This window comes from Phocoena sinus, chromosome 1, assembly GCF_008692025.1.
Source record: "Phocoena sinus isolate mPhoSin1 chromosome 1, mPhoSin1.pri, whole genome shotgun sequence".
Lineage (NCBI taxonomy): Eukaryota > Metazoa > Chordata > Mammalia > Artiodactyla > Phocoenidae > Phocoena > Phocoena sinus.
This window is the reverse complement of record NC_045763.1, coordinates 26,298,947-26,354,021: the sequence shown is the minus strand read 5'-3', so window position 1 is coordinate 26,354,021 and position 55,075 is coordinate 26,298,947. Positions and strand designations below refer to the sequence as shown.

The following is a 55,075-nucleotide window of genomic DNA, read 5'->3' as shown; positions in this document are numbered from 1 at the left end:
CAAGGGTTGGTAGTCAGAGCAGAAAAACCTGTCTCCTGGACTGGATACAAATAAGCTGTGGATTTATCTTTTTCCCTACTGGGTATGTGATGTCACTGAAACTCCATTACAACCCTATGTCATAGGGCTATAATTATCCCCATTTTACAGATAAGGAATCTGAGATTCAGAGAAGTTCAGTACCTTACCCAGGGTCACACAGCAAGTAAGGGTGGAGCTCAGATTTAAACCCATCTGGCCTGACCCTTAACCTTCATGCTTAACTGCCAACCAGTAGCTGAGCATTCAGGCCCCAGCTCAAAAAAAGTCATCCTGTTGGCATCCAGCCCAAAGTCTGGTGGCCCCTCTCCTGCTGGTCTCTCATGCCACCGTTATCGATGGATGCCATGCAGAGCCCTCAAAAACATGTTGCTGAAGCAGGACAAAGAGCCTTTGTTCTTTGACCAGGATCATATCCATCAATTTCAACCTATTCTTTTTTTTTTTTTTTTTTTTTTTTTTTGCGTTATGCGGGCCTCTCACTGTTGTGGCCTCTCCCGTTGCGGAGCACAGGCTCCGGACACACAGACTCAGTGGCCATGGCTCATGGGCCCAGCCGCTCCACGGCATGTGGGATCTTCCCGGACCGGGGCACAAACCGTGTCCCCTGCATGGGCAGGCAGACTCTCAACCACTGTGCCACCAGGGAAGCCCCAACCTATTCTTAAATTAATCATAAGTGTAGTCACAAACACTGCAATAACAAAAATGCCTTACGTGTGCATAGAACTGGAGAGTTTGTAAAATACTTTCCTGTTCATCATTTATTTGGGCTTCACAGTACTTTGTAAGATTGGATATCTGTTAAATTTAGGTTTGGCTGAGGAAAACAGAAAAGTCAAAAGTAATAGAGCCATAAACAAACAGGTTTACTCTGCTATGTATGTAGTATAACACTGGAGGGAGGCTTTCCAAATCTGGTATGGCAGCTCCACAAGGTCATCAGGAACCAGGGTGCCTCCTCTCTTTCAACTCTGCCATCCTCACTGACTGGCTTCTAGCCTCATAGTCCAAAATGGCTGCAAGAGCTCCAGCCACATTCCTGGGGCTAATATTTAACCAGTACACACAAGTGTGACCAGAAAAATTGTTCACGGCCAGTGTCCTTTCTGATTGATCAGTGCCCATCTTCATACTGATTGCTAAATATTTTAAACACCAACCCTGCACATTCCAGGGAAGAGAAAGCAGCCACCCCCAAATTCCACACGTGTTAATTTCCCAGGGCTGCCATAACAAAGTACCAAACACTGGGTGGCTTAAAATAATATATTGTCTCACAGTGCTGGAGGCTAGAATTCCAAAATCAAGGTGTTGGCAGTGCCATGCTCTCTCTGATAATTCTAGGGGAGAATCCTTCCTTGCCCCTTCTAGCTTCTGGTGTCCACTGGCAATCCTTGACATTCCTTGGCTTGTAGATGTATCATTCCGGTCGCGTGGCCATCTTCTTCTCCCTGTGTCTTCACATCATCTTCTATGTATACATGTCGGTCTCTGTGACCAAATTACCCCTTTTAAGAAGGACTTCAGTCGTATTGGATTAGGGCCCACCCGAATGACCTCATTTTAACTAGATTACTTGCATAAAGACCTTATTTCCAAATAGAGTCATATTCTGTGATACTGGGGGTTAGAACTTCAACTCATATTTTGGGGGGACACAAGTCACACCATACCAGCACCCGATACTTCCTTTCATATCATTGGCCAAAACATAGATACATGGCGCCACCTAGCTGCAAAGGAGACAGGAAGATGTCTTTAGTCTGGTACATTGTTGCTTCCTCCCACCCCCAATAAAGTCAAAATGGTAAAGAAGAAAGTAAAGAAACCAGTTCAGAAGGATTATGGGATTTACTCCATAGGGAGAGGTGACAGAGAAGTAAACAAACATTTTTTGACCACCCACTGTATGACAGGCATCATGCTGAATGCATGATTGCAATTAATCTTTAGACAACCCTGCAAGATAGGCATTATTAGTCCCATTCTACAGATGAGAAAATTGTGATTAAATCCTTTGTCTGGTGAGTAACAGAGCTGGGACTTAACTAACGTCTGACTGACATTATGCTTGTGAGATGGGTCCCAGGAAGAGGGCATGACTCCAGAACAAAGAATGCTGAGATTGATCTCAGAGAGGCAGCAGTGAGTGGTGGCATGAAGTAAGATCTTAATTCCCTGCCCAGGAATGGAACCTGGGTAGCCTGGATGAAAACCAGGAATCCTAGCCACCACACCTCATGGCTCTTGCACCCAGTGAAAAATGCAATTCTCACAGAGACAAAAACTGTAAAAACAGGTACAAAGTTTATCATTAGACACATAGCGCAACAACAAGTGGGAGAGCACAGTTTAGTTAGGACAGAAGCAAGGCAGAGATGCACACCCAGAGAGCAAGGGTGTGGGCGTTCTCCCTAATGAGGAGGAGTGCAGTAAAGAGGCGGTGAAGTCTTTTATATAGGGCAGATCTTCTGGGTCTTTGTTTACCTTTGGCCAATTATCTGGTTTCATTTTCCACACCTGACCTGCCTTAGGACCCTCTCCAACATGTGTGCGCAGCTTTTTTCCAAGATGGATTACAGCCCAGAGGCCTATGGGATGGCCTTAGCGTCACATGTTATGAGGTGGTGCCCCCTCCTTTTTGACCCCCAAGGAGCCTTTCTGCGTATGTGCAATGTTTCCCTTGGCCCAAGGGTGGGAAATGTATGACCTGTTGATCTTTTAACAGGGTTTAGTCCCACTCTGTCCCTGCCATAAAAATGTCCAACGTCTGGTTGTTTACCCTATTTCTGTGGCTAGTTTTTATATCGAGGTGCAGATCTTGAAATATAGACACGAGTCCGGTCATAAATATGTAGTCCTGGAGCCCGTTTGTCTCTTGCTTCAGGAAACGTAAACAGGGGGCTGGTAATGAATGTCTAGCCTGGAGCCCATCTTCTTCTCATCCCAGGTAGTGTGAACAGGAGGCCAGTTGTAAATATCTAGCCTGGAGCCCATCTACCTCCTTCCTCAAGATCAAGCCAAGTGCAAACAGCAGGAAGACCTGAGAGAGGCTGGAATTCAGAGTCAGACACAAGATGGATTGGCAGAAAAGGCACCAACCCCAAGTCAGCACTGCAAACTCCCTGAAGGCCTCAGTGAGATGGAGACCCTGAAGTAACCAGAAACCGGAAGCTGAAAGCAGCATTAGGCACTGTTAGGTCAGACCTGTCTTCACATTAAGATGGAAACTAAGCACTAACAGCAGCCACCATTTACTGAGCATCTACTGTGCTCCAGGCACTGTATTGTGTGCTTAATAATAACAATAGCAGCTAACATTGCCAGAGTATTTACTATTCTGCAGCCTTGATTTATATAACCTTTAACCTCACAACAACCCTATGAGGTTCGTGCTATTGGTGTTACAGAGCAGGAAGCAAGCTAGAGAGATTAACAAACCTGCTCAAGGTTACACAGCTAGTGAGTGGCACCATTACGCTACATACATTTCCTCCATCCTCACAGCAAGCCTGCAAGGTGGGAATTATTACTCTCATCTCACAGTGGAAGAACCTGAGGCCCAGGGAGGCTGAGTGATTTGCCCAAGGTCACACAGCTGGTAGGTGGTAGAGCCTAGACCCAAACTCAGGGCTGTGCGCGGGTGAGGAACTTGAAATGCTGCAGTCCAGAGTCGTGTTGGAGCAGACCCTGAGCCACAGCCCTTGGAACCCCCCAATTCTAGTTATTAGTGAGGTGTCTGTGTCCCCTGACACAAAAGCAGGCAGGACAGAGGCCCAGTCTGTGCCTCAGAGCCCAGCCTGGGACCGGGCACCAAGGAGGCAAAGCTTGAGTGTGTCGACTGAGTGTGGAATTATAGTTGCAACCCTTCCCTAGACAGACAGGATGCTAAGATACTGAATTTGGTACTTTGGATGTCTTTATGTTTATTTTCACTCTCTTTTAGGCTGAACACATGTGTGAAAAAATAATAATAAGGTGTGACAATTAAAGAATTCACACACTATCTCTCGCCAACCCTGAGTCATCTCTGACAAATGTGTTGAGAAAACAACAACAACAACAACCGAATAAAAAAATAAAAAATACTCGAATAAAAATTCTCACTTTGGCCAGCTGCTGTCGCCAGAGCCACCTGGGAGTAGAATGGAAAAGCGTGTTGATCTTCTGCATTCTCCAATGATTCTCAGATAAGTGTGCATCAGAAGCACCTGGAAGGCTTGCTAAATGACAGATTTCTGGACCCCACCCTAGAGTTTCTGATTCAGTAAGTCTGGGTGGGCCTGAGAATATGCATTCTGACAAGTTCCCAGGTGATGCTGATGCTCTGGCCCAGGAACCCCACTTTGAGAACCCTTGCCCTAAACGAACTTGAAGCACAGCAGGTAAAGAGGTCAAAGCTGTGTACCCTTGAAAAAGGGCATCAGGCTCTTACCCCCATCCCCTCTCTGGCAGGGAAGTAGGGTGGGGCAAAAACCAACCTGGGCTAGCCAAATGGCTGTACGGTTTCTAGATAACAAGAGAACAAATTTCATGGGTATATAAGCTTTACTCCATCTTCTGGGGCCACACTCACTGGCTGTGTGACCTTGGCAAAGTTACTTATCTTGTGTGAGCCTCACTTTATTCATCTGTAAAATGGACATAATAAGAGTACCTACTTTCTAGAATTGGCGTAAGGAATTCATGAGCATGTAAAAGCTCTTGCCTAGTGCCTGGCACATAACATTAGTAAATGCATTCTAAGTAGTAGCTGCTAGTATTATGACCCTGAGGTGGGGGTGCAGGGGCCCAGAGGAGAAAATTCAGAAATGTGTCAGAGTGATACTGCTGGGACAGGATGGGAGAAGCAGCCCCACAGGGAGGTTTTGGGACCTGAGCTGAGGAACACCCAGCAGGAGGCAGAGGCTCAGGAAGAGAGTCCGTGCAGTGTGAGGGGATGGGTGGTGGAATTCCATTCCAACCCCATGGGATGTCACGGGGGCAGAGCCAGTGTGCTGAGCACTGAGTCGTGGAAGCCTGCCTCAAGCTGGGCCTCTTTCTAAACTGCTGTAGTGTCATGTTCTCCCTTTGAAAACTGCTCACTCACCCCAGGGTGGAGTGGAGACAGGCAGCCATGTCTGTACCTCAGGGATCCTGCTCCCCTGCCCCACTGCCAATAGAACCACACAACATCCATATGCCTCCAGTTAACTGACCAGTCAGAGACACAGAGACTGTGGTCAGGTGACAGGTCAGAGCCAGGGTCAGTGGAATCTTCTCCAGAGGGAGCCAGAGAGTGTTTGCCTCTGTCTCTGAGGGTTCCTGCCCTGCCTGGTGTCCATGAGAGGCCCTGTGTCCTTTGGCTAAACCCCTTCACAGAGACCACATAGCAGAGTCCTCTATAGCATGGACACCAGACCTCCTGCCTTTGAAAGGCACAGTGTCACTTCCTCTGCATTCTACTGGTCAAAGTGGGTCACAGAGCTGTCCCAGATTCAATGTGGGATGAGACTACACAAGGCATGACTATTGGGAGGCACGGTTCATTGGGGACATCTTTGGGGCCTAGAACCACAAAATCCAACCAATCTCTGTATAGCCATAGCCCCACTCTAAATCGTCATCATCTCTAGCCTGGAGGTCTGCAGTAATTTGCTAAGGGATCCCCCTGCGTTACTTTTACCTCCTGCCAATCTAGTCCCGCACTGCCACCAGTGTTCTTATTAAAATACAAACAATGCCAAATGCAACTTAAGTCAATCCCCATTTTAAACTCTGCAATAGTTTCCCATGGCTCTTGGGAGAACGTCCCAGATCCTTAATAAAACCTGTGAGACCCTCCATCAGGGACCAAGTTCCAGGTTCCTAACTCTACCTGCCACCACCATCTGGACCTTTCTGCAGCTCCTCAAACCTTCACCGCCCTTTCCTTTCCTGGGGCCTTTGCATTTACCGGTTCCTCTTCCTGGAATGCTTTCCCTGCCTCTTCATCTGACCAACTGCTGCTCATACTTCAGGTCTCTGCCTAAATGTCCATTCCTCAGAGAGGCTGGCCCTAACACTTGGGATCAGTCAACACGTTTTTTGTTGCTAGAGAAAATCCAACTCAAACTGGCTCAAGCAAAAAGGGAATTTGTTGCCTCGTGTAACTAAGCCACCAAGGGATAAAAGTTCAGACACTGACTTTGCTTCAAGTCTCAGCTGGGCCTTCCATGGAGTTGGCTTCCTCCTCAGGCAGGCTCTCACCACATCCGCCAGCCCTGGACCCCGGGACTCTGTCTCCTTGGCCCTGTTGCTTGATGTGCACATCTCTGATCGGCCAGACCTGTACCTCCAGCCAAGCTGGGAGATGGGATGAGTACGGAAGGAGAGTGGGGAAGGGGAAGTTCCTCAAAGGAAAAGTGGGCGTTGTTACCTGAAGAACGAGGATGCATTCTAGGCAGGTAATAAACACTGATGCATTCCCTTTACAGCTCTTCCTCAACTTAGGATGGGTTACATTCCAATAAACCCATCATAAGTTGAAAGTGCATTTAATACACCCAACCCACCAAACATCATAGTTTAGCCCAGCCTACCTTAAACATGCTCAGAACACTGACATTAGCCTACAGTTGGGCAAAACCATCTAACACAAGTGTTGAATACCTCATGTAATTTATTGAACACTGTACTGAAAGTGAAAAACAGAATGATTGTGTGGGTACAGAATGGCTGTAAGTGTATGTATGGTTTACCCTTGGGACCGCGTGGCTGACCTGGAGCTGCAGCTGCCACTGCCCAGCATCACAAGAGAGTATTGTACCGCATATTGATAGCCTGGGAAAAGATCAAAATTCAAAGTACCGTTGCTACTGAATGCGTATTGCTTTCACACCACCATAAAGTTGAAAAATTGTAAGTCGAACCGTCATAAGTTGGGTTCCATCTGTATTTCCTTTGCCAGTGCCCTGAGTGTCTCCTTCACAAACCAGGCACCCTCTCATCTAAGGGTCTTTTTTGTTTGTTTGTTTGTGTGTGTTTTTTTTGCTGTACGCGGGCCTCTCACTGTTGTGGCCTCTCCCGTTGCGGAGCACAGGCTCCAGACACACAGGCTCAGCGGCCATGGCTCACGGACCCAGCCGCTCCGTGGCATGTGGGATCTTCCCAGACCGGGACACGAACCTGTGTCCCCTACATTGGCAGGTGGACTCTCAACCACTGCGCCACCAGGGAAGCCCTCGTCTAAGGATCTTTGCACAAGCTGCTCCCTCTGCCTGGAATGCTTTTTTTCCCTCTTTAAATAATATAAATCTTTTTAAAAAATATTTTATTGTGGAATTTCATACAGAAAATTTCTAAAAATTGTATATCCTCTTCACCCAGATTCCCCAAATGTTAACATTTTAACACTGCTTTATCATTCTTTTTCTCTAAATACAACTATATTTACATATGTAAATACACACATACATATTATATATCTATTTCTATCTATCCATATAATTTATTTTCTTGGAACTGTCTTAAGTTGCAGACATGATTCCCCTTCACCCCAAATACATCAGGGTGTATTTCGCCTGGAATGTGTTTCCTCCCGATATCCAGATGGTTCACTCTGCGTATGGCACACCCTCACCCCCTTCAAGTTTTTGAAAGTTCAGATGAAGCCTTCTCAAGGAGGCCTCCCTGATCACCCTTTTAAAGATTTCACCCCACCCCCTCCACACACACTGTTGTCACTCTTGGTCCTCTTACCCCTCCTTACTTTTTCTTCTTTTACACACCTTTCACTTTCTAGAATATACTTTAGAATTTATATATTAAATCTGTGTACTTTAAGCTTCATAAGGGCAAGGATCTTGTGTTCACTGAAATATCCCAAGCTCCTAAAACAGAACTTAGCCCAAAGCAGATAGTCGATAAATATTTATTGAATGGATGAATGAGGCGACTCAGGGTCACAGCAAATGATGGTGCAGTGCTTTTCATCAGGTGCTGCCACGGGCCAGGCCCTGTTCTTGGAGCTTTTCTGTGATGTCCTCACGGGCTGCCTAGGCTTTCAATGAGTCCATCTGTGATACTGGTTAATGTAGACCCTAGCCACGGTGGGGATGACCCAAGACAAAATTATGACATCTCCATTTTGTTGTTGTTACCTTGGCTTCCCTTTTTCTCTCCTTCCCCCACCCCAAAGCTACCCTTTACCTCAATGTGCTTCCCCCATGTGGCAACCATTCCCCTCCTGTGTGGCAGGGACAGGGCAGTTTGGTGCAAAGAGCACTGGGCAGCGGGTTTCCCTGGTGGTGCAGTGGTTAAGAATCTGCCTGCCAATGCAGGGGACACAGGTTCAAGCCCTGGTCCGGGAAGATCCCACATGCCGCAGAGTGACTAAGCCTGTGCACCACAACCACTGAGCCTGTGCTCTAGGGCCTGTGTGCCACAACTACTGAGCCCACGTGCCACAATTACTGAAGCCCACGCGCCTAGAGCCCGTGCTCCACAACAAGAGAAGCCTCCTCAGTGAGAAGCCCGGGCACCGCAACGAAGACTAGCTCCCGCTCGCCACAACTAGAGAAAGCCTGAGGGCAGCAACAAAGACCCATCGCAGGCAAAATAAATAAATAAAATAAATTTATTTTTTTTAAAAAAAGAGCACTGGGCAGGAGCCCTTGGAAAAGTCACTTTCCTCTCTGGGTCTCCATTCCCTCCTCTGTGACTCCCACGACCTCTGAGACTCTTGGTGACTCAGATATCCTCGCAGTCTCTTGACATCATTGCCCTGGGGAATCTGGGTTGAGATTGTGCCCTTTTGTCTGATGGAAGAATGTGTGGCTTGTTCTTACAGGCAATAGATGAGAAAAGTATTTTCAGGTGGGGGCTGCTGCTTTCCCGCCTCCCAGTTTGGGAACTAGACAAATCTGGACTTAAATCTAGAGCTGCCACACCCTAGTAGCTCTATGACCCTGGTAATTTGCTTGAGTGTTCTGAACCTCCGTTTTCTCCACTGTAAAATAGGTTTAGTAATATCTTCTTCAGATGGTTGTTGGGAAGAGTAAGTTAAAAGATGCACACAAAATGCTTTGCATATCACCTGACACATAGGAAGTGTTCTAAAAATTGCAGCTGTTATTAGCTTCTGAGCCCCGAGTGGATTCCTGCAGGTAGGTGCACATCGGCGCGGTGCGGGGAGCATTTCTGGAGTCCTCTCTGCTCTGCATGTGTGGGCCTGGGCGCTGTGTGCAGCTGGCTCCTGCTGTGGGCATGGGTGGAGGCTGTGGCTATTTCAGAGACACCAGTTCCTGACGTCTAGACAGAGCTCAGCCCTCTCATTTCCCCATCGTGGAGATGGAGCCCAGAAGTCTGAGTCACAGAAACACTTGAAGGTCTCTGGGAAAGCCATCTGGGTCAGGCGCCCTTAGAAGATGTTTTCCCCACGCTTAGTTTATCAAAATATTGTATTTGTCATTTACAGCTGCAAAACAAAAAACTCCCAAAACATAATGGTTTCAAACAATAAGCATTTATTATTTCACACAGTTTCTGAGGGTCAGGAATCAGGAGGCAGACTAACTAGGTGGCCTGGCTCAGGGTCTTTCATGAGTTTGTGGTCAGCCAAGGCTGCAGATATCTGAAGGCTTTAACCAAGGCTGAAAGATCCACTCACAGAGCCAGGAAGCTTTGGTTCCTTGCCTTGTGCATTTCTCCACAGGGATGCTCAACACTTGGCAGATTAAGTGATTTGAGGGACAGAGCCCCAAACAGAATCTTAGCATCTTTTGTAATGTAATCTCAAAAGTGGCACGCCATCATTTCTGCCATATTCTATTCGCCACACAGACCAACCTGCTACAATGTGGCAGGTTGTGTGCATACCCAAGGTGGGGGTCACTGGGAGCTATTTTGAAGGCTGCTCATCACAGGTATAATTTCCATATAATGAAACTCACAGGCCTTAGGTTTGATCCGTTTTAATAATCGAATATTCTCATGAAACTCACACTCCTATCAAGGTATAAAACATTTCCATCACCGCACATTGCCCCTCATCCTCATTCCTCGTCCTCAGAACATTCCTCAGAACAGCCATCACCCCATACCTCGTCCCAGTCGATCCCCCCTGCACGCAAGCAACTGCTGATCTTATTTCTATCGACACATAACCCACAGTTGTGTCTGGTCTAGAACTTCCTGACACGGAATCGGACAGTCTGTACTCTGTGTCTGGCTTCTTGTGTTCCACGTGATGACTGTGCGATGCATCCCCGTTGTGTGTATCAATATTTCGTTCCTTTTTATTGCTGAGTGAAGCACTCTCACCTCGGTATGAGTCTTACCCTTCTTCAGCGTGCCCTGTAAACTGTGTGGACAAAGAATGTCACCTGCCATTTCAATAAACAAAGGATGTTGTGGCCATCAAGCCATCGGCCACTACAACTGCCCCAACCACGTACCCTGAGGGGATTCAGGATGGAGAAAAACAGGATCCTGGCCCTGGATAGCTAAGATACATATCCAGAGAATGATGCCAATCAGCCCAGACTCTTGCCTCTTCCCATGCAGAGAAAAGTATTAAATTCATTAACTCGAGATGTCTGGTTTTTCTTCAATTAACAGTAATCTTGGGACTTCCCTGGTGGTCCAGGGGCTAAGACTCCATGCTCCCAATGCAGCGTGCCGGGGTTCGATCCCCGGTCAGGTAACTAGATCCCACATGCTGCAACTAAGACCCGGCACAGCCAAATAAATAAATAAATATTAAAAAAAAAAAAAAAAAAAGAACAGTAATCTTTTGACGTTCTGACTACCTGGGTTTTTTTTTTTTTTTTCAAAACTCCTATATATCTTGTCTCCTCCCTTACTTCTTCAAAACAGTCCCTCAGGGCTGTCTGAGAGGCTGTCTCCTGGGCTTTAGTCCTCATTATGTCCACTGAATAAAACATAGTTCTCAATTTTTAGGTTGTGCTTTGTTTTTCAGCTGACACCTGACATCTGCCAGTTAACTCTGCATGTCTCTCCTTCTACTGGACTCTGACCTGTCCAAGGACGGAAGCTGTATCTCATTTATCTTTGGGTCCCCAACGTGAGCTCAGTGCCTGGCAGGCAGTAAGTGCGGGGAACTGTCACATCCGGGGACTTGGAAGTGGGGCATAATGGGAAGTAGGGGTCGGCAGGGAGCAAAGTGGCAGGGTAGGGCAGGTCAGACACTGGCGGGAGACCTGTTCACCGAGGCCAGAAATCACTCCAAGATCCAGAATCCACAGGCCCCATGAGCTCAGAAGGATCTCCACCCAGAGGTTCCAGGACAGAGAGGGGCTTCTTGTCCAACAAACACAGAGGGGTCTTAGGCCAGGGCTGCCACCTCTGGCCACTAAAAAGCTCACTGGCTGAGGACAGGCCCAAGAAGAAAGTAAAAGCCGATTCTCCTTCTCTCTTTTCCTCCCTTTTCATCCAAACAGTGCACCTGACAACTAGCCCCCACGCTCAGGCAGGGGTTTGAAGCCAAGTCTCTCTGAACACCTCCCGGCAACCCTTCCGTCTCACACCGCGCACACCTGCCTCATCCTTGGCAGGGCCCTGAGGAGCCCAGGGCTAAGGCCCCAACACCCAGTAAGCTTTTTGGAATCCCAGGGTCCCTAGAGCAGGGACTTAGGGATCAGGGTGCTGAGTCCCTGCTCTACCACCCTCCGGCTACATGACCTTGGCCAGATGAATCCCTCCTCTGTAAAATGCGGTCATAGCTAGTAGGATGAGTGTGGGGTAGACTGAGGCAAAATGCTAAGTGCAGGGACTTCCCTGGTGGTCCAGTGGCTAAGACTCCATGCTCCCAATGCAGCGGGCCGGGGTTCAATCCCTGGTCAAGGAACTAGATCCCACATGACTCAAGTAAAAAAAAAAAAAATCCTGCATGCCGCAACTAAGACCCTGTGCAGCCAAATAAATGAATATTTTTTTAAAAATGCTAATTACAGTGGCTGGCAAAGAAAGGGTAGTGCAACTTGGTGGGACAAGGTGCCAGGTGGGACCTTCTCTGTTTATCCAGAAAGATAGAATTAACACCAGAATCCAGAGATGAGAACAAAAGGCTGGAAGTACTCCACCTTCCAAGCTCAGAGGATTGCTGGCTCCCTTCAGGGCTCGGTAGGAAGCGCCTTTTAAGCAGAGCCAGCACTACTCACAGGACACAGGCTGTGTCTCTCTCTCCCTGAGGGTCAGAGCAGGGATCGATGGATTGTTTCGTCTCGGGCTGCTATGTCCAGCTATGGCCACCATAGTATCCGTTGTCCCACTTGGTCTTCTGCAGTGTAATCTGATCACTCCTCCATCAGGAGGACCAGTCACATCGCCTCCCCTTGAATGTGGGCTGGTCTTGGTGACTCACTTGTAACAACAGAATGCAGCAGAAGGTGACCCATGTGACTTCTGAGACAAGGCCAAAAAGAATCTTGCAACTTCTTCCATAGTCTCTTAGAAAGCTCACTCTGTAGACTCTTCCTCTTGAGACATTCTCTCTCGGAGCCCAGCTACTTTGCTGTGAGAAGCCAAGCCATGTGGACAGACCACATGTCGGCCCTCCAGGTGACAGTGCCAGCTGAGCCTTCAAGTCATCCCAGCTCAGGCACCAGCCCGTGAATGAAGCAGCCTTCACGTGATTCCAGCCCACAGCTATTTGAGTCTTCCCAGCTAAGGGCCCAGACATCATGGAGCAATGTATTAGTTATCTATCACTGTATAACAAATTACCCCCAGAGTGTAACAGCTTAAAACAACAAACATTTATCATCTCACACAGTTTCTGACAGTTAGGAATCCGAGAGCAGCCCCTCTGGGCGGCTCTGACTCAGGGTCTCTCATGAAGTTGCAGTCCAGCGGTCTGCCTAGGACTGCAGTCATCTAAGTCTTCCTCTGGGGCTAGCCGGAGGCCTCAGTTCCTCTCCAGATGGGCCTCTCCATATATGAGTGTCGTCACAACGTGGCAGCTGGCTTCCCCCAGAGTGAGTGATCCAAAAGAGAGGCCGAGCCTCAGAGTGTTTTCAACACTATTACCAGGTTTCCCCAGGGAGAAAAGTGTGCCAAGTTCAAAGTAATTTCTGTTGGCCTTATTGGGATGTGCTGGGAAATGCTCTGTATTATAATTCATTGGGGGAAATAGTATGATTTTTACTTGAGATTTTTAAATCTGGGAAAAGGTCAATCAAAATTTTTTAAAAAAGAGAGAGAGAGGGAGGGAGGGAGTGGAGGAGGGAGGGAGAGAGAGGGAGAGAGGGGCAGAGAGGGAGAGAGAGGGAGAGAGAGGGAGAGAGAGGGAGAGAGGGAGAGGGAGGGAGAGGGAGGGAGAGGGAGAGAGAGGGAGAGAGAGAGGGGGAGAGAGGGGGAGAGAGGGAGAGAGAGGGAGAGAGGGAGGGAGAGGGAGAGAGAGGGAGAGAGAGGGAGAGGGAGAGGGAGAGAGAGGGAGAGAGAGAGAGAGAGAGAGAGAGAGAGAGAGAGAGAGAGAGAGAGAGAGAGAGAGAGAGAGAGATGCGGGGGACACGGGTTCAAGCCCTGGTCCGGGAAGATCCCACATGCCGCGGAGCAACTAAGCCCATGTGGCACAACCATTGAGCCTGAGCTCTAGAGCCGGCAAGCCACAGCTACTGAAGCCTGTGCACCTGGAGCCTGTGCTCCGCAACAAGAGAAGCCACCGCAATGAGAAGCCCGCGCACCGCAACGAAGAGTAGCCCCCGCTCGACGCAACTAGAGAAAATCGGCGCACAGCAACGAAGACCCAACGCGGCTAAAGATAAAAAATAAATTTAATTAATTAATTTAAAAGAGAGAGAGAGAGGCAGAAACCACATTATCTTTTATAACCTAGATTCCAAAGTGACATACTATCACTTCTGCCATATGCTATTGGGCACACAGACCAACCGGATGCAAAGTGGGAGGGGACTGCACAACGGTTTGCAGACCCAGAGGCAGGGGTCATTGGGAATCATCTTGGAGGCTGCCTATAGCAAGCAGAGCCCAAGCATTTCCCCCCGCACCCCAGGTGCCCTGTTAAATTCCTGACCCACAGTATCCGTGAGCATGATCAAGTGCTGATTGCTTATGCCGTGAAGTTTGGGGTGCTTTATTACACAGTGGTAGATAATGAGAACAGAGCCAAGGGAATTATTCATCCGTTTCGGAGTGCCACCAGAGGGCGCCTCACCGCTCATTCCCCGTGGTTGTCAGCTCAGCCCCGCACCTGCCGACCCGCCCTGGTGCTACCGAGATAGGGGAAAGGGCACTGGAGAGACAAGGCCAAGGAGGTGACCGGGTGGCAACTGGGCAAGAAGAGGAAGACTGATTCTGCGCATGTCCACGGGCCCCGGGATTGGGGCTGCAGAGAGTAGAAGCTCCGCGGGCAGCAGGCCGGCGGGGGCTACGAGGTGAGCCGTGAGGCGGGAGCCCGAGGCTGCCGGCAGAGAAAGCTGTTTGACACAGAGCCCTTTAGCAGCATGGCTTGGCCTTAAGCAGCCACAGAGGGGTCAGCCAGGGCCAGCTGGGGGCACCAAAGGAAACAAGTCTTTTCTTCCTTCTTGTTCCTCCACCGGAGGGCAGGGAGGAAGAGAACACAGCACGCCCATCTCCTCTCTCGCCACCAGTCCTGCCTGCTGCGACTTTGAATCCAACAGAGATTGACCTTTGAAAAAGGAAAAACCAAGTTAATGCCCCCAAACAAGAGACTGCACTAAAAACTAGGAAATTCCCTGGCGCTCCAGTGGTTAGGACTCGCAGGGGGCGCGGGTTCGATCCCAGGTTGGAGGACTGGGATCCCGCATGCCGTGAGGATCCCAAAAAAAAGAGGGGAAAAAAAGAGAGAGAGAAAAACTGCACTAAAAACTAAAAATGACTGAAAGTTTTGGAACCAGCTGGAGACATCACGGTGGGGGGGCGGAGTGCCCATCAGGAAAGGGCAGTGACAGATTCCAACTGGTATGTTATTTTTTAAACTGTTTGATATTTACCTTTAAGTATTGATATTCCTCAAACTAGTTCCTGAAGCCATTATTATTACTGTTGTTCTTGACTCCTCCTATTTCACCTCATTCATTCACTCCCCTTTCACCTCATATAGTCATTCACTCATAAGCACTTACTGTGTGCCAGGCACTGTGCTAGGCACAGTACTATCTTAAGTACAGTAAATTAAAAGTATAGTCAACTGGTCACCAGATCCTGTCCATTCAACTTCCAAATATCTCCTAGGCCTTTTTTGTCCACCTCCCACACCCCAGATGTCTGCCTTGGTTCAAGCCTCAGTAGCTACCATTTGGATTATACACTTGGCTCTGACCTCTTACCATCTAGTCCATTCTCCACCCATGAGACACCTTTCCAAATGGCAAATAGGATTAACACTCCCTGTTGAAGACAGCTAGTTGTTCCCCAGCATCCATCCTTCCTTTAGTAACAGAGCCTCTACATTTTAGATAAGCACATGTCTGTCTAGAATGAAAACCATGTTTCCCAGCACCCTGGCTGCCAGTGGTGGCCACGTGACTACGTTCTGGATGGAGCAATGTGAATGACAGTGATGTGTGAAAGTTCTAGGTTATGCCTTTCAAGGGAAGGGGTGTGTCTTCCACAGCCCCTTTACTCTTCCCTGCTGGCTGAAATGCAGATGTGATGGTAGGAGCTGGAGCCGCCCTCTTGGACCACTAGAAGCAAGCTGTATATTAAAGGATGTCCGGGCAATGGGTGGGAAGGAGCCAGGGTCCCTGAGGATTGTGGAGCCACCATGCCCACTCTGGCTTACCTACCCGGGTTTTTACATAAGTGACAAGCAAACTTCTATCTTGTTTAAGCCACTGTTATTTTGGAGTCTTTGTTATAGTAGCTGAGCCTGTTTCCTAACTAATAAACACTCCAACTCAAAACTCTTCCAGTGTCTCCTACTATCTTCAGGCTAAGTCCAAGCAAGTGAACCCAGAACTCAGGACGCTTTGAGATTAAATAGTGCTTGTCAGACTAGCTTCTCACCTTATCTCTTGCCTCTCTTTAGTTTAAACTCTGTGTTTTAGTCATACCAAACTACTTGCACTTACCAAATGCACTAAGCTGATTCATGCTTCGAGGCCTTTGCTTAAACAGTTCCCTCTGCCTGGAACACCCTTCCTGCTTCTTCTTTGCTGCCTCCTTCCTGCTCATCCTTCAGGACTCAGTTCTGGAGTCATGTCCTTTGTAAAGTTATCCCAGAACCCCCATCCCCATCCCAGATTAGTTTATTCACCTCTACTAAATGCTTCCTTAGTACATTGTGTATATCTCTCATCTCTGGTAGACTATAAACTTCAGCAGGGCAGTGAGAATCCCTGTCTGGTTTACACTAAATGCTCAGTCCTTAGCATATCAGGAGAGCGCAATAAATACGCATCAGATGAATGAATGAGTAAATTAGCCAACCCACCTCATTTATCACACTGTACTACCATCCTGTGCTCACTCTCTTGTATGTGCCCACCATCACCTGAGGTCCCTGACACAGGGACCGCAGAGTTCTGACCGCCAGAAATAATAGGTGCTCAATAATTGCTGTTCTAGGAGCACTTCTAACCCAGTGCCCTCTGCTCTGTGTCATCATTTTCCAATAGAACTTCTGGCTCATTCCACAAGGGTTTCCTCACAGGCAGTGTCCAATGTGCAGCGTTCCCCTCAAAGCATGTATTTGTTGCTGTTAACAACATAAGTCTTTTCTTGGGAGGCTTGCAGCATTTATGGAAATTAGCATTTGGCCACAGTGACCTCAAAACACTGTGAGCTGAAAGGGTTTGCTTGTTTAGGTCTCTTGGGCTTAGCCAGTTCTTTAGACAATCACATCTCAGCATTGTGGTTTGGGTGGCAAAGGGACAGCAAGCGTGCTGCAGAGATTGGGAAGTGGTGCCAGGTCAGGAGAGGTTATGGAGCCCCAGAAGGGCACAGAAGAAGGGGTGCACTCTGGCAGGTGGGAGATGTGTGTTTTGTACCGGTTGCTTATACCAGGTAGGCACAAAACCAGCTCCTGCCTGGGCAGTCAGGAGGAGCCGGGAGGGAACCAGACTCCTGAGAACGGGAGATGGGAGCTTCTCACACCTAGAAGAACCCTCTTTCTGTGCAGCAACAGCAGCTTACATCTTAATGTGGAACTTTGGGAGTCCTGAGCTACCCGTACCTCTATCTGGGAACATGCACGTCGTCTCCTGCTTAGTGGACTCCAAACAGATATTTCCAAGGACTTCCCTGGCAGTCCAGTGGTTAAGACTTCACCTTCCAATGCAGGGGGTTCGGGTTCAACCCCTGGTCGGGGAGCTGGAATCCCACATGCCTCTCCGCCAAAAAAACCAAAAACAAAAAACAGAGGCAATATTGTAACAAATACAGTAAAGACTTAAAACAAAAAACAGATGTTTCCATTCCCAGGGCCATTAAAGAGAAGTTGACATTCTTTAGTTCTGCTGGTATTTTTCATTAATCATTTCACTCTCCTGATGGAACACCCCAGCCAGGCCAAAAGTTTGCATTCCAGAGCAGCTCCTCTGAGGGCAATATGGGAGAGAAACTGGAGGTTGTAGGAGGTCAGCCAGGGGGGTAGCTGCAATAATCCTGCTGAGAGGGGAAGGTGGCCTGAGCCAGGAGGTAGAAGGAGAGATGAAAGGAAGGAGACAGACACGAGAGGTGTTAAGGAGATAGGACAGATGCAACTTGCCGACCACTTGGATCTGGGGGAGGGGGAGGAGGGAAAGGAAGGAGTCAGGCCAACTTCCAGGACTGCTCTAGGAAAGACTTTGAAAATTTGGCACCAAAAGTAACTTGACAGCAAAATCTGACCTGAAAGACAGTCTGGTTTGAAGGATATGAGACTCTGTAAGCTTTAGGCATCCCATACATTTTACTGAAGAAATATTAATGTATTTCATTACATGGGGCTGCCCCGGACCACGCTAACAGTGTTACATCACGCACTGCTGTGCCCCGTGTCACCTTTGTCTAAAGTCCCAAAGAACTCCAAGTTCTGAATCACATCTGGTTTTAGATAAGGGACTGTGAGCCTGTTAAAATAGCAGTGGCGGCAGCTCACCACCACACTAGGCTCCTCCTAAGAGGGCATGCAGGGCTGTCCTTGTCCCCATTTGCTTTCCAGTCATCAGTCCACAGAGGTCCCTACTGCGAGCTACTTGTAACCCCCTCAAGGCCTCTTCTAGTCCACTGGTCACCCATGCCCACCACTCCCCAACCCACAATGGGCAACTACACATTCTGATGCCCTGCAGCACACTGGGTCAGGAGGGAGCCCATGAGGGTGTCTCAGGTCCCTGGTCTTGCCCTAAATTGGGGGCGGGGGTGGGACTCTGAGATCCTATGCTTTCTTTGCCCCCCTCTCACCCCACAATCCTGCCCCCAGAAAAGTGATAGATCCTCATCTGCTCTAGGATTTCCCATACCTGTCTGGGAATCCTATCATTGCCACTCCCCACACCACCTATCCCCAGGGTCCCCCATATTTATGAAAATGCTTGGTTCTGGCAGTGGGGAACGGATTCTGTTTCTTCTGTTTTTCTTTTTCCTTAGGCCAGGACCTCAACTTTTAGCATCTTCAAATGAGACTCTTTCTTTCATTCTTTGCCTTACGTAGTGTCATCCCCGGCATGAAGCATAAAGGTAGAAAAACCATAGTTGCAGAAAGAGATTGGTTGATACTAAAAATGACAGGCTGATAAAGAGCCTGCCTCTTTCTAGAAGACACCTTGCCTTCCACTTGGCTACTCCTCAGGTTATCAGCTCCCCACTGCCTCTGTCCTTTCCCTGCCCAGCCTCAAGGATGTGGAATCTCGACTCACACCTCCCCCACCTCAATCTACCCTCCACCCCAAACTCTAACTGAAACTGCTCCCTTGTTAAAGGCCATGGACAAACTGTCTGAGGCCAGTTCCAAGGAGCTTTTCTCAGTCCTCATTTTGACTCCTTCACGAAGGCAGATTATATTATTGTTCATGAATAGTCACTGCTCCTTCTACTGGGGTCCTCCCAGTGGGAGAAGTATATTCCTGTCCTCATTGCCTGCAGTATGGCCATGAGACTTGCTTTGGCAAGTAGAATGTGAGTGCATGTGACCTGTGCCATTTCTGGGCAGAAGCTTTAAGACCCAACATCGTTGTCCTTTTTTAGTGCTGGGCTGGTAAATGTTTAACAACAGGCTCTCTAAGGGGAAAAAATATTTGCCAATTTCTATAGTATAAATACTCCCACTATGACTGATTTCAAGCTACCGATGTGACATCACTGAGCATGGACTTGGGAAGATATTCACACTATCAGCTGTCACTAGTACAAGCCATCTCTAACACAGCTGTGTACCTTTTGTCCCTCCCCTGAGAACAGCATTGTTCTCGATAGGGACTGCTCAGCCACCATCCCCGATGTATAACAAAACCACAGCTGACCTGCAGCTGACATGTACCCTTTTCTGTAAGTTACTATTTTGGGGTTACTTGTCACTGCAGCATGACTGAGCTGAAGCTGACTAATGCACTCCCTGAAACTCTCTCTTTGGCTTTGGTAACACTCCTTCTTATCATTTCAATCAACAAACATTTATCAGTGCCCATGGCATATGAGAGACAATGTGGCATACGGTTAACAGTACAGGCTAGGGAGCCAGGCCACCTGAGTTTGTCGTCCAGCTCAGCTCTGCCATAGACTAGCCATGACCTTGGGTAAATTACTTAACCTCTTAGTCCTTCCATTTCTTCATCTGAAGAATGGGACTAATATTAGCACCTACCTTATAAAGTTGTCACGAGGATTAAATTATTAAATATGTGCAAATCACTTAGCACAGTGCAGGGCACAGGGTAATCAATCATTAAATGTTAGCTTGTATTATTACCCCTGGCCACGAGGTCCCACACTAGGAGCAAAATTTCCAGTCAGGGCACCCCTGCTCTCAGGGAGTTTATTTGCAGTCTGAGGCAGGAATCACAATAAAAGCAGAAAATTACAATAAATCATGACAAGTGCAATAAAAGGAGGGTGTGCTCTGGGAGCCAGAGCATCAGGACAACTAACTCAGAGTGTGAGGCTGTGGGTCAGGTGCCCAGGAAGACTTCACAGAGAAGGGGATAAGTAAACTGGGCTTTAAAGGAAAAGTAGGAGTTTTCCAGGTGAAAAAACTTACGGTGGGTAGAATGAAATTTCAAGTTTTCCTCTTAACTCTCTAATCATTCCCCAATTCTTTTGCTGGCTGCCTCTTTCCCCTTAAGTTCTGGGTCCCCTGATTTAGTCTTCATTCCCGTTCTCTCTCTACCCTCTCCCGAGACAAATGCATCTGCTCCATGGTTTTGATGCAGGTAGTAATAGTTAAGGCACTGCGCTAAATACTTTATATCCATCAGCTAATTCAATACTCACCACGATCCTATGCGGCAGGTATGATCATCCTCACTCTGCAAAGAGAAACTGAGGCCCAGAGAGGTTAGGTAGCTTGCCCAAGTCCCATATGGTGCCTTCAGCAGCAGGTACCAGAGTACCCAAATGAGTGTGGTTTGAACATGAGGGATTTATCTCCCATCACAAGAAACTTAGAGGAAGGTGGTGCTACTAGATTGTTTAATTGAGCAGCTAGTAATGTCAGACTCTGGGTCAGCTTCTCTGAGTCTCTTGGTTCCTCCCTCATGGTCCCAGGATGGCTGTTAAACTAAGCATGGCATCCTCCCTCCACACCCAAAAGCAAGCAGGAAGGGATATGTTCCTCCTGGGCATCTCTCTTTTTACTGGAGAAGAAAGCCTTCCATAGAAGCCCCTAGGAAAATTCCTGTGAGTCCCTTCCTCCCCATCCTCTTCTTTCTTCTCTTACCCTCTCAAGCTGTAGCTTCAGTCAGGCTGACCCTCTCTCAGCTCTGTACCAATCAGGGTTTTGGTGCCTAACCTAAACAGTGAAGGAATTGATTGAATAACATGGGGTGTTTATGAATTTTAAACATGGATAGGAACCAAAAGCAGTTAGGCTAAGAACACAGGCAAAGACATGGCACAGGAAAAGCCTGGTTGGACGGCCACTACTGGCCATTGACCACCAGCTGCTGTGGGACTCTCCCCTCCCACCAAGAACAGGCTCCGCCACTTCACCTCTCTCTCTCAGAGGCCAAAGTCCTGGGCAGGAACATCCCACTGCTCAGGCCTGGTCATGTGCTCATTCCCCAGTTGCCAGGGAGGCAAGCAAGGTTCCATGCTTTCAGTTTCTGTAGGTGAGCCGTGGCTCTTTTCTCCCCAAGCCCTTTGCGGCATAGAATTTCCATGGCGTAAGAGAGGCATTCTTCTGCTGAGTACCATGGTTCCCTCAAATTGCCATAGTCTCTCTTGCCTCCAGACTTTTGCACACACTGTTCTCTTTGTCTCCTCCCTCCTCTCTAGGCAGATCCTCCTCGTTCTTGAGATTTCATCTCTCTTAGATGTCACGTCCCGTCAAATCCGGGCTAGGTGCCACTCCATTGTGCTCCTGCTGCAGCCCGTTCTTTCCCCAGCATAGCCTCCGTCACTGTACTGAAATTCACCATCTTGTCTTTTTTCCCCACTTGACTGCAAGTTCTATGAGGGTAGATACCCTACCCTTCTCGCCCACCACTGGATCCCTAGCACGAAGCACAATACTGGGCACATAATATATGCTCACTAAGTGTATATTGAATCAACCAACTGAAGAATGAATGAGATGAATATTAATGGCACCAGCATCCCCCTATTCACCTGGCCCAAGACTGGGACATTCTCATCCCCATCTGGTCTGGTGTCGAGTCGCATTAATTCTACCCCCATAGAATAGTCCAGTTCCTCATTACCTCTCTCCTGGACCTTTGCAGTAGCTACCTGTGACTTGACAGCTGTCATGTCCAACAGTTCTTCCTTCTTTATTTTGGAAACTGTCATCATTTGCTTCGGGGGAATTACTTCTCCCTTCTTGAAGTCTTGAGGGGACTGTCAGTCAAGGTACTCTCCACCTTTGCCAAGGGGCGAACATGAGATCCAAGCCAAGCTAGGACTTTCACTATTAAATGGAATGGCACAGGTACAGAAAACAGTTGAGCTGAGTCATTCCAATCATAGCATCCATGAGAAATTGTTTGTTTGGGGGTAGCCTCACCCAGTTTAGAACCAAAAGAGAGATAGCTACAGAAGTAGGGCAGAGGGAGATCAGAATAGCAGCTTTATTACTGACAAAGTTGTTGGGGATGTCCCTTTCAGTCCGATTGACAAGCGGGTTTACTAATACTGAACCCCCAAATTAATCTTCTCCACCTAGTCTTAGGCAGTGCTGGAAAATTGTAGTCTTTCCTGTGAAGGCCAGACCCTGGGAAGTTTAGAACATTGAGGAAGAGAGCAAAAAACATGGTTCTTGTGGGAGGTGGATCTGAAAGAGAAAGAAGGAGGAAGAGCTGAGTTGAGCTCCATTCCTTCTCCCTAAACTTACCAATCAGGTAAGTCACTCTTCCTCCTCCTCCTCTGGGGAGGATAGATGGATGAAGGGGTGCAGCAGGAAGCAAGAGTATTACTCTAAAAGGGGTCCCTCCACATGGAAAAAAGCTGGCGGAAGAAATAAACATTCCCCTCAGTATTGTGCCCTTGTTCCTGAAATCTATTGTAGATTACCCAAAGCAGCTCCGGCTCCTCTCATTCCTGGGGCTGGGAGTTGTACAGCTGTATCCTCCCAATTAACTTCTTTCTTGCTTAATGTAGCCAGAGTCTGTTTCTGTTGCTTGCACCCCAAGAACATGCATTCATTCCTATTGCTGCTGTTAACAAATTTAGTGGCTTAGAACGACACAAATGTATTATCTTCCAATTATGGAGGTCAGAAGTCCAAAATGGGTCTTATGGGGCTAAAATCAAGGTGTCGGCGGAAACTGTGCTCCTTCTGGAGGCTCTAGGGGAGACTGTTTCCTGCCTTTCCAGCTTCAGAGGCTGCCATCATTCCTTGACTTGTGGTCCCCAGCCAGCAATCACACCACTCTGACCTCTGCTTGTGTCATCACATCTTCTCTGGCTCTCTTGCCTCCCTTTTATCCGTATGAGGACCTTTGTGATTATATTGGGCCCATCCAGATAATCCAGGATAATCTTTCCATCTCAAAATCCTTAACTTAATCACATCTGCAAAGTCCGTTTTGCTGAGTATGGTAAAATGATCATAAATTCCAGGATTAGGATGTGAACGTCTTCGGGGGGCATTATTATTATTTTTTTTTTTTTGCGGTTCGCGGGCCTCTCACTGCCGCAGCCTTTCCCATTGCGGAGCATAGGCTGCGGACGCCCAGACTCAGCGGACATGGCTCACGGGCCCAGCTGCTCCGCGGCATGTGGGATCCTCCCGGACTGGGGCACGAACCCGTGTCCCCTGCATCGGCAGGAGGACTCTCAACCACTGCACCACCAGGGAAGCCCTGGGGGGCATTATTTTGTCTACCACAAAACACTAACAGAAAGATTTCTTAGCTTGTCTTGCGTTCATTTCTTTCCTCTGCGGTCTGTCCTGCAAGTGATCTTTATAAAATGTGAATCTAGTCATGACGATCCTACCTAAGAAACTTCCTGATTTCCCAAAGCCCATTGAATAAACCCCATAACACACCCGACTCTTGCTCCAAACGTCCTCTCAGCCTGAAATGCTCCCCCACCCCAAAGCCAAATCCTCTGTAACCTTCCAGGTCCCTCTCACAGAAACCTCCATGATCCCTCTGGCTGGAAAGCAACTGCACCATGAGTCCCACATCTGCAGAAACTGTCTTGTCACCTGGCAGTACTGGGTACCAGCCAGTCAGACAGACCTAACTTTCTGTGCCTTTGTTTCCTCTATTTAAAAAATGTAGGGACTTCCCACATGGTCCAGTGGTAAAGAATCTGCCTTACAATGCAGGGAACGCAGGTTTGATCCCTGGTCAGGGTACTAAGATCTCACATGCTGCGGGGCAACTAAGGCCGCTTGCCACAACTACTGAGCTCACGCATCTCAACTAGAGAAGAGAAAACCCACACGCCACAACTAGAGACAAGCCCACACGCCGCAACGAAAATGTCATGCATGCCACAGCTAAGACCCAACACAGCCAAAAATAAGTAAAATAAATAAATAATAATAAAGAATTCTTTAAAAAAATTTTTTAATTAAAAAATGCAGATAATAAAGTAGTTACCTCATTTATATTTTGTTGTGAGAATTAAATGAGATAATGCATATAAAGTGCTGAGCACAGTTCTGGCACACAGTACCCAATAACAGGTAGATGATAGCAGCTATTATTAAAACTTAATAGTTGGGGGACTTCCCTGCTGGCCCAGTGGATAAGACTCTGTGCTCCCAATGCAGGGGGCCCAGGTTCGATCCCTGGTCAGGGAACTAGATCCCACATGCATGCCGCAACTAAAGATCTCGCACACCACAACGAAGATCCTGCGTGCTGCAACTAAGACCTGGCGCAGCCAAGTAAATACATAAATAAGTAAATAAAATATGTATATTTTAAATTTAATAGTTGAGTGAATAAATGAATGGAGTACTCTCTCCTTTCCCTGGGCTATCAATATTCCCTTTATGATCCTTAGTATGCCCCCAAACTAGGACATTTAAAAAACTTGAATGAAGGGCTTCCCTGGTGGTGCAGTGGTTGAGAGTCTGCCTGCCGATGCAGGGGACACGGGTTCATGCCCCGGTCTGGGAAGATCCCACATGCCGCATAGCAGCTGGGCCTGTGAGCCATGGCCGCTGAGCCTGCGCGTCCGGAGCCTGTGCTCCGCAACGGGAGAGCCCACAACAGTGAGGCCCGCGAACCCCAAAAAAAAAAAAAAAAAAACTTGAATGAATAAACCTGACGTTTTTTGTATTTCTGTGTAATCTTAGCTGCTTTGTCTCCCGGGGGCTCCATGCCTGGTCAGGATCACTGCCGGGAGTGATGGTAGAAGGGAAAGGCTGTTCTTATTCCCTCTTGTCTGGTGCCTCGGGCACATGAAACCTTGATAAACTCTGGTCTTCTTGGACTGAGGTGAATTTGGGGCGCATAGAGGCTTCCACCAGAGAAAATATGCTTGCTCCCCACCCTCACGCCCATGAATCTTGTGCTCTCTAGGGCACCAGCTTGCCATTCTCAGTGTTAATTGTGACTCTGCTAACTGTGTGACTTTGGGCTGGTGTCACTGCATATCTTCCTGAAAAATGGGCATAAAAATCCCTGCATCCTTTAAGGTCAGGAACCTTGTGGAAGTCCAGTGCGGGCATGAGGAATGAATGTTAACTTCTTTTGTGAGGTAAAATAGAAGAGACCAAGCTGAAAAGATAGAAAATTTATTTCCAGGATACAGAAAATGAATTTCGGGACTTCCCTGGCAGTCCAGTAGTTAAGACTCCACACTTCCACTGCAGGGGTCATGGGTTTTGATCCCTAGTCAGGGAATTAAGATCCTGCATGCCACGTGGCACGGCAGGAAAAAAAAAAAAAAGGAAATGAGTTGCAATAAGCCTGTGGGGAAACATAATTGTTTTATAATCACTCTCTGGACTAAAGGTCTTGCCAGGACCTCAGGGGTTGCTTCATAGGGGATGTGGATGAAACGTTCACACACCAAAAATCTGTCCAAGAGAAGGTCATCTCTTTTGAGAAAAACTACCTTCTCCTGTTTATTACAGAATTCATTATAGAATTTTTTGAAAATATAAATATGCACAAAGAAGGGGAGAAGCTCCTGTAATCACACTATACATAGGTCATCACTTGTAACTATCAAACAAATTGGGATTTTGTTGCAACTGTAGTTTTGTATCCCGTTTGGTGAACATTTTCCCATGCAATTAAATATTTTATGCATGGGGGGGATTCCAGTATACAAATTTGTTGCAATTTATTTAACTAAGCTCTTATTGTTGAACATTTAGCATATTGCCTTTGCTTTTTTATTTACTTGTTTTGGACTTTGGGGCTGTTATAAGTGCTTCAATTAGTATCTTTGTGAGACAGATCTTTACGTATATCGTAGATTATGTCCTTTGAATTCCTGGAAGTGGAATTGCTGGACCAAAGGATATTTGATACATATTTGCCAATTTGTCTTCTAAGACTGATTTCACCCATTTGTACTCCCACGGGCAATTTTATAGGACTTCACTGGGGTTGCCGGTGTCACTAACTGTCAAAAGCCAACCTAGAACTCTCAGCCGGGCCTCTAAGCTTGCTTCATGTTTTCCCGCCCACTCCGCATACCCGCCGCGCGCCCCACACCCGCGTCCGTGATGGCCCTCCCCTTCCTTACTCCCTTACCGATCCTGTCCAATCAAAAGCAGCCTTCCCCAGTATCGCTGAGTGGTTGGTAAGATGAAGTTTCCGTCGCTCTCAGGGGTGGGCGGAGTGGGCTGACGGACGTGTCGACGGGCCAGTGTGAACGGCGAGTGGGGCGTGCGTGGCGTGCGTGGCGCGCTGGCCTGGAAGCGGTGGACTTGGGAGGAGTGCAGGCTGGTTGAGCAGCGAGAGGCTTCGGCCGCCATGGCTCCCAACGTTCCCATGGAAGAACCGGCTAGAGAGTGTCCTGAAGGCATCCGGGCCGTGCTTCTGGGGCCGCCCGGAGCCGGCAAGGGTACCCAGGTGAGTTGCTGAGCCGGGCTTGTCGGCAGAGCCCGTGGGACTCCAAGGTCAGGGCTGCCAGAGGTCTGGGTCGCCCCTGAGCCGGGCCGTTGGCTGAAGCCTGGAGGGATACCCTGGCTGGAGTCTGGGGTTCTAGCAGGTGTTTGGGGGAGGGTCCACATTGGAGATCGAGGGAGTCTGAGTTAGAGTTCTTGAGGGACCCAGGCTTGAGGTGCCGTGTTAGGTGATCCTAAGGACTGATTAGATCCCTTAAGGGTTTAGACTCTGGGAAGATTTGAAGGGTAAGGTGCGCCCTGGGCTGAGGCATGTAGATTACAACCCGAATGGACGCAGGGACCCCAGATTGCCTGCGATTTGGTAGTGGGTTGTCGAGGGTTACGTTCCAGGCACTCGGGGTAGGGGGACGTTTCTGGTAATGACTAATGCCTGAAGGTGGAGTAGCGTCTCCCACTCATGGGGGAAAGCGGGAGCTGGCCTGTGCTGGTTAGGAGTACTGCTAAGAGAAATGAGGTATGACCTGCCTGAGACAGTTAAGTTGGGGGGATGGGAGAGAGTACCTCAATATACAGGTGAGAAAACAGGCTCAGAGAGGTCAGGCAGCTTTCTCAGGTTAGCAAAATTGACTTCATGGAGCCTGGAACCTCAGGGCTCTGAGTGATTGGAGTCTGAAGTTACCTTCTGCTGACCGTGGGGCCTCACTTGGCACCTGGGACATAATGGGCCCATAGATAAAGGTTGGGATTTATGATCTCACTTAGAATTTTGAAGCCCATAGGTTGGATTATCAATATCCTCCTCCTGCCTGGGGTCTGGCATTGCCCCCCCCACCGCCGTCAAGTTTTTGCTTGCTGTTAGGGTCTAAGGAGGGAATTCCTGAAAGTCTGATCTGCTAAGGGAATGGGGTTCTGGGTGCTGCTCTATGCCCCCTCTTCTCTTCTGAGCCCTTGCAAAGATTGCAAAGTCCTGGCAGACAGGTCATTTGTCTTACTCATTCTTGGGGCTCCTGTGACACCCAGCACATTATTTGATGAGGTTACTGGAAATGGATGAACACAGATTCATGTGGGTGATGAGGAGAAGGGGAGTCTTAGAGATTCAGTTCATTCCTGTGACTTTGCTTTTTGGCTGTGTCTACTAGGTGAAGAAAGACCGCTTCCCCTTTTCTCTCTATAGCCAGAGCCGATTTGCCCTTGAGGGTCATTGTTACCTAACCTCCTTGTCCTCAGTAACATTGAATGCTCCTCTTTCCTGTTGCTACCACCCTCAGTTATTAGGTAACCTGCAGTTTAGGAATGTTTAATCCCAAACTCTACGGACTTTTGCTGAGTGACCGAGATAAACGAGGTAGCTCAAATGCATCAGTTGTTTTTTCTTAGTTCATATTGAAGTTAATAATTTCAGCAGTTGTGAAATGGACAACCCATCCCTGTGCTGAGACAAGGGCTTTATAGTTTAGCAAGCTTTGTAACTTCTAAGCCTCACTGCTCTCGCCTGAAAAATGGGGCTAATACTTAACCTTACTCATTCAACATGTCATGAGCACCGAACATTGGAGACAGAGCAGTAAAGAAGACTGATAAGGTCCTTGCCCCCCTAGACCAAAAGTTAACAAGGATACTGGAAAATTATGTTACATATGTGTGTAAAGCACACCTAGATGACAACCTGGCACATAGTAGATGTTCACTAATTATTGACTCCCTATCTTAGTAACACATCCCCCCACCCCCCAACTCAGCTGTATCTCGGTGTAAAGGGTAATGTTTTCAGGAAGTTTTGAAGAAAATTATATTATGAGCTGATTTATAAGGGTGTATGTATGATGGGAGTTGGTCAGAGAAGGCCTTGTAGAAGTCGAGGAGATGTGATTAGAGCTGGGACTTAAGGGTAAGATTTACACAAGTCACTTAACCTCTGTACACCTTTCTCTCCATAACTGGAACAATAGGAGTACTGGTGGTTGTAGTTTTAATGGAGTTTTAAAGAACAGTGTTCCTAAATCAAAGGTTGCAAAGTGGCAGCCTGCAGCAGAATTTAGCCTGCAGACACACCCCAGCTTTTTATTATGAAGAGTTTGAATACACAAAAGAAGACAGGATTGTGTAGTGAGCCCCCATGTACCCATTATCCAGCCCCAGCTACCATCAGCTGGTGGCCATTCCTTCCCCATCCACTCTCCCTTCACAGATTATTTTAGAGCAGCTCCCAGACATTATAACACTTCATTTGTAAATATTTCGATGTGTATTTCTAAAAGACGAATTCTTTTTTGTAAACAAGCACACTATCCCCTAAAAACAATAACAGTAAATGTTTACATTTCCATTCATTTGTCTCACAAATATGGTCATTTCAAGTCCCTTTTAATTTACAGGTTCCCCCCTTTTTTTTTCCTTGCAGCTTTTTTGTGGAAGTTGTTTATTCTGGGAGTATCCCTCTTTCTGAGAATTTTTTTATTGTATCCCCATGCCATACTTAACATCTTCTTCTTTCTTTCCTGTAAAAAAACAATTAACCAGATCTGGGTTCAATTTTTGACCCAACTACCTCACAGGTGGTGGTGTGCTGTCCATTAGGAGGCATACTGTGTCTGCTTATCTCTGGTGTTCAGTGCCTGGGTCCAGGAATTCACTGTGGGTGGCAAAATGGTGATGTTCTACTTATATCATTCCCTTTTCATTTATTAGCTGAAATATTTCTATAAAGAGAAACTTCTCACCTACTGTTTGGTATGGTTGTACAGTCAGGGTAGGTTAAATGCTTGATTTATTCCTATAACTTGTCAGCTTTCAAAATAATAGGTTGACCACACAGTGTTTTCAGTTGTGAAATTTCACTTAAAAATCCAGAGCTCTCGTTTCTCTTGAGAAGTTAGATCTGGTGGTTCTGGGCCTCCGTTCCAGCAGGGCACGCAGTTGCGTGGGGATGCCGCTTTGGGTGGTCCATGTGCTCTCCTGTCCCCTGCATAGCCCTCTTCGCTGCCTGTTGCTTTATTTGACCCACTTCATTTGTATTGCCTGCCTGGTAAATGCTTGTGATCTTTGATGTAAAATCCTAACCTGGGTTAGTGCCTAGTGCCTGCTCAGTAATGTTTGTTTTCTTCCCACTAGTGCTTCCTTTTATACCTGCATAACTCAGTATTTTAGGTATTTAATGTTGGCATGACTGAAATAATCTGTTTCCTTTTACAACTTTTCATTTTTAACTAAAATAGTTAAATATTTTTAAACTACCTGCTTTTGCATCAACATAATAATGTCTAAAACATCTGGAACACTTGGATTTGTTGTTCTGTTTAAATAACGTTACTTCCCTGTCTCCCTTTTAGGGTTAGATGTTCCTATGGTGTGGCCAAAACGGGTATGTTTTCTGTTTCCTCTGCCAGCCCCTTTCATAGTTTCTTCCATGTGTCCAGCTGACACCAGTTCTTCAAGGCCAGCACACTTAGGCCGTCAGCTGCCATCTTGCAGGTCAGGCTCTGTCAGTTATGTCAGTGCATTGACGCTCACAGTGCAAAAACCACTCTGTGAGACCCATGCTCTTACTCCCCCTTTTACAGTGGAGAAGCTAAAGCTCAAAGAGCCCTAGGTTACAGGGCAAGGAATTGGCTGATCTTGCATCTGAATGACTTCAAAGCTCCTGCTCTTTCTGCTGCTGTCTGCTGCCCTGGGTTAGATCTGTCTCCTGCCTATGCATGTTTTGTTGGATAAGTTCCATGCTAGAGATGCAGGGTAGCCCTTGCCCTCAAGAGGGTTAAATATTGCAAAATAGTCACCCTTTGCTGGGTTCCGTGACAGACCCTACCCCCCACAGCCAAAGATGTTACAGGTGTCATCTGATTTAATCCTGCAGCCCTAGGAGGAAGGTCCTGTTGTTATCTTTGCCTGGTAAACTGAGGCCTAGTGTGTATCTTGCCCCAGGACATACATAAAGTAGCAAAGATAGGATTTGAATTCGTGACTGATTCTTGAACAGCATTACCATCTTATCTTTGCTATCAATCTAGGTGTAGGGGCAGAAATGAACGTGCATGCAAGCAGTACTTACTAGTGCAGAGTACCATATGGGAAGTGTGAGATGAGTGACTGACAAATGCTAGGACAGTTCAGGGTTAGAAAAGAACTATAATTTGTTGAGAATCTTCCATTCTTCCTCCTACACACCCAGTGATGTTGGTACTAATATATCCAATTTATAGTGATTAAAGGATCTCTGGCCTGAGGTTACATGGTCAGTTAACAGGCAGAGCTGAAATTCAAACACAGGTTTCTGTGCTTTTAAAAAACTTTTTTTTTTTTTTTTTGTGGTACGTGGGCCTCTCACTGCTGCGGCCTTTCCCGTTGCGGGGCACAGGCTCTGGACGTGCAAGCCTATGGCTCACGGGCCCAGCCGCTCCGCGCCATGTGGGATCTTCCCAGACCGGGGCACGAACCCGTGTCCCCTGCCTCAGCAGGCGGACTCTCAACCACTGCGCCACCAGGGAAGCCCTAAAAAACTTTTTTTTTTTTTAAACTTTTTAATTGAAGTATAATATACATAGAGAAAGGTACAGATATCCTAGGTGGGCAGCTTGATGAATTTTCACATGTGAACACACTTGTGTAGCTTATACCCATATGAAGAAACAGAACATTGCCAGCACTGTGAAGGCCTCCTTGTGCTCCTTTCCACACATATACACACACTTCCCCAAAGACAGCCACTAAGGCTCTGGGGGTGGGGGGGCGGTGTTAGTAAAGCCATGTGGTGTCATGGATAAGAGCTAGGGCTCGACAGTCTTGAGGCCAGTTGCCAGATCTGCTGTTACTAGCTTTGTGATCTTGGGCAACTTAGCCTCTGAATTTCATTTGTAAAATGCACATAAAAATAGTTACTACCTAACATATTTGTTATGTATTATACATACTAAATACTGTAAAACAATGCATGGAAAACTTGCTTGGCATCTTGCAAACACCCAGTTAACTGATGTTGATATGATTCCTTCTTGGAGGAAGAAAGGGTACTTGGGGAGGGTTTTTGGTGGGAGAGATATGCTCAGAATTTGACTGCAGAGGAGGGTAGAGCTTGGACCAGTAGGAGGAAGGGAGAGGGCATTCTTGCATAGAGAGGATCTTGAGCCGAGGTCCATGGAGAGGCTTATGTTATGTAATTGGAAAGCATATATAGAGCAGCTGTTTGCTGTTGTGCAGGGCATCCTGGTAGGGGACTTGTGGAGGCAAATTTGAGTAGCTTGGGAGGTATAGGAAGTTGGTTGTGGACGACACTGAGTGCTGGACTAAGGTATTGGGACTTCTCCCCTGTTGCCCTGGGGGAACGTTGAGGCTTCTGAATGTATGTTTGTTGGGGGGTGGGTAGTATGTCCAGCAGTATTTTAGGAGATGTTTGCAGCTGCATGTACAGAAGCATTGGAGGTGGAAGTGGGAAAGGCAGCAGTAGAACGATGATTTCGAGGTAAGAAAACAAGTGAACTTGATTAAATCAAATCTTAAAGACTGACATTTTCCCTTTATTTCCCCAAATGCCAGGCACTATGCTGGATTCTTTTGCGTATATGATTTTGCCAAATCCCCATAACAGCTCTGAAAGTAGACATTGTTGTCTGTACAGTAAGTCCCCTACATACGAATGAGTTCCATTCCAAGAGCGCATTGGTAAGTCAAATTTGTTCGTAAGTCCAACAAAGTTAGCCTAGGTACCCAACTAACACAATCAGCTGTATAGTACTGTGCTGCAATAGGTTTATAATGCTTTTCACACCAGTAATACATAAAAATAAAATAAAGAAGACATTTTTAATCTTCCAGTACAGTACCTTGAAAAGTACAGTGGTACAGTCCAACAGCTGGCATACAGGGGCATAGGGTGAACAGGCAAGAAGAGTTACTGACTGGAGGAGGGAGAGGAGGTGGGAGATGGTAGAGCTGAAGGATCGTCAGCTATAAGAGACGGAGGGCAAGCTGCAGTTTCACTCACGCCTGACGGTGATGGCACAGGTTCTGGTTCCTTGCTGGATTCAACTCTATCTACCCTCTTGAAAAAATGATCCAGTGATGTCTGGGTAGTACCTCTTTTTTTCTCGTCATAGATGATACAGTACCGCTGGATTGCATTCTGAATGGCTGCTGCAACCTTCGTGTACCATTCTACTCTCAGGCGCTATGCCTCAAAAACTAACAGTGCCTCCTCAAATAAAGAAAATCCCGTTGCCATTTCCTGTGTCGTGAATCTCTTCGGTTCTTCAGTTACTTCTTCCTCTTTTCTGTCTTCGTCCTTTCTCTGGGCCTCCAATTCCTGGCACTTCTTAGCAGTACCAGCTACATCACCGCTGCTTTTACACTTGTTTCAGGACATCCTGGGCTTGAAATAAAGATACTATACTTCTGTACTCTTATACAGTACTGTACGGTAAAGTACACAAAAGCGCAGCCACTTGTAGAGGATGCACACACGTGACAATGTATGCCAGACACGTGAACTTACATGATTGGACATGTGAACGCACGTTTGCATCTTTGAAAGTTTGCAGCTTGGAGGTTCATATGTAGGGACTTACTGTACTCTAGAGATGAAGAAACCAAGGCCTTAAGGCTATATATCTTGTTCAAGGTGACACAGTGAGTAAACTGTAAATCCCGGATCTGAACCACTATAAAACCCAGTCTTACACCCCTGCCCCAGGGCTTCACAATCTGTGTGCGTCAGAACCCCACCATGCTACCCGAAAACCACTCAATCATACATTTCAAGGGCGGGCCGGCTTTGTGTTTTTAGCAAGTGCCCCGGATGATTGTGATAATACACTGATGTTTGAGAACACTAACCTCACCATGCTGCCTCCCTAGTGGTTTTAGCCATTCTGAACCACACCCCCTTCCCAAACCACAGGTTCCTCCTACAGATGGGGGGCCTATTTCTTGGGCTCAACAGTAGCCCATGGCTAGTGAGACCCATGTGTCTTGGGGCCTCAGCAGCAGCTGAGTGTGGTCGAGGGGTCAGCAGCACAGCCAGGCCTGGAAGCTTGTTTAAAATGCAGATGCTCAGGGCCCACCCTGTAGAATCAGAATCTACATTTTAGCAGTACCCTCAGGTGGTTTGGAGTAGGAGAAGCATTCCTCTACAAAGAGTATAAGCGTGAAGTGTAAGGGGAGTGAGATACAGCTATTTCATCAGGCTTCTTCTGTAGCTTGCGAGTAAAGAGCAATGCAAAAAAGAAAGACCTTGAAAGGAGGTCTTTTATTTACTGAATGCCCACGGTGTGTCTGATATTTATTTCATTTTATCCTCACAACAGCCCTATGGAGTAGACATTATCCCTATTTGACTGGTAAGGGAACTGAGATTCTGTGAAATTAAGTAACTAACCAAAGGTCATAAAGCTATTGAGGGCAGCCAGGGCTCATGTGCAAATCTGTCTGACTCCAAATTTCATGCTCTTTGCAGCCCACCCCATTGACTTCTGTGCAGCCAGCAAGAAATGAAGGAGTTAGTCTTCCGCCATGCCGCATCTTCCCTCTGGGAGTGTGCTTCCACACAGCCGTAGAATCTAGTCACCTGAAATAGCACAGAAGAGTCCTGTGGTTTAGAGTGGTAAAAATTGGAAGGTTAGGTGCTAACAGCTCTTCTCTGGTGTTTCGGTTACTCTTTCCCCTGGAACAAGCCTGACCTCCCAATTTTTCACCCAAGTTAATTTCAGCAACCAAGGAGAAAGATCGGCAGAAAAGCACAGCTCTCTGGGTTTGTGGCCACTGTGCCAGCCCAAAGGACCAGAAGGTTTTCCATCACCAGAGCGTCCTGACCTTCACTGGTTTCCCAAGTGTGGTTTTAAATACCTCATCTGGGTTCCATTTTGCTATGAAGTCAGTTCTCTGAGCTGAATCAGTCCGTGAGTCACAAACCAGCACTGTTGCCCTGAGCCCTATCTATTTAGCCTTTACCATGTGCACCTAAGAAAGCTCCCAATGAACTGGTTTGAGCAAGGGTCCCACCCTACTTCTTTTCCAAAACAATTGAACCAGAAAGCAAAGTGTTAAGCTCCTTGAACTGATTCTATTCCTCATGAATTCTGCATTCTTTTTTGCCACTACAAAACCAATGTCGGACTCTCCAGGGTCTCTTCTCTTCTAGTCTTCGTTCTGTGGTATAGTCACCAAACTATGAACTCATAGAGGACAGAGTCTGTGTCTCCTATTCATCTGTTTCCCTGGTACCCAGCAAGGTTCTTAGAAGAGGCATCTTCGAAGTATTAGTATTTTCTTTCTGTATGAATGAATATGGAATTAAGACAGGGATTACAGTAACAGCTGATGTTCACTGAGCACTTACAAAGTGCCTGGCCCTGCGTATGTGGAATTCTATATAATCTCATCAACCCAGTGATATAGGTACTATTACCATCTCCATTATACCCAGAGGAAATTTAAAATTTAGAAAAGTGATATAATTCTTCTCAAGTCACATAACCAGCCATTGGTGAACCTGGTGTCTGAAACCCAGGCGTTTGACTCTCAAGCCCATGCTCTTAGCCAAAAGGCTATACTGCTCCCTAAAGCTACCAAGCACTTAATGTTTGCCAGGTGCTCTTCATATATATATCTCATCTGATCCTCACAGCTACCTTCTGAGACAGAGACTTTTTGCCTTCATTTTAGACAAATGAGAAAACTGAGCCTCTTGAGAGGTTAAGTGATTTGGCCCGGATAATGCAGATACCCTAGTGACAGGGAAGGGAAGAACCGAGTCTGCCTGAGGGAGACTTCTGCGCCTGGCTCCAGCTGCCTCGCACACTGGTGACCACAGTACTTGACAGCCACACGTCCATCCCTTTGGCGAATATTCATTCAGTACGTTACATGCCAGGCATTGTGCCAGGTGCTTTATATACATGAACTCTTAAACTTCCGAGCAACCGTGTGAAGTGTTGGTACTGCTGTTCCTGTTTTTCCCATTTATAATGGGGAAACTGAGGCTTATGTGTCACTAGTGTGTCTAGTGGAAGTAGTGATAATAGCTGATATTTATGATGGCTTCCTGTGCTAGGTGCACTGTTTTAAGTGCCTATGTATTATCTCATGTAATTCTTAACTACAACCCTATAGTCATATGTTAGAATATAATGTAAGGTAGTTTTATCCCAGTTACAGGTAAGGAAATAGGCATTTGTCAGAGTTCACATAGCCAGTAAGTGGCAGGGCCAGGTTCACACCCAGGCAGTCTAACTCCAAGGCCTGCACTGTTAACCATATCTTGTTTTTTGTCTTCCCCTTCATAGGCACCCAAGTTGGCTGAAAACTTCTGTGTCTGCCATTTGGCTACTGGGGACATGCTGAGAGCCATGGTGGCTTCTGGCTCAGAGCTGGGAAAAAAGTTGAAGGCAACTATGGATGCTGGGAAACTGGTAGGTTTGGTGGTACCAGTGAATGTTGATATTCCTCAGAGTCTAGATCTGCCCTGCTTAATAGGGTGAGCACCAGCTACATGTAACTACTGAAATTAATTTTAATTTAATTTAATTTAAAATTAACTTCCTCAGTTTCACTTGCCACATTTCAAGTTTTTGCCAGCCCGCACAGATATAGAACATTTTAAGCATTGTAGAAAGTTCTGTTGGACAGCCCTGTGCTGCGGGGTGTTTTAACAAACTGGCACATTATATGAACTTTTACAGTAGCAAGTTACTTGGTTCATTCTGAATTTATGACACTTATTTTATTCACGGTACTCTTGAAGTTCCTTTGTGCCGGCACATTTTGTAATATACCCAGGTTTTTTTGTTTGTTTGTTTGTTTTTTACTTTTTTTTTTTTTTTAAATACCCAGTTTTAAGACCAAGAATGAAACTGCCATCCCTAGGCCAGAACTCAAGGGTGATTCAAGAGAGGACTCAGGAAGTCTCAGAAGTGTTTTTAATCTACTTTTGTGATTCTGTTCTGTGTCTTTAACAGAGGGGTTGCTTGGCAGTTGACAAAAGTAATCCTTCTTATTTGGTGAATATAATAGCATTTCCTCTTGTTTTTAGTCCAGTTGATCTGATTGGAGAAGTATAATTTATTACCTACTAAATGTTTTTTGATTAGTGCCGGAGCTTAATTGTAACTGAGTTATTCTGGGACTTGGCCTTGGGAAGAAGTCATTTTGTGCTTGGCTCTCTGGTCTTTACGTATCTTAGAATGTTGGTTGGGGTGGGTGCTGGGCCTCCCGTCAGGCTTTGAGATTCTGGACCTGGGGTAGCCCTGCCTGTGCGCCCAGCTGCCCCTTTACTTCTAGCTTTCCCTTCATGTTAATGAGGCTGTAAGTCAAGCCATAAAGCTAGATATTTTGGACTTTGGGTCTTGGTGGAAGATCCCGTACTGAGAAAAAATTGGGTTGTGGCAATGAGATTACTTATCTCTAGCCTTCACTTAGTCGCAGAGCTTATACTTTGTCCCCAAGTTCACAGCTGGTCCCAGGAGATAAGAGCATTAGCTACCAAAATGTGCAGCCTTCACTCTAATACTGGCAGGGAACTTTTCTTGCAGTGGAAGCCCAGGAGGTTTTTGGAAGCTAGGAAGGATCCTTGTTGGGGTTTTTAGAGGGGCTCAGAGGAGTGTTGGGCTGGCTTCTTGGTTCCTTGGTTCTGAACCAGTCTTGCCAAGGTCAGTGAACTTCTCTGTTGCTTCCTGTCCGAGACCGCCTGGGTTGCTTTACTGTTAGCCTAATCAAAATTGTGAAACAGGTAAAGTTGGTGCCTTTCTACAATTCTGGTCAACCCCCATTCTCTTCTAGAGCCCTCCTCGGGTGGTCTCTCAGCCATATGTCCTCACTTATGTCTTGAAGACAGCTGATTGCTGAGGAGCTGTTATCTGATTGCTAGGACTCTGACTAATGGCCAGAGAGGCCTTCAGGACCTAAGAAATGGGGGGTCTCCTGGTGGAGTGATAGGCACTCCTGTTCCCTCACCCAGATTACTGGGATACAGGAGAATCTCAAGGGAAGAGAATGTGTATATGGTAACCACAGAAATAATCATGAAACTGAATCTTCCAAATGGAGCCACTCCATATTTGCTCTGATTTTTGCTTCTTTAGGGTCAAGAACCTGTTTAGTAATCAGGTTATACAGACATAAACTTATGACCCTGGAGTTGGGCTAATGCCACCTAGTTAATGGATTTAACCCCAAGATTGTTTTGTTCTTGACTTCCAGGTGAGTGATGAAATGGTCGTGGAGCTCATTGAGAAGAATTTGGAGACGCCTCCATGCAAAAATGGTTTTCTTTTAGATGGCTTCCCTCGGACTGTGAGGCAGGCAGAAATGGTGAGTGGCTTGGTTTTGTATGACCATTGCATGAAAGCAAATCCCGGCCCTCTATCTCTTTATTCCTTTGAGGGAAATGGGTCTTATCAAGCTCTGGTAGCTTAGGTGGGCCACACGCTTTTTTACAGCTTGATGACCTCATGGAGAAGAGGAAAGAGAAGCTTGATTCTGTGATTGAATTCAGCATCCCAGACTCTCTGCTGATCCGGAGAATCACAGGAAGGTATTTGTCCCCTGAAGGTCCCTTCTTTTCATGCTTCCTCAGAGCTTTGTCAGACGACAGGAACTGCTCCGGCCTAATCCCAGCCATGAAGCTTAGTGCCGTTTCCACATGGATTGACCTTATGTGGTGACATGGGATGGGGATGTGGAAGGAAGAGCAAGGGATCTGAAGTCCAGCAGCAACTCAGTCCTGTCACCTTTTAACTCTGACCCTAGGCAAGTTTCTTAACCTCTCTAAGGCTGTTTCCTCATATGTAGAGAGGAAGTAATAGTACCTGCTTCGAGGACCCATCGTGCATGGTAGATAGCATGTTGTGCATATTTCAGAGCCTTGCTTACCTGGGTGCTTAAGAAGTACTAAATTCCTGGGCTTCCCTGGTGGCGCAGTGGTTGAGAGTCTGCCTGCCGATGCAGGGGACACGGGTTCGTGCCCCGGTCTGGGAAGATCCCACATGCCGCGGAGTGGCTGAGCCCATGAGCCATGGCCGCTGAGCCTGCACGTCTGGAGCCTGTGCTCCGCAGTGGGAGAGGCCACAGCAGTGAGAGGCCTGCGTACTGCAAAAAAAAAAAAAAGAAATACTAAATTCCTTACGTCTGTATCTCCATTTTAGTGCTTTTTAAGTCCGATTTCAGTTGAAGTTGCCATACCTTGCTGTAGGCTTTTTATTATAAAAATAATAGGACCATCTACACAGTTTAGAAGATTGAGGAAAAACTTGCTCATGGTACAGCCAGCTTAGCGAATAACACTATAATTTTTTTGCGTGTTTTGTTTTAAAGTGCTTATTTCTCTATAGTAGTTAACGTTGAACACAGAAATCTTCTGCCTCTGATGAGTTTGCTCCTAAAAAGTGCCACTGCTTTAGGCTACAGTTTCCTCAGCCCTCTTTCACTACCACGCTACCATCTGCTTTATGCCTTCCAAAAATATGTGGGAAGCTCTCAACCGCTAAGAGACCCTCCCATTCTTGTCCTTATTATGGGCTATATAGCTTTTTTTAATCCCTCAGTCACTTTTTAAAAATTTATTTATTTATTTGTTTTTATTTTTGGCTGTGTTGGGTCTTCGTTGCTGTGCGTGGGCTCCCTCTAGTTGTGGTGAGCAGGTGCTACTCTTCGTTGCGGTGCGCAGGCTTCTCATTGCGGTGGCTTCTCTTGTTGCAGAGCACGGGCTCTAGGCACGCGGGCTTCAGTAGTTGTAGCACTGGGGCTCAGTAGTTGTGGCTCGTGGGCTCTAGAGCGCAGGCTCAGTAGTTGTGGCCCACGGGCTTAGTTGCTCCGCAGCATGTGGGATCTTCCCAGGCCAGGGCTCGAACCCGTGTCCCCTGCATGGGCAGGCGGATTCTTAACCACTGTACCACCAGGGAAGCCCCCTAAGTCACTTTAATGGAGCCTCAGCCTACCATCTTGAACCAGACTTCCATGACCATTATTTTTAATTGCTGCATGATATTTCACAGTACATGAACCATCATTTACTTAATTGTTCCCCGATTGTTGTACATTTGTGTTCTTCCAGTTTTCCATTGTTAAATTCATGCTTTGGCCATCATAGTATATGTAAGTTTTTAAGGGGGCAGTGTTTTCTGATTATAAATGTTATTACTTTGATTTCCTAATGAGGTTGAACATTTTTCTCCATGTGTCTGCAGTCCATATCTTTAAGGAGAGAGGCAGCAGAGTAAGTGTTAGAGGTGTTCTCCTGGAAGGCTGTGTTAGATACAGTGAGATCCACCTTATATTAATTTTCTTTTCAAATGTCCAGGTTTCATGTTTCCAGCTATTGCATAGGCTCCTTCAGTGCAGGAATTTTGTTTCTTTGCTCTGGCACAGAGTAGGCAAGCAAAGTTGATGTAGTCCAAGAAGCAGTAGGGTTGACAAGAAGGGACATGACCAGGGCTGGGGTCCCGGACATTGCAAAGCAGATGTTAATAGTACTAGGTGACACGAGGGGCCTTTGATCTGATTGGCTCAGCTTCCTAAGTGCCTGCTTTGTGCAGGCACAGCTCTGGGAGCAGGGGACCAGTAGAGAATATAGAACAATATGCTGGTGCCCATGTCTGACCTCAGAGCGTCTACAATCCCTACGTGAAACCTGGGCTGTTTAGTGCAGTAGGGGTCCAGGAAGACAGCCTGGGGGCAGGGAGGGAAGTCTGGCTAGGACAGGTGTAAAGTCTGACTTGACCTTCCTGGATAGAGAGGATTTTGCTGAGGCTTTCCCATAAGGGAGTAGAGGCAAGAATGAGTATGCATTGAGGGAGAGGCTCTAGCTAAGGCTTCTTGCAAAATGTCTGTCCAGAGCTGGAGAAATGGCCTGGGAGGCCGGGTGGTAGAATGAGTGCGGTTGGGAAGGTGGAATGGGAGCCTGGCTGGGGAAGGTCTGCCAAGGAAGAGACGGTAGACATGACTGAGTCAGGAATCATGGGATGTTCTTAAGCCACTGGGCGTTGTGGCAGATACAGCATTTTGAGAACATTAGCTTGGTCCTGGTATACAGGCTAAATTGAGGGAAATAAGAAACAGACAAGGACCCTACTTGGAGGAGCCTGATGTGATCCACCAGTGAAGTGATAGAGACTGGGGTTGGCTGGTGGGGCACTGAGAGATTCTGAAGAACAAACTCCAGAATTGTAGAGGGCGAAAGAGGCAAGACTCGGTCTCTCGGTTTGGAAGTGAGTGGTGTAGTGTGGCCCTCTCCCTTACAGAGGAGGAAACAGAACAGGTCAGACTGTGTAAAGGTGTTTTTCCAAGCCCACTTGCATATCAGTGGCAGAACTAGCACCAAAAACCTGCTTTCTGCCTCCTCGTCCACTATGCTGATTATTGCAAGAAAAAGAGTCAGGAACTAGCCAGTTTAATATGGATCTTATTTAAATCTGACATGATAAGGACCCCACTGTAAATGTCTTCAGAATTGGCTCTGACCTCACTTCTATGGGTTATTATTTTATTTCTTGCCATAAGTATGGCTGGTGGGTTTTGATTTTAACCTATTCAGTGTTGGCTCTCTGGTATCATTAGCCTAATGTCTTGTACCATCCCTATTTTGTGGATGAGAAAACAGGTGTCTGAAGTATCACACCCAAGGTAGCAGTGGCTGTAGCATCCCAGCCTGATCCCTCCACATCTTCACCTCCACATCCAGGCCAGGCTCAGTGGCTTGTAGAGCTGTTTTGGTTGGTACTTAAGACCAGTCCCATTTTAAGAACTTGGAGATTGGTTTCTTTTCCCTTCTAGGGAATGAGTCTTGCCTTCTTCTTAAAATGATACTTGGAAGTGGGGAAGGAGCAGTGTTATATGTAACTGGAGGGCTGAGGGAATCTGGGAATGCGCAAGAGCTGATGTAGAGACATGGAGAGGAGAGAATTGTGTTTGTTGCAGGCTGGCTGCTATGTGCCCTGTGCTTTCTAGAAGGTGAAGAAACAAGGTCCAGGGACTTCCCTGGCGATCCAGTGGTTAAGACTGCACACTTCCACCGCAGGGGGCATGGGTTCGATGCTGGTTGGGGAGCTAAGATCCTGCATGCTGCACAGCATGGCCAAAAAAAAAAGAAACGTGGTCCACACTTCATGCCCCCAGCCCTTCCCAAAGGAAAGCTGTAGCTGAGCCCCGCAGCTTCTGCTCGTCCTCTCCTTGGGTCTCCTAGTGGGTGTCATTTCCCAGTGGATGCACCAGAGGAACCCCTCCAGCAACTGAAATAAAGGAGGGCCCAACCTCGTGTTACATGATTGCAGTCACAGGCCCACTCAGTGTAACTTACTCACTCTGCTATCAATTTGTCCCCCATGCTGTAAATGGACCACCTTATTCTATAAATGGACCACTTGGCCCCCCAAAATATGCTGTCATTAAAACACAGTATCACATTTTACAAACGTGTGGCTTCGATAGTCTAACCCAGACTTTCCCAACTGATGTGCTGAGATATTGACCCCCTCAGCCGCCAGAGCAAGCACGCTGAGTACTTTCTGTGTATGCCAAGAGGTGAAAAATGTTGGGAAGCTCTGGCCTAACAGACCGTCATGAGGAGAGTAGCCATCAGTTAAATAAGCAGACCTTGGTTGGCATAGAATTGGGAAGCCACGCGAAGTTGTGGGCACCAGCTGCCGAGCAGTGTTTGGCCTGCCTCCTTTCCTTCTTAGGTTTCGGGGCTCCTGTGGTGTGACCACTCCCAGTCAGGAGCGTGGGCTTGTTGCTTAAGGGGACACGGCAGAGATGCAGCTGCCAGATACATATTCTGTGCCAAGTAAATGCTTCTTCTTGAGCTCTTTATTCTATGACTTAATATGTTGTTTTCCCTGATGCCTTGAATATTTCCCTCTGATGGCTGGGCTTTCTGTGTCTGTGTGGTCGCAGAGGTGTTCAGCATTGTCTGCTGATGTCTGCATCCATAGCCCATGTTTTTCCTATAGCACCTTTCTGGTTTTATAACCAAACTAGTTTAGAAAATAAGGTTAGTTTCTCTGTCCCCCGTGGCACTTAGTCCAAATCTCTGTTAAAGGATTACCAAATTTATTGTAGTTATTTATTTCCACATTTGTCTCCCCCTCTAAATTAATCACTGTTTGTGAGCAGGGATCGTGACTCGTTGCTCTGTAGCCCCTGAATTCAGCTTAAGGCCTGAATTGGAATGGTCTCACACAGCTGAATTAGGCTGTCATTATACCAGCCTCTTCAGCCAGACACGTATTTTAATGTTGGGTCAAAAGAGAAAACAGGGCTTCCCTGGTGGTGCAATGGTTGAGAGTCTGCCTGCCGATGCAGGGGACACGGGTTCGTGCCCCGATCCAGGAAGATCCCACATGCCGCGGAGCGGCTGGGCCCGTGAGTCATGGCTGCTGAGCCTGCGCGTCCGGAGCCTGTGCTCCGCAACGGGAGAGGCCACAACAGTGAGAGGCCCGCGTACCACAAAAAAAAAAAAGAGAGAAAAAAAAAGAGAAAACATACTCCCTCTGGCATATGCCCAGTTATTTTCCTAAGCAAGAGATTCCTATAACGAGGTTCTCTGCTGGATTAAAGTCCTTGCATCCAGCTTCTCTGTGCTTGTCATCTTGGAGACCCCTGGGGTTCTGGCAGCCTGATTCCTGTTCATTTGCTATCTTGCAGACTGATTCACCCCGAGAGTGGCCGTTCCTACCACGAGGAGTTCAACCCCCCAAAGGAGCCCATGAAAGATGATGTATGTAAATTCAGGACGGGAAGTTTCCTTTTCTTTCCTTCCTCTCTCTTACTTCGCTTTTTTTTCTTTTTTCTTTCTTCCCTTTGTTCTTCCCGTTTTCCCTTTATTCCTACCAATATTACGAACTTAACCATGAGAAATATTGCTATCACGTAAATCACATGGGCTGTGGCTCATCTTTAGAGTGTCCCTCCAAGGGGTTTATTGCTTGACCTTGAGGTAGCCACCAGTGCCAGCCACTCCCCAGTGCCCAGTTTGTACCTGTCTTTTGTCCAGAGCAGCCCCTTCCTGGCATCATGGCAACCTAAATGGTGAACTAATCAGGAGAAGGCTGCTTGGAAGCCCCGGATTAGAGCCACGGTTGGAAGGACAGTACTGAAGAGATGTTTGTTGACCAGTCCTGCTTCAGAAGAATGTCTTCTCTCTCTAGTGACTGTACTGTACCCTACAGATTCGGAAGAGCTTGGCCAGGTTAACACTGCCAGGTTCCTATGGCAGTCTTTAATTGTTTGCAGATGTACAAGGGGGGTCTCACACTGTAATATTTGCCATAAATAGTTCACCTTGTCTGTTTTAGAACACGCAGGCAACAGTAAGAATTTCCTGGATTTACCTTTGTCATGCGAGACAAGTTCATCAGGTCGTACAGGTTCCAAAGCTATCTGGCAACTTCGTCACGTTTCACAGAGTTGGCAGTTCTGTCACTCAGTGTTCCCTGTCACTTGCCACTTTCAGAATGTTGATGGCCGGCACCCCAGTGAAAACACTGAATACTTATGCAGCTAAGATCCTAATTGCTACTGCATCTGTGATTTTGATGTATTCTCCTGGTCTCAGGGGCCTCTGTCTTTCTTGTTTCTCACCCTAGAAGTGTTTGTCTTGGAAGCTGAACAGCCTGAGCACAAGCCATGAGAGAAAGACCTTGTCTGTCCCCCTGTCTCAGCCCTTTCCTCACAGTTGCTGTTTCAGGCTCCCTGATTTCTCTGGACCAAGTGGTCTGCTCCTGGGACCAACTTGCTGGGAATAGTGAAGTTCTTTATAGTTCTTTATTGGAGGGGGTCTAGAAGGTCTTGTCTTTCCCTCTGATGGACTTTGGGATCAGACAGCATCTCAGATCTGCATCCAGCGTTGGATTAGGAGAACTTGCTGAGTCCTGGCCTTTCATCCCCCTCTTCCTGTTCTCAGATCACCGGGGAACCCTTGGTCCGCCGATCAGATGATAATGAGAAGGCCTTGAAAATCCGCCTGGAGGCCTATCACACTCAGACTGCCCCGCTGGTGGAGTACTACAGTAAACGGGGGATCCACTCTGCCATCGATGCATCCCAGACCCCTGATGTTGTGTTTGCAAGCATCCTAGCAGCCTTCTCCAAAGCCACATGTAAAGACTTGGTTATGTTTATATAATGTTGGGTCCAAAAAGGAACTTCTTTCTTCTTCCTATCCCTGTTGAAGGAGTGGGTGGGAATGGCAGAGCAGGCAGAGGGAAGCTTCTTCAGGCCAGCAAGAGTATCATTTGATGTACTGATTAAAAAAGCACTTGCTTCATGTATCTTTGGCGTGTGTGCAACTCTCATCTGTGTGTGTGGGTGTGTGTGCGTGTGCAAATGAGTGTGTTGGTATAAGTATGTGTACACTCTCCGACTTTCTAAGTTGTAGGCAAGATTGCTTTACTAGCTGTTTATTTCTTCAGCCATACTCTAGATTATTTTTTGACCAAAATAAACTAACTCAGGTATCTACCAGGCATTCCAGTTCCCTAGTATTTTTTCCATCTCCAACAGCTAATTAGAAGTCCTGGGTCACATGAAGTCAGGCAGGGCCACAGTTCCTAGTGGCAGACTGTTGGCCAGAAATTCCATTTGTTTTCTCACCCGTAATGAAAAGCCAAATGAGTCAGTGTGTGGAAAGGGATCATTAATTTTTTCCCCCTAAACAGGAAGGAAAAGGTGCTTACATTATAGATTCCAGAAATTAACTGGGAGAGGGTATCAGCATAGAAAGAGCCAGGCCAAGTTGGAATATTTCTGTGAACTGCACCATGGTTCTGTAAAGTAGGAATCATCTGGGACCTGTGTTGAATACTGAATTGCTGCCAAAGAATTAAACCAGGTGAAAGGTCCTTTTGAATTTAGACAGTCTTCTGAACATCCAGGCTGGGCATCTGAGGGCAGCCAGTCCACTTCCCCAAAGAGAGACCAGGGTAGGTTTGTTTTTATTTTTAATGTTCGCCTCTGTTTCCAAGTAGGAACAAAACAGTGATTTGAGGATCATTTTGGGATCATTTTGATTAGAATTTATTCAAACCCAATCTCTCTGCAGGATGTGAAACCCAAATCAGATGTATCCCTTTTAAACTCAAACCATCTCCCTTCCAGATCCAGTCCTTCACCCCTTACGTCATGATGGTGGTGGCCAGTCTCCCCAAGAAAGGATCACCTCAAAAATAAGATCACCTATGGCAGTAACCAGTTTTTATTCCTAACCTCAGCTCCCAACTACTAAACATTTCCTGAGGTCCGTGCTGTGCCTTTTGGTCTCTGGTTTGATTTGGGGCAAACAGATGAATTAATAGACTGCTGTGAGGGACCACAAAAACAGCAGCCTCTGGAAAAAAAACATGAAAAAAATCAGTGGCAGGTCCAATAAATAATGCCACCTGCCCAGTGTAGTCTGCTGACTCAGTTTAGTGGACTATAAAGTGCCTAGTCCCCATCTGACGTGAGTTCTCCTGCTGTCTGTGGGCCCGCCAGAGGTTTTGTCCTCTGTCCACCTGGAAGCTGGCTATGGGTACATCTTGCAGGTGGACAGAGTGGCCATCTCGTGTCCCTCTTTGTCTGCTTCAAGTGAGTGTCTGCTGACTCTGCTCTGCCTTGTTTCCCTGGCTGTAAACTAACTCCATCCATTCTCAGCGGAAACCCAATCTGGCATGGGGTGTTTCTGGGAAGCACATGACTTCTGGGAATGGACAAGGAAGGGCAGTGAAACCAAAACTGTCAGCTCTGTCTGTGGGGATCTGGGCTCCTTCTGTGGGTGAGGGTGGCCTCGTGAATCTTGGAGTCGACTCCTCTTCAAGTAGGGACAGTTGCAGGCATTTGGCCTCAAAGGTGAGGTCCTTGAATGTTTGCTGATAGAGTGGGCATGATCCTTACTCAGATATTTGTCATCCATCCATATGCATTCACGTGTGCACACACGTGCGTGTGATTTTGGGGCTATCAGTGAAAACTGGAAGATCGTCGGGGTTGCATATGCCCTTTTGGGGGTAGGTACGATTCAATTTTTGCTTCATTTAATTCCAGAACCTTAACCTCAGCAGGCATGAGAGCTTTCACCTGGCAGAGAAATGTCCAGTGTTTATGCATTTGGTTGCCAGGGCGTGCATGCCAAGCTTCTCTGATATTTACTTGGTTTTTAAAAACCCATTTTGTTCTCTCTTGTTTCCTCTCTATTTCAGCCTAGTAACAGAAGGCCAGGCGAGACTGCACCACTGCTCATCACCCTGCGGCGTGATCCCTGCTCTTAGGTGCTGGGCAGAGGGGAGGGGTGGTCCGGGTAAGGATGGAGAGGGCGGAGTGGTGAGGGCTCAAGAGGAGAATGGGAAGAGCAGCAGTGCTGTAGTGAAGCAACTTCTTTTCCATGGAGTAGGAGCCTTAAAAAGTACAAGCAAAGGGAAAAATTGATTTTTTAGAACACTGATTGGAGGGTATAAATAGAAACAGGGAGATGCAGTATTATTTCTAAGGAATCACGTTGTCATTTACTCCAGACTGGTGACGATATTTTTTAAAGCCAGTGCCCTAAGACCTCAGCTTTTATCAGAACCTCATGCCAGCCCAGGAATGCCGGAAATCACACTGTTGTCCTGTCTGTCCTGTAGTTTGGAACAGGGCAGGAGTTGACTACTAACCCTGGTTCCCCATACCATGAGATCAAAAAGTCATCTCCCCATTTGAAAGAGATATAGAGTATGTTCATGGGGGTAGTGGCTCAGCAAATCAGGTTTACTGGAGTCCTGGGGCAGGTGGAGCAGGCTGGTCTCACTCCCTTCCCAACTTACCACTGATGTACCAGCCCGCCGGCTCTCGTGGGTAAGCTCTCGACAGCCACCCAGCATATGCCACAGCCCTACACTCTTGCCTTCCTCCATCCATGTCGTGTGAAAGGACCCTTTTTAATAAATGAGCAAGTGTCCTAAGCGACCTTATCCAAAGATTGTCCTTTCCATCCTCAAATCCTGTGACTGGGATCACTCAACAACACTGTGATGTATTATTTTCAATGAGGTGCCTTTCTTAACTGTCCAAATGCTGCCTTGTTTGGCCCCTAAATCAATAAAGTGTGTTAAATGTTTGTATCCCCTGTTGTGGCAATTTTTTAAGGGGATGTGGGCCAGTAAAATGACTGAATTCTGGATCTGACATTGAATTCTGGATCTTGTGGTCACTGGAAGTCGTGAGAAGGCAGGAAGGTCCAAGCATATGTTCATCAGAAGAGCCTGCACCCTCTTGACCTTCAGCTGATTTGCAGGATTTTCTTGAGCCCAAGGACAAGGCAGCTTGGTCTAGTGGAGACCAGCACTGTGCTTGGAGTTCAGGGGATGTACGACAAATCCCAGCCAATCATTTACTCTGCTCCTGTTTCCCATGTGAAAAAGAGACTGGTGATGCCACCTTCTCGGACTCAATGGCAATAAATGAAATTTACAAGAAGCAGCTTTTTGCTTGGTGCCTGACACACAACAGACACTGGATAAACGCTAGTTGGAACCGAGGATACACAGAAAAAATATCTGCTTCTTGCCAGGCTGGATGATTATTGAGCAGACAGTTGTCCGCAGCCTAGAAAGCCAGAGCTTCTAATCCCTAAGCCAGATTCTTGGCTGCCTTTTCAGCTGCCTCTTTAATATTCTTGGTTGCTTTGTAAATCCATTTCTTCCCCTGCAAAAATGAGCTTAAATCATTTGTCCAAACTGAAGCTCTCATGCTGTTTGGAAGGGCTGCCTTTGCTAGTGAGGTTTCTGAAAAATGACAGCTGTCCTGAAAACAGAGGAAGCTGGGCTGGAAGCGCTGTCCTTCTCCAGGCAGGTGCTCTTGCCCTGGAGAGAGGCAGGGCTGTCCCTGGCATATGAAATCCTGCCCCCTCTTCCAACTCCTCCCTCTTCTGTTACACCACTTCCCCCACCTCTACAGAGTCATTTTCAGGTGTCAGCATGACTTATTTGTCCTGACCTTTTCACCCCCTGAGGTATTTAAATGCTCCATGAAAATTTTCTTCCCTTCCGTGATCATTGTGCAACAAACTGGGGGAAATCTTTTGTCAGAGCAGCCTGGGAGCACGCGTAGTATGGTTGGAAAGGATAAATTGAAAGAAGACCGGGTGAGCTGTTATTCACTCACTTCTTTGGGCTTGGTCTCATCTGGAAACCAAGATTGGCTGAGGTAAGAGTCGCCGCCGTGCAGGGAGGGCTGACAACGCCAGCTACTGCGCAGTACCTCACACCTACAACCCCACAAAGCACCCTAGGCAGTTGGAGGTGTCTTCTCCTATCACACTCGAGGAAGCCTAGCCTCGGAGTGGTGGTCGCATTCCTGAGGGCACCATAAGAAGCAGAGTTGGAACTCAGTCTCTGACACCGGAGTCTCCCCTTGACCTTGTTGCTGAAGTGATTGAGTGACTTGGCACTGCTGCAGCAGAAAGGGCTCCTCCGGATGGGTTCTTTTTTGCGGACGCCCACACCCCCAGAGCTGATTTGGGGGAAATCATTGCCAATCTGAGGACCCAAGGTGTGTGCTTAGGATTTCGTGTGCATAAAATGTCGCAGACAGGACAGAGCAGGGTGAAGAGCAGCCTTGGTCCTCAGGAAGCCTTGCCAGCCTTTTCTCAGAAAGACAGCTGAATGAGTCAGAAGACAGATTTCAGCAGCAGCTCCTCCACCACCAGCCCTCTGGCAAGTTACGGCACCTCATCAGTTGAATGGGAATGATCCCCACCCCTCAGATGTGCTGACAACACTGGTGACCAAGACATTCACGCGGGCCAGGATGCCCGGCACACAGCAGGTGCTCAGTGTATGCTGATGGGGTTCAGAGAGAAAATGTGTGTGTTGGCAAGAGCTGTTGTCTTCCTGACTCAGGAACCAGGCTAGGTTAAGGATTCTTTTTTTTTTTTTTTTTTAATTTAGGTATACTTGATTTACATGTTGTGCCAGTCTCTGCTGTACAGCAAAGTGACTCAGTTATACACATAGAGACATTCTTGTTTTATATCCTTTTCCATTATGGTTTATCCCAGGAGACTGGATATAGTTCCCTGTGCTCTACAGTAGGACCTTGTTGTTTATCCATTCTAAATGTAATAGGTTGCATCTACCAACCCCAAACTTCCAGTCCATCCCCTCCCTCTCCCCCCTCCCCCTCCCCCTTGGCAACCACAAGTCTGTTCTCTATGTCTGCGAGTCTGTTTCTGTTTTGTAGATAGGTTTATTTGTGCCGTATTTTATTTTATTTTTATTTTTTATTTTTGCAGTACACGGGCCTCTCACTGTTGTGGCCTCTCCCATTGCGAGCACAGGCTCCGGACATGCAGGCTCAGCGGCCATGGCTCACGGGCCCAGCCACTCTACGGCATGTAGGATCTTCCCAGACCGGGGCACGACCCCATGTCCCCTGCATCGGCAGGCGGACTCCCAACCACTGCACCACCAGGGAAACCCTATTTATTTTTTTAAATTAATTTATTTACTTATTTATTTTTGGCTGTGTTGGGACTTTGTTGCCGCACGCAGGCTTTCTCTAGTTGCTACTCTTCCTTGCGGTGCGCAGGCTTCTCATTGCGGTGGCTTCTCTTGTTGCAGGGCCGGAGCTCTAGGCGCCCGGGCTTCAGTAGTTGTGGCATGTGGGGTCAGTAGTTGTGGCTCACAGGCTCTAGAGCACAGGCTCAGTAGTTGTGGCCCATGGGCTTAGTTGCTCCGCGGCATGTGGGATCTTCCTGGACCAGGGCTGGAACCCGTGTCCCCTGCATTGGCAGGCAGATTCTTAACCACTGCACCACCAGGGAAGTCCCCTGTGCCATATTTTAGGTTCCATGTATAAGTGATATGATATGGTATTTGTCTTTCTCTTTCTGACTTACTTCACTTAGTATGATAATCTCTGGTTGCATCCATGTTGCTGCAAATGGCATTATTTCGTTCTTTTTTTATGGCTGAGTAGTATTCCATTGTACATATGTATACCACATCTTTATCCATTCGTCTGTCGTTTGACATTTAGGTTGTAAGGATTCCTTCTTTTTTTTTTTTTTTTTTGCGGTACGCAGGCCTCTCACTGTTGTGGCCTCTCCCGTTGCAGAGCACAGGCTCCGGACGCACAGGCTCAGGGGCAAATGGCTCACGGGCCTAGCCGCTCCTCGGCATGTGGGATCTTCCCAGACCGGGGCACAAACCCGTGTCCCCTGCATCGGCAGGCAGACTCTCAACCACTGCGCCACCAGGGAAGCCCTGTAAGGATTCTTAACCTGAAGATCTCCTAGAAGTCTGTGGACCTCTGAAATTGTATGCAGAATTCTTGTTTTTGTATTTTCATAATTAGGTTCCGCATACATTATCTTATTTATTCTTCTCAATAACCATGTGGAAGTAAGTACTATTATTGTCTCCATCTTATGTCTATGCATTTTGAGGCTCATACACCTGTGAATGGCTGAGCCTGGTCCGTGGCTCCACACCTCAGCCTCTTGCCACCGCACCCATTGTTTTGACACTTTGCTGGGAGAAGGGAAAGATTCTCAAGGCACTTGTGCGATATGGAGCAGCCTGAATGAACAGAGCAGAATTCGAGTAGGTTTGCTCTGTCACAGTGAAGGGCCTGGGTCAGGAGTGCTGCCTCAGGGTAAGGCCGTTTTCTGTGTCGTTTTTCTTTCTTGCTTCCTTGCTACGGGCGTGAAAGCACCAATGGACTGGATTTGCAAAGCTCGTAGAACCACCCCTGGTCCAGAAGGCTGAGTTACTGTGGGAGAGAGGAGTCAGTTCCCCCTCGGTTCTGGAAAGGGTGGCAACAGGAGGCTCTGCCTCACGGTCGTCCCTCTCAGGCTGCAGCTTCATACGTCTAATGGCATTGCATTATTCATAACCCCAGAGGGAGTGCTGCGCTCCTGACATCTTGGGAATGTGGCAGCTCTGTGTTTAGAGTCATCCAGGGCAATGTGATGGTGAGCTGCTCTCACAGAATGGCCTCTTTCAGGTGCCCAGTCTGGATGAGCTGCCCCCAGCAGAGAGCAGAAGGGAGGAGGAAGACAAGGTGTCAGAGGGCAAGGGCAAGACAAGACTTAAGCTCCAATACTGTGCCGGTAACTCAGGCTGCATAGATCTGCACTTTGGGGGTAAAATCTCTGTAGAGCAAATTATTACATTGTACGGTGTCCCTTAAAGACTTTTAAGACAAGTCGCTCTTGAGTTTAGAGCTAGGAGATACTTTTGCTTCCTATTTAGCAGGTCTGCATTCTTCTACTAGGTAAGAAATGCTTCATTTTCTACTGTTTCCTTTCTGCCCTGGCTGTGAGGAAGCTCGCCTTATGTTCACTTGCTATGCTTTCCTCTGCCATGGTTTCTTAATAAAATTCTTACTCCACCTCATCTGAACTCCGCTGTTGTAATTTTAGTGTTTTTGTGCTCGGATGTGTGTTGTAAACTGCCTTGAGTCTATTTTGGAAAAGAAGTGGGGAGTGGAGAAAGGGCTAATTATGTGGCGTAGGAGGTCAGACTGCAGAGAAGAGGGTAGCTTCGTGGAGGAGGTGGATCAGGGTGGCTTGGTGGAGGGAGGATGGGCGTTCCAGGCAGAGGGCACGGCCCGAGGGAAGGTACAGAGACCACTGGTGCTCACTGGCAGCTTTTACCTAGTGAGTCCCTAGAATTCTTGGGAAATCTACAACTGGTTGGAAATAGTGGTTTTCAAACCAAGCATAGGGACCACAGAAGGGAAGTTTTTCAGCTCAAGAGTAGTGTCGAGGGACTTCCCTGGTGGTCCAGTGGCTAAGACTCCATGCTCCCAGTGCAGGGGGCCTGGGTTCGATCCCTGGTCAGGGAACTAGATCCCACATGCCGCAACTAAGAGTTGGCATGCCGCAACTAAAGATCCTGCACGCGGCAATGAAGATCCCGCATGCCGTAACTAAGACCCAGCGCAGCCAAATAAATAAATATTAAGAAGAAGAATGTCGAGAACACAGAAGAGCAGGAAACAAGGACATGTACACATAGGGTTGAGAGCCCACCGTAAGCTTAGCCCACATGCCATCCTTCTTCCCTCTTCTCCCAAACTCTCCACATTGGTGCTTTGACCATGAATTGGGTGATCCTTTGCTGTGGGACTGAAGTGGAGGAAGTCTCTCAGTTTTACTGTCAGCTCAGTGTTCAGTCATGTGCCTAGTGGTGTGGACATGGGTTTGGGGATGACAAAGATGACCTGTAGTTAGATCTTGGCACTGACTGTAGCTCACTTGTGTACCTTGGGGAGACGCTTAATTGCGAAGCCTCAACGAACTCATCTGTAAAATGAGGATCATAGCATCCATCTGTGGGTGGGCAGAGTCAATGTGAATTGAAAAATAGCAGCTGCCCAATAAATGACCCTTTTTTTCCTCCTTTCCCATGGCCGCTTGCTGAGGATAAAAGGACCTTACCGTAGCTACCAGGTATTTCAGAATGTCTGCTTCACCCATTCCTATTCCCCAGTGCCGCCTCCATCCCCCTTGGCTGCTGCACCAAACCAGGACAGGCTGCTTTTCACTGCAGTGTTTGCTAAAACCACCTCTTGGGCTGGCCATACCTGTTCTTATTCTACAGACCACTCGATGGCTGCCTGCAGGAACTGCCCTTGAAGTCAAAATGAGAGGGAGTGCCAAAGAGCATGATGGGAGAGATCTGTGTGCTTCCAAGGCAGGGGCACCAGGGAGGTGCCGGACTGGGCTGAAAATTGCCCTAAAGGAATGAGAGCAGTACCTCAGCATCGTGGTTGGCATGATTAAACAGGGTCATGTCTATCGGGGGCTTTAGAACACTGATGGCCTGTGTGCTTAGTATCTGTTCCCTAGCTGGCTCTGGCTCAGCAGTTCCACTTTGTTAAACATCCCAAGGAAATGACTAAATACGAGCAGCATTTGTATGACAGGGTAAGAATTGGAAACAACCTAAATTTCCAGCAACAGGGGGGATAGGGTATGATTCATTCATGGGATGAAATAGTATGCGGTCGTGAAATCATTCCAAGACAGAAAATTTTCATGATAAACTATTGAGTGAATAAACAAAGGTTATTAAACAATAGAGAATGGGTCCATTTTTTTTTAAGTAAACATTTTATTTAGGAATAATTTTAAGTTTACAGAAAGGTTCCAAAGATAGTACAGAACGTTTGTGCATACATTTCACCTAGCTTCCCGTAATGTTAACAACATCTTACATAACTATGGTACATTTGTCAAAGCTAAGAGATTAACATTGGTACATTATTAGACTCTGACTTTATTTGGTTTTCACCAGTTCTTCCACTAGTGTTCTTTTTTTTCTGTTTCAGGATCCAACCCAATATACCACATTGCATTTAGGTGTTTTTTGTTTTTAAGTTTATACACATAGGAAAAGCATCTGGAAGGGTATAGATGAAAATATTTTAACTGTGATCATAGCTGAGTGTTGGAACTAAGGAGTTTTTCTAAATTTTTTCTTGGGTCGTCTCATTTTTCTGTGTTTAATGTATCGCATACTAAACAAAAAATGCCTTCAGGCTGAGCTGGTGCCCTCTCCGATTACTCCTAGTATGGCTATGCTGTGTTGTGATTATTTGTTCATTCGTCCTTCTCTTCAAACTGACCTCAGAAGGAGGGGTCGTGTCTGCTTCATCCCCCTTTCCCCATCTTGAAGCACGGGTGGAGGCACTGAATTACTGAATTCTGGTTGAATGAATGAGTAAAGTCAGAGAAGTTTATTGCTACCAACTCTCACAACTAGTCTTAGCACTCTCAACTCAAGGAAATCCCAGGCTTATGTTTCTCCAGTTAAGTGACCCCTGGCAGAACTACTGGACCTTTTTTTAAGTTTGCAGTCCCAGAGTTGACTCTCGTGCCCATTACTGAATGAATCGCTGTGGCCAGGGGCATGGAATATGCCAATCAGCCAGGCCTAGGTCAGTTGATCAGCCCTTTAGATGGTGTCCAAAGAAAAGTCAGAGTTCTACGATCCAAAGGAGTGGGGATGGATGCTAAGCAGGTTAAATACAACATCAGAGTCAGCTCCCAAAGCAGTCATTCAAATCCCTGATTCCTTCCACCAGACTATAAACTTGAGGAGGGTAGGTCCACATCAGTACTGTGCATTGCTAAATCCCTAACAGCTAGCATAGAACTTGGTATGTAGCAGGGACCTAATCAATATGTAAGTGAATAAATACATCTCTCAGTAAACAAAATTGTTCAACTAGATGGTGTTTGAATCAGGATGATTGTAGTTGCAAATAACAGAAAACTGGCTTTAAAAAGGAAATTTGTTTCGTGCAACTGAAGAGTCTAGTGGAGCGTGACGGGCATGATTTGATCAGGACTCTATTTCTCTGCTAGTCCCCTAGCTCTGTACTCTCAGTATCATCCTCAGGCTGGCTTCTCTCATGACAGCAAAATGGCTGCAGCAGTTCCAGACCTCACATCTATGCTCTATACCATCTGGAGCCAGAGAGAGCATCTGTATCCCAGAATTTCCA

The 55,075-nt window shown here is 47.0% G+C and overlaps 1 protein-coding gene across 10 annotated transcripts; it reads left to right on the top strand.

Moving 5' to 3' along the window:
* The first annotated feature begins 26,405 nt into the window (after window positions 1-26,405).
* Window positions 26,406-47,679, top strand: AK2 (adenylate kinase 2). Of its 10 annotated transcripts, XM_032638149.1 has the most exons (9): window positions 26,491-26,627; window positions 29,956-29,987; window positions 35,899-36,024; window positions 37,811-37,921; window positions 38,050-38,144; window positions 43,250-43,322; window positions 44,508-44,703; window positions 45,701-45,839; window positions 46,780-47,679. In XM_032638149.1, exons 2-8 carry the CDS (start codon window positions 29,970-29,972, stop codon window positions 45,805-45,807), a joined length of 726 nt encoding a protein of 241 aa, XP_032494040.1. In that variant the 5' UTR covers window positions 26,491-26,627; window positions 29,956-29,969; the 3' UTR covers window positions 45,808-45,839; window positions 46,780-47,679. The 10 variants fall into 10 exon arrangements, 7 of the variants coding, with proteins under 7 accessions (XP_032494031.1, XP_032494085.1, XP_032494063.1 ...); XR_004350798.1 differs by lacking the exon at window positions 29,956-29,987 and having other exon boundaries at window positions 26,406-26,627; window positions 45,701-46,587; XM_032638140.1 differs by lacking the exon at window positions 29,956-29,987 and having other exon boundaries at window positions 26,406-26,627.
* The last annotated feature ends 7,396 nt before the right edge of the window (window positions 47,680-55,075 follow it).

What these genes read in the sequence shown, in the direction of transcription:
- AK2 (XM_032638140.1), top strand. Translation starts at nt 26,529, where the DNA reads ATGGCTCCCAACGTTCCCATGGAAGAACCGGCTAGAGAGTGTCCTGAA. An exon ending in GAGCCGGCAAGGGTACCCAG is followed by an intron (nt 26,628 to 35,898) that starts GTGAGTTGCTGA and finishes TCCCCTTCATAG; the next exon opens with GCACCCAAGTTGGCTGAAAA. An exon ending in CTATGGATGCTGGGAAACTG is followed by an intron (nt 36,025 to 37,810) that starts GTAGGTTTGGTG and finishes CTTGACTTCCAG; the next exon opens with GTGAGTGATGAAATGGTCGT.